Source organism: Anthonomus grandis, chromosome 9 (genome assembly GCF_022605725.1).
Source record: "Anthonomus grandis grandis chromosome 9, icAntGran1.3, whole genome shotgun sequence".
Lineage (NCBI taxonomy): Eukaryota > Metazoa > Arthropoda > Insecta > Coleoptera > Curculionidae > Anthonomus > Anthonomus grandis.
The window spans coordinates 13,656,012-13,728,100 of record NC_065554.1 but is presented as its reverse complement, the minus strand read 5'-3'; the positions used below and the strand labels follow the sequence as shown (position 1 = coordinate 13,728,100).

General features: G+C 31.7%; 3 protein-coding genes and 1 long non-coding RNA gene across 4 annotated transcripts in view; 1 reads left to right on the top strand and 3 right to left on the bottom strand.

The window, feature by feature from the left end:
• LOC126740653 (uncharacterized) overlaps positions 1-1,130 on the top strand; it is a 1,371-nt gene extending 241 nt beyond the window's left edge. The window contains exons 1-2 of the long non-coding RNA XR_007661967.1: positions 1-786; positions 854-1,130. The exon at positions 1-786 is cut by the window's left edge and continues 241 nt beyond it. This is a non-coding gene — a long non-coding RNA (uncharacterized LOC126740653). The remainder of the gene's footprint in view (positions 787-853) is intronic.
• A 35,462-nt stretch (positions 1,131-36,592) lies between these two features.
• LOC126740579 (uncharacterized) lies at positions 36,593-43,271 on the bottom strand. The gene is made up of 4 exons (XM_050446659.1): positions 43,043-43,271; positions 42,741-42,937; positions 41,395-41,508; positions 36,593-36,781 (listed from the first exon to the last, which is right to left on the bottom strand). Exons 1-4 carry the CDS (start codon positions 43,166-43,168, stop codon positions 36,598-36,600), a joined length of 621 nt encoding a protein of 206 aa, XP_050302616.1. The 5' UTR covers positions 43,169-43,271; the 3' UTR covers positions 36,593-36,597.
• Positions 43,272-52,276: 9,005 nt separating this feature from the next.
• On the bottom strand, positions 52,277-60,579 carry LOC126740674 (spermidine synthase). The gene is made up of 4 exons (XM_050446802.1): positions 60,302-60,579; positions 53,455-53,653; positions 53,059-53,293; positions 52,277-52,578 (listed from the first exon to the last, which is right to left on the bottom strand). Exons 1-4 carry the CDS (start codon positions 60,430-60,432, stop codon positions 52,277-52,279), a joined length of 867 nt encoding a protein of 288 aa, XP_050302759.1. The 5' UTR covers positions 60,433-60,579.
• A 412-nt stretch (positions 60,580-60,991) lies between these two features.
• On the bottom strand, positions 60,992-71,517 carry LOC126740677 (DNA ligase 1-like). Its single transcript, XM_050446805.1, has 13 exons — positions 71,363-71,517; positions 71,120-71,249; positions 70,908-71,067; positions 63,033-63,170; positions 62,926-62,980; positions 62,682-62,877; positions 62,518-62,624; positions 62,260-62,464; positions 61,977-62,200; positions 61,673-61,800; positions 61,520-61,619; positions 61,325-61,461; positions 60,992-61,274 (listed from the first exon to the last, which is right to left on the bottom strand). The coding sequence occupies exons 2-13, from the start codon at positions 71,239-71,241 to the stop codon at positions 61,095-61,097; spliced, it is 1,752 nt and encodes a 583-aa protein (XP_050302762.1). The 5' UTR covers positions 71,242-71,249; positions 71,363-71,517; the 3' UTR covers positions 60,992-61,094.
• Between the last annotated feature and the right edge of the window lie 572 nt (positions 71,518-72,089).

Here is a 72,089-nt window from a genome sequence, read left to right as displayed (position 1 = left end):
TACTGGTGATGCTCGAACCGTAAGAACGGTCAAATTTGAAGAAGACGTGCCTCAGCGAGTTGCCGATGTACCATCAAATAGCACACGTGACGTCGCTAAGAATATGAATACGAGTAACGCTTCTGTCTGGCGGGTACTACACGAGCAACAACTCCATCCTTACCACTTCCAGAAAGTTCAAGGTATGACTGCAGCCGATTATCATCCTAGAGTTCAATATTGTCGATGGCTTCTGGATCACATCATTGCACAACCAAATTTTTGTGGACCGATGAAGCCTCTTTTACATGAGACGGTATTTTTAATAGTAGGAATAGCCATGTTTGGAACGAAGAAAATCCTTATGCAATTTTTCCAAAAAAACATCTGAATCGTTGGTCTATCAACGTATGGGCGGGCATTGTTGATGATTATTTAATTGGGCCATACCTTCTACCGGAATGGTAGAACAGGACCTATTTATCTGCGTTTCTTGGAGGAAGTTCTCCCAGAACTCCTTGGAAATGTTCCACTAAACGTTAAACAGCAAATGTGGTTTCAGCATGATGGAGCGCCGGCTCACTTTGCTGTACAAGTACGCGAGTATTTGGCTCAGCGGTTTGGGCACCGTTGGATTGCCAGAGGTGGAGCAGTTTCTTGGCCTCCTAGGTCACCCGATCATTCATTCAAAACGAGGATCAAATTTTTAGTGTAGTCCGCCGAAATCATGTGCGGCATTTAAATCGGTGTATTGAGGTTGGAGGAAGACATTTTAAACAATTGTTGTGATGGTATCATATACAAAAGGTAAAAATAAATGCATCAGATTCTATTTAGGTAATTAATATTTTTTCTAAATTTAAACGCGTCTTAGGGCCGTAGTGGCGTAGTGACACATTTCCGGACATGGGTCCCTATACTCAAATGGATTGTACTGTTGCACTGAACAACCCCTAGAAGTTTGATCCCATAGTTCTGAAATACCCTGTATATGTAATTTTTTTATTAAGAGATATTTAAAAAAAAAATTTCGTAAAAACCAAATATCATATTCTATTAATAAATGGACTTCACTTATAGAGGTATGGATAAAAAGCATTTTGGGTTTTATGGTATATGTGTAATCTCATTATTAAAGATCAGTTACTGTACTAGATGTACTTTTTCCTTAAAGTGTGAATCAATATGACTGGAAATACTAAAACACACAACAACAAACCGTATTTTTATTGAATAGTTATTAAATCAAAAATATAATTGATAAATTTATGTTCAAAGGTAAGTAATAAAAATTAATGAACCTTAAACATTCTGATCAGGGATTAGAATATTTCTTACATTCTCAGCACTTACAATTTCAAAATCAATTACATAATTCATTATTTTTTAGTTTTTCAGATGAATTGTCTTAGAAAAAAAATGTGAATAAATCATTGGTCAAATTTATAGCATTTTTATTAGATATTGATCTTAGTTCAATCTCTGATTTATTGAGGTAATTATCTAAAAATACTAGATATTTACAAACTGGTACATTTTCTAACTCTATTTGATCATTCTCAATTAATGTCATAAGGCATTTAAGATGTCTTTAAAAGGTTTTTTTTATTAGCATATTACTACTTATTGTATATAGTAAGATATTTATTATTTATAAAATATCCTTTCTAAATTAAAGCTAGAAATTTCAAATATTTTTACAGACATTTAGAATACTTAGTTAAAAAAAAACATAAAAAATTCTTTAAAAAAATTAAAAATAAAAAATCTCTCATGAAGAAGGGATTTATCCTTTTTAAAATATCAGAAAATTAATGTTGATATAAGTGGTTTTGAAACTATACTCAAGATATTAGTTTTAATTGTTTGTTACTGAGGTGTTCATCACTTGCCTTAAATTAGGAGGTAACGCAATAAGAATAGTTAATAAAATGTTAAGTTCGTTCATTGTAACTAACATGTTCTAAGCATAAAAGTCCGCATTTGTCCTAAGCAAGGGTAGGTTTGTTTTAATAAGAACTACCAATAACTTTATATAGTGATAGCTCCTATTAAAGATCTTTTTAAGATCTCTGTTGTGTTATAAGAAAATATGAGAAAATAAAGGAAAAATATTAATTTTATTTGATGGTGTCTAATGTAAGTTTCTATTTGAGGCTTTGCATTAATGTTCTCTACATTGGCTTAAGTTTTTTAACGAACTGTCCGTCTATTTTATTCTGACTCAATTACCAGATTGGTATGTCTGCTTATTGGCAAATAAGCCAATTTTTTCCAAACCTTTTATTCAAGCTATTTACTAAGCTATAATAAGACAGGTGCCAAAATAAGTTGTCCTATGTAGCCTTTCAGAAAGATTGTAAATGAATTTCCCTAGCACCAATATAGACATCATAATCTCATATTAATATGTCTGCTTAGTAGGAGGTAACCTGATCCACAAACTTTTCATTTAAGCTACTAACATTTAACAGATGAAAAACAGGTTGCAAACCAGGACAATTTGCCCTACTGGAAATGCTGTAGGTAAGTGAGCTTCTTCGATTGTTGAAACAGCTTGTTCCTGACCACTTTAATCAGAATCTATTAGTTTTATACAATTTTCTCTTTAATCTTTTTCCTGAAGAATACTTAGCAGTACAGGATGATGAATCAAATATTTTGGTAGCAGAGCAAATTCTTTCTCATTCCCTTCAATGATATTTAATATGTAGGATTTTATTTTAAAAATAAAATCCTACTTGCTAAGTTGAGCGTAAGCCTGAAAGCAAAGGGGCTTTTTAAAATTATTTAAAGAAAGTGCATAAATTGGAATTATCTTATTTATTTTATTGGTTAACTTTTGATAATTTACATTAAGCTTAGTTTCTTACTTTTTAAAACCTTATTTAAACTCTTTTCGTGTATGTTTTTTTTTTGTTTAGCTAATCCAGTATCTCGTACCTCTTTCCTATTAATTCTATGGCATTATTTTTTGGTTTCTGCGTTATGGTAGTAGTTATTCCATATAGTTTTACTAAGGCAACCTTTTAATTAATCTCGGATACTGAAACGAAATTATATTCAAACACATTATCAAACTTGCTATGACAAGTCAACTTTATTCTCATGTAAATCACATCACATCTGTATCTTATTACTCAGCATGTACTTAGATATTTATCAACTTAGGTAGCCTCCTAAAAAATTGAATAGGTCTGGTCAAAGATCATCAATAATCATTTTCCAGTGCTGTGATTGGCCGGGATACTTGCAAGTTCATTTGGTTGATGACCTAATTTCTCAACGTAATAGCTTTTCATTATCTTATCAAATATTAAAAAAAAAAAGATAATATACTTACACAATTGTTGCAAGTCCTGTACTCCACATATATATTTAAAAACTGATTCACCTAAAAACAAATCATTTGAACGGTATTATCAATAGTGTTACTTACGAACCGTAATGGTTGCTCAAAGTTAAAAAGTTTACTTGCCAGTGCAGCATCAAAATGTCGATCTTTGTGCGAGATTTTGTTACTTTTTACTCAAGAGAAGAAGAGTCTATTATTTCACTAAGAATCAACAGTACAGTTAAAGAGTCGATTAGAGCTAGAATTTTTTATATAGTGCGGAAGAAGATTCGTAAAGTTGAACATGAAAAGGATTGACACAAAATCTAGTAAGAACCAGTATATAGTTGATGTCCCAGAATGTTGGGGTATTGGTCCAGATGGTTTAGTGCTGGAGATTTTTTAATCTGAAGGATTAAAGAATGAACATGAGTGTTGTGAGCTCTGGAGATAATAACCCTGATAGACTACCATAATTTAAGGGTATAACACCAGTTTCGGGCTATATTTGTTGCTTAGAAGATACTTGGAATGGATAAAACATATATTTACTCGCATCTAGACTAATTTATTCAAAAGGACCACCAAAAAAGGTGGTGTTCATCCTATGTCATGAAGAGACAAATTATAATACATACAATATTGTGGCTAAATATTTTATTGTGTATTTTATGTAATATTTACATGTTTATCGAATATATTATTAACTTGAACTTTCAAATGTATTTAGTTTACATTTATTGCCTCTTTAGTAAATTCCTGATAATTAAAACTAAAAAATTCTTATATATATTCATACAGCACTGGAGGTAAAATAATGATCTAGTGCTGGGGATGACTGACATCATTTTATTCTGAGTTAATCTTAAGAGTAAGTTATCGCAGGGAGCTGGCTAAACAAATCATATTTTAATAATTAGCATATTAGTAGCTAAGGTATACTCAAGAAAACTCAGTTAACTGATAAAAAACATTATTTCGTCAACTATTGTTTTCCATAGTTTCTTAATTAACACAAATGTGTTATGGTGGGAAGAAGAATTAATGAACCTTTGGTTGAAGAAGTGAGAGGCTAGATAGGCCCAATTAAATATGTGCTTACGAGCAATATGGGTATTATCTAAACTAAGCGATTTTGAACAAATTAAATTTTGGAAAGTGTTCCAGGCTTATTAGAAATTTAGGTTCAATATTGCCAGCTTTTTCATTTGCAATTATTTAAATCGATTTTATACCAAGATTCTATAAATATGAATCCAAATAAGTAGTTGATAGAATTTTTCATCCATTTATCTAAATGTATATTGATTTTATTATTTAAATTAATTACTAAATTTTATAATCGAATATTAATAACTAGTATAAAGCCGATACAAACTTTAAGCTATTTGTTAAATAAAATATAAAAAATCTTTAGTTTAAGTTAAGTTTCAAAAAACAGATAAATGGCATCTAAGTCAAACAACTTAGATGCCATTTTCCAAAATAAATAGGATATTAGTGATACAGAACACGTCAAAAAACAAAACAAAAGGAAAATTACCTGTAATTTATTACTACTGTAATTTATTGCTATAAAAAATTAAAATCCTGTTAGTAAACCATTTCTTATTATTTCCGGTGTAATTGAGCCAGCAGAAGATTATTTTTATTACTTTCCAGATACCTAGAGTAATTTCAGATTGTTTGTCAGGTAGTCGGCTCCATTTCTTCCAGACAGTTGTGTTAATTTTTTATTTTTTCAAGCAGTTTGAAACATTTCTGATTTTTCCCAGGCTTAATAATAAAATGTTAATCTAAGGTCTTCTTCTTCTCCTTTTTCTTCTTCTTCTTATAATAGGACCTACCCATTTTAGTCTGTTACGTGAGCTCTAGCTTTCGGACCATCTTTTGGGTGATCTGCCTGTCGGTCTTCGGTTTGGTTTTCGCAGCAAGGTCCACTTTGCTCTAGCTTGCCACCAGTCTCTTTAGCATTTCTTAGGTGTTGCATCTCATCTTACCACATCCTGTATTCCTAGTTCTTCTCTGATATCCTGGTTTCTTATTCTATTCCCGAGGGTACCATCCTTTCATCGTTCTTAGAATTTTCATTTCATACGTTAAAATAGGTTTTGCGCATGTTTTGTAAGCTTGCTTTTTGTATCATATTATTTTGCCATATGATATCCCTCAGCTGACTTTTATTGCTTTTATGGCTTGTGTTCGTGCTTCTTTAATAAGGCCTCTTTCGCTTAATACCTACACTCTTAGATAGTTGAATCTTTTCATCTGCTGGATTATCTTGTTGTCGACTGCCAGTTGGCACCTTATGGGTTTTTGTTAAATTTGTGTGCTGTTACTTTTCTTATATATCAGGTCTTGAAGGTCGTCTTAATTTTTTGCTATGATAAATATTGCATCATCTGCATAGCATATCATACTGCAAAATTAAAAATGCTTATTCTATATTCAGTGTTTACTTCTTTAATATTTTCGTATGCCTTGTCGTATGCCTATATTGATTTGAACTATCTCAGAGCAGCTGTTTAATTCTTGCACAATTCTTTGGTACGGGTGTGTTGTTCTAGTATAGAATCTGACTACGTGATCTAGTCGGATCCTGTCGAATGTCTTGGCTAAATCCACAAAATAGACAAGCCGGGGCTTGTTAAATTTTGTTGATTTTTCTTTTGGCGTAATGTGAATACTGCATCTACCGTTGATCTATTGGACCCCAATCCAGAGTTCGTCCTCCGTTGAGGGCAGATCACCTGCACTTAACGTCGAAGTGTTCTCTGAAGTGTGGCCAACTTCACGCCTCCGCCGAGTGCACCAAACCACGCGACCAGCCAGCCACATGCGCCAACTGTGGAGGCCCACATACTGCCAACTACCTGGGATGCCCCAGGAATCCGAAGCAGATCCTAAAGGCAAAAGCTGCCAAACGGGATCGCCCGTTTACCTGGGGCACCCAGGACAACAGCCGCCTTGCCTCACCACCCACACCACCGCAACAAGCCGCAACTGCCGTCCCCCCTCCGCTAGGTACAGAACCAAACGCCATGCTACAAGTGTTCTTCGCCTCAATGCAGCAGCAGTTCCAAATGCTGCCGCAGAGCATACATCCCGTGGGGGCCTGAGTAAACCCACCACACTCCACGCAAAGGCCACCTGCTCTTTGCACAAAGTAGCCATATCCTTAAATTTTAGAAAATACTCAAGTTAGGCAAATAGGCATGAATCTTTTAGATTAACCTGTAACTTATGTTAAATAAATATCAGTTTCAAAGTAAAGTAAAATAGGACCCCAATCCTTGCTAGATATATATATCCTATATATATATATATATATATATATATATATATATATATATATATATATGTATAGATAAACTTACTCCTAATTCATCTGGCTTTCGGATTTAATTATTTTTCGAATTCGTACCAGATCTAATTATCTTTTTAAATAGTTTGTTTAAAAAGATAATTAATGGTGAGTTCTTTCTGTAGTTGTATTCCTCTTAATTAATGTATATATAATATTAAGCCATAAATACAGCTAATATTAGCTTTCTGGAACACTATCCAATTTATTACGAAAACATTTTAAGGTAGGGCTATATAAAGCTAATTTCCACATTTCTGGCACGTCAATACAGTACATTTTTGTCAGTTCTTCACAAAATTTGATGACTTTTACTACAGTATAATAATGCTGCTGTAGAATGCTTTTATATTGAATGAAAGTTTGCACTAATAAAGTGAATTTTTATATGATAAAATAAAGAAATATCACTTTATTTTCTGAACATAAATTGCTTGCCAGATTGAGAGTTTCAAAGAAATCCAGTTAGAATTTACTTAATGAAAATTACCTTTAAACTATTACAGATAAGCAAAAATATTCTTTAAGTAAACAATGATAAATCAGAAGTTGCTTTTACTAGGGAAGGTGTATATGATGATGGAATTGAGTCACTTATCACTTATGACTTATTAAAAAAAGTTATTATATTTTTGTTTTACACTAAATTGAAGTTGTTACTTTTCGGCTTAAAAATAGATAATTTAAATTTAAAGTACCTAAGAAGAAGATAATTACTAGCTATAATATTCTTTTGAACATTTGGTTTATGTTATTTTTTTATTTTTTTTTTTTAAAGTCTATGTTTCACAAAGAAAATATGATTATTCAACAGTTATGTGAGGTGGTCGTTCTTTCCAATAGAAATAGATTTAGCAGATTTATAAAAAATATATATATTGTAATATCAGCAGTGTTTCCTCCAGACCTGGCCGCTTTTATCCTCAGATAGGAAACTCTGTCTCAGCAGGATGTTACGGCAAAGGTTGATCTCATTGCTTTTAGTTAAAGATAGGCCAGTATCTATCATTTAGATAGTTTTTGGGTATTTCACTTTGCTACCGCCGTTCACAATATCATCCATCTGTAAATCACTTAAGGCTGAATAATAATAGAGTCAATGCAAGATATAAAGTTTAGTACCCTAATCTCTGATAACTGATCTCGGTCATCTTGAATTACGCAGCATTAAAAGACAGTCCCACTTAACACGTTAACTGCCGTGAGACATAAATGTGGTGCCTTAGAGGTAATTGTGTACTATAGCCGTGTGAGCCTTGATCGGCGTCTCAGTCCTATATAAGTTATATGGAACTGAAAGAGCGCGGCTGTAATTGTCTGACACTAGTTTTGGTTTTTGAATTTGAGACTCGAAAGTGGATCTTCATGGTTTCAAAAATAAGTCATTCATCGAATCAAAATGTATAGAAAATAAACATTTTTATTGATTAAAATACGGCATAAAAGGAAGTAAGGTAAATAATAAACGAAATACATCCAAATTCAAACATTATTTGGTACAGTTATGTACCTGAAAAAAGCGTCTAGATTCTCTTTGACGCTTTTGATAACAAATAACGCATCGACATCTGTTACCAATATCTTCCAAGAAATGTTGATGCCTTAGAAAATTGAAAGGCTTTCAATATTCTAAGGTTGACGCTCTTCCAAAGCAACATTTTGCCTGGGTTGCTCAATATCAAAACCTAAGAGACTGTTTACGATCTCCTGCTTGAACCTTGTGATGGACCATTTTTCATTCACTACTTCTTGATGTGCAAAATATGTGCATTTACAAAAGCACTGCCAATAAGAAGCTCAATAGCAAGCTTACGGTACCACTTCACCCCTTTACGTAATGAAGTGGTGTAAGATTTCCTTGATCCGAAAGATCAATGTAGGCTTTATGTTTGTTGTAGTCAACAATTCCAGCAGGTTTTCAAAATTCTTTATCATGATTTCTAACTTAAGTGTGTCTTATGGATAAGGTAAGCGCATCTCTTTTGTCCTTTTATACAATTAGAACTGAGGTGCTTCCAGCTGCCTCGGTTTCTCCTTTCCCAAGCTTTTTGTTACCAATTTGCTTAGGATCCATTTTTCGATTTGATCGAAGAGTACCAACTAAGTGAGTGTTCCTGGCAAGTAAAGCATGTGCCAAAACCACTCTTGTATAATAGTTATCTGTAAAAGTAATACGTTCTTTGTCAAGTAAGTAATTTGCAAGAGTGAGACTGAGTACTACTTTTTGTGATGAAGATTGGCCCTCTACCCGATCTTGCCTACAATAAATAAACATACTGTAAGTATATCCATTTTCGATGCACAACTTATAAAGTTTTATTCCGAACTTGTGCATTCGGAGGAAAAAGGATGCCTAATATGGAAGTGAGACGCAACATTTGTTGCACATTGATTTAAGTTTTATCTGTTGAGGCCGCGTAACCGTACGAAGTCTCATAAAAAATTATCAAAACGTTTCTAATTAATTTTTTTTTGTAAAACAAAATATTCATGAGTGGTCTAAAACACCACAATTAACTTTTGAAAAAAAAAAGTTGGCCAAAGGAACTGATTTTTTTTCAGCATTACGGTAATCAACGTGTTAAGCTATAATCGAGCTTCCGATTAAGTTTGAAAATTTTTGCGTCTATTTTAAAAATCATGTTAAAATATACTTAAAAATTAAAAGAAAACGAAACAGTGAGAAAATCTGTGTTCCTGGATTTCTATTTTAAAACTTGGACAAGTTGGCAACCGTGTAATATAGCGGAGCCGCGTTAGTGGCGTTCGATAGTGGATCGATGCGGATTATTTAGTCAAAATGGAGCGTTGGTCGGGCGTGCATCGCGCGTTCATTATTGAGGCATACTTCAAGAGTAATGATTCTTACATAGTTGCAAGACGAAGATTTTGTGCTCACTTCAATATTAGGCGTGTGGAGGACGCTCCGAGCAAAAATTTGGTGAAATCCTGGGTGCGAAGGTTTAGAGAAACATCGTCAGCTGTAAATGCAAAACCCCGTGGTCGTCCAAGGACTGCAACTGCTCCTGAGAATGTTGAGGCCGTGCGTGCTGCGATTATTCGAAACCCTAGTGGATCAGTTCGTAAAACATCACAAGCTTTGCAAATGCACAAATCATCTCTACACACAATTCTAAAGAGAGATTTGAAGTTTCATCCCTACAAAATTCAAATAGTGCAAGAATTAAACCCAAATGACTTTATAAACCGGTGTTCTTTCGCTGAAACCATGATAGACCATTTTTTTGTAAACGATCGAGTTAACAATATCCTGTTCAGTGACGAAGCGCACTTTCACCTTTCAGGCGCAGTCAATAAGCAAAACTGTCGCTATTGGGCACCAGACAATCCAAGGCGAAAACACGAAAAGCCCCTACATAGCCCAAAGGTAACTGTGTGGTGTGCTATGTCGTCCTCGGGAATTATCGGTCCGTATTTTTTTGAAAACGGACGCGGCGCAGCCCTTACTCTTAATAGTGCTCGTTATTGTGCGACGCTTCGGGATTATTTGACACCTCAGCTACAAGATTTTGATGGCTTCAATCAGGATACCTGGTTTCAACAGGACGGGGCTACCGCACACACAGCCCGAGCGTCTATGGAAGTCGTTAGAGGATTATTTCCGGAAAAGGTGATTTCCCGTTTTGGAGACCTAAACTGGCCGGCTAGGTCTCCTGACCTCACCCCACTGGACTTTTTTTTGTGGGGATTCCTCAAAAGTAAAGTTTATGGTGATAGACCTGCCACCTTGCAAGAGTTAAAACAAAAAATACGGGAAGAAATTAATGGAATACCACCCGAGATGTGTTTAGCAGTTTTCGACCACATGAAGGCGGCACTACAAGAGTGTTTTGACCGAAATGGAAGGCACCTCGACAATATAATTTTTAAAACATGAAATCCGCATATATTGTGTGTAGTCCTACCTTAATAAATTCTTTTTAAAACTGAAAAAAAAAATTTGGTTAGCCTTCAAAAAGGGAAATCCATTCCTGGACACCCTGTATAACAAAAGAAATTCGGAAAAGGTGAAACTTGTAAGGACATAACTGACAATCTAATGCCAAGTAGTAACCATATTTGTATTCATATTGTAATTTTAATTGTTATAAAAAAGTAGGACATACGATTTTATTTTCTGAAATAATTATAAGCAAAATATTCTCGTACTTTAAATCCAACAGCATTCAATTTTCTGTAAGTCAACTTTATCTCTACTAATGCTCGTATTCATTAAAGATGTTGCTTTGAAAAATGCGGCTGTGTCAACACAGTCAACAGCGTTTTTGCCTGTTTTAGCCTTAAGAAATAGTAGCAATCTTAAATCAAAAAAGCCGAATGTATTTTCAACCACGAGGTTCTTTTGCTACTTCTTCAGCCTAGATTTTGAGTAAGGAGTCATTAAATGCGTTTCAAGTAAAAACTTCTAATGACCAATGAATACATGAGACGTAAAAGCCTCTATTCCTATGAATGATTATAGCTGTGAAATAGTTTTATTATAAAGAAACTACTGATAGAAAAATTCATTTTTGTAAAGAGCGGTGTCGGATAACTAATATCTATTGTTACCATAAATTTGTAATAATAATATATTTCTTGTAACAAAAGTAAGCTGAATCACTATTTCAAGGCTATAATAATTTAGTATGCTTCTTGTGGATGTATAGTTCCGAAAACCTCAATGTTTAAAGAATCTCTTCATAGATTGCACTCCACATCTTCATGGTGGGTTTGTACAAAGTTTACAGAATAAAATATTCTATTCTGTAAACTTTGGTCTGGGCAAGTGAATTGGTGTTAGAATATGCCACACTTCTTGACATACATTTTTCACTATTCTGGATACTTTTGACGGTTGTAATCTGAAAGGAAAAGGGATAGTTTAGAAGCTATCGCCCGTAGCCATATATCTGAAATAGAAAAATAATCATGTTATATTACAATAAATTAAATGACCATTTATTAACATGACCAGTTTTTATTTTATTATTGTTTTAAGTGAATAAACAGAAATAGAAAAATTTACGTGACTCGTACATCCTAGACAAAAAATCCGTGAATGGTGATACAGGACAAATTAACGGGTAGCGACGAAAGTGAATCACAAAATTTATCGTTTACCAATAAACGATAATGATGGAAAAAACAGCAATGAAGCTGGAGGCAAATCCCCAACAAACGAAATATATTTATTTATTTTCCAAAAAAAAAATACAGTACAGTATTATACAAATTAACACAATAATGAAAATCATTTTGACAAAAAAATATCTTATTACGAATACATAACAACTGTTAATAATAAGCCTAACAAAATTGAGTCTCTCAGACCGCCCCAGCGCAGCGGTCTCTTTCTTGCTAGATTTATTTCCAGTAATATCTTGGTCAGTTAGTCATCAGATCACCAATTAAATACATCGCCTTTTTAAATTTAAACAAAACAAGTGATATCTTTGAACTTTGTCTTGCAAGGCATGTTAAATTTTGACCGCATATAAAGATCGCTGATATAATACAATGGAATAGGGAAACGTTGTCTACTTGATGCACGTCTTACCTAAATGACTTTTAGACCAAGTGTACAAACTTTTCTTTTAGATTTGATGAATTACCTGCTGTCAAATTTCTGCGTGTAAAACTAAACATATGCTGCTTCCTCCTAATCCACAAAACTAAAAGTTTTGCCTAACTTAAGTAATGCAAAAAAATGTTAAAAGGGTTTTTAGTTGCCTTAGTGCCAGGTACTGTAATTGAAATTCTAATGTCCTATACTAATTATACTATGTATTATACATAACATATGTACCTACTAATTGTACCTATTAACGCCAACGTTAACATAATTTTGGAGCGCGGTGCAAATATTAGCCTTATTATGTCCGGGCTTCGTCAGCTCGCTTGTTAGGGGTGGAAGTTGGAAGCAATATGCCTTGGCATGATTAAGAAGAAAGAAAGAAAAAAAGAAAGAAAATGTCCTATATTACGTAAAAATAATCTTGTGTACAAGCATCCTACAAGCTAAAAAAACAAAACAAAAATACAATTTCAAAAATTGACAAAACAATGAACAAAATAAAACACAAGAAGACAAAACTTTTTGAACATACTTGAATTAAAGATAACTAAATAAAACAATCAATTACTAAATAAAGGTAAACTTCTTGACAAAACTAGAGAAGAAAAAAGGAAAAAAAAATTCCAACATGTCCAAGGTTAAAACCTATCATTAAAAAAGTCATCCAGGTTATAATATGCTTTAGCCAATAAAATTCTCTTTTAAATTTCTTAAGATCCGATATATGTCTAACACATAGAGGAACATGATTGTAAAATTTTTTACTTATGTAAATTAATGAGTTTTTGGTAAGGGAAGACGTAGGAATAGGTAGGGGAACATCATTTACACGACGAGTCAAATGGCCAGTGTCAGAGGGTAGTTTGGGAATTTTGTGAATAAGAGCAGCTGTTTCTAAGATAAAGAGTGAAAAAAGAGTTAAAATTTTTTCAGAAATGAAGAGAGGTTTGCAAGAATCTCTTAACTTAGCAGAACACAGGTATCTAACTGCTTTTTTTTGAATAACAAAGACAATGTTAAGTAGCTCCTTATTGGTTAAACTCCAAAAAGACAAGCCATCTCGAATATGAGATTCAATAAGTGAAAAGTACACTGAACATGCAACCACCCCTCCCAGCTCTTGTTTTGCCATTCTTACTACAAAACATCCAGAAGCTAATTTCCCAGCTAAATGTAAAATATGATGTTCAAACCGAAGGCGACCATCAATGATAATTCCTAGGACCTTGCAGCACTCTTTATTCTGCAAGAGGGAATTTTCGTCAAACATCAGATCCTGAACATCGCACTTAAACCCCATAAAAGACGTCTTTCTTACATTAAACATGAGCCTGTTGGAAGCACACCACCCTGATAAAATCTAAAGGTCTTCAAGGATACAAGTCTTAATATAATCAGAATTTTTATGGCTCCATAGTATGGTGGTATCATCAGCAAACTGAACCACCTTGCCCTGCAGTTTCAATGAACTCAAGTCATCCACATACAGTAAAAATAACAGTGGTCCCAACACTGAACCCTGGGAAACGCCGCATTTTAGGGATCTAGAAGCAGACAAACGCCCAGACACTGTAACCTTCTGAGTACGATTTGATAGGTAGGACTCAAGCCATCGCAACGCTACGCCCCTAAAACCATATTTATCGAGCTTAGATAACAGTATTCCATGATCCACACAGTCAAATGCTTTGGATAGATCACAAAACACTGCCGCCGATGACTCCCCTGAATTCAAGGACACATAGACGCTCTCCAAAAAGCTAAAAACATCACACAGATTATGTAGTGAATTTTTCAAGAACAAGCAATATTTAACATTAGAGAAAATATTGCAGTTAAATCAATTGTAAGTTCCTGTAATTATAATTACATATAATGTTCTCACAAATATATTTTCAGTGCCTTCACACAAATATTAATTTTTCTTATATCAAGAATTAAATTTTTTCACGCGGAAATAATTAACCTTTCTTGAACTAAATTAATTAAATTATATCTTTATTCTCTGCAAGATGCCAAATAATTTCACCTAATATTTGCTATACTTGGATCTGCTAGCGTATCTAAGTATAGCGGAATGCTATACTTCTCATTTGCCTTTCCAAATTGTTTGCTTAAAGATTTTCCTTAAACGTAGTTTGTGATTTCCACGAGTGTTATTTAATCTCTTCAATGCAATTAATCCTTCATAGGTATGTGATAAAAATGAACCCAGATTTGATTTCTTCGTTTCCATTATTCTGGTTTTCTGTTCAAAGTGCTTAGTGATCGATAATACCGGTGTTAGGTACACGTTGCATGGCTGCGATTACTATCAATCAAAATGGAGGATATTTTTATTGTGTTCCATATATGTAAGTCCACTATTTAATAGTAAGTGCCTTAGTAACTAAAGTAAATTTTTTCTTAATTGGAAAGTTGTTAATTGGGAAAAATTGTTAAGTTCATTTTTAAATATTTTTTGCTGCAAGTAAATGCCTCATGAAGGGTGTCACTTTAAAATGCTTTTTTAATTCATTCGAATTATTCAGTCCATTATATGGTGTACCTACTGTATAAAAGAGAATATATATTTTTTTTAATGCTAATGTGGGTTTTTGTTACCTACACTTACGTTGTTATATGCTTCTAATCCATAATAAAATAAGAAGCTTGACCTATATGTTATTATATTAATGTATGGATGGAAACCAAATTATAAGGTAAAATTAAATTAACAAATAAACAAATTACCTAAATTACAAATGTAGGCTAACGTTGTCATTTGTATTAATAACTGGTTGTCAAAAAAAACTTAAATAAATGCCATAAGATTTGAGTTTTTTTTTACCTTACCTAATTCATTAATCAATCTATTAAAGAACTATTGAAAATTAGCTAGTGAGCGAAAGTACCATTTTTTTTTTAAATTGTATCGCATTTTTCAACTTTGATGATACAGCAAATTTTATATTTTTAGTAACAAAATATACAAGCCTAACTATTCTTTGTAATAAAAACCCTAGCGTTTTGCTTAAAGCTGCGTATTTTAAATTCAAAATTATAGTTACATTCTACTTAAGAATAGCACATTATTAATAAAGTATAAGCTATTCCTGTTTCAAGTTTAGTTACTTCTAACTAACAATACAATTAAAAAATTGTATCAAAAAATTACTATTTTCAAATAAAACTTTTATCCTATTGTAATAATATTTGCAAACGTATTCTGCCGAGTATTGCTATACTAAAACAAAGATCATTAATATTTAAATAAAATTTATTTTTTGCATTGGATTAACACCAATACATTTTCTGGAATAAAATTGGCTGTCGTTGCGGATATATGAATCTAAGCTTATATCTATAAGCTATCTATCAGACAATATTATTAGTCTTAGTTATAGTGGAGTTTTTTTTCTGTGCATGTACTTTAATGTATCGCGATACACGTTCCTGTTGTAACGTGCGTTTTTAGTCATTTTTACCCAAATTATTACATTAAATATTTTGTTTTAACACAGTTAACAATTTGCCAAATAATTTTTTAGATAGTCTGTAATAAATTTGTTGATTTTTTTTACAGCACTTTCAAAATATGGATGGATAATTCTTAGCAATGAAGACACCGGCAGTTAAATTTTGAAATTTTTTTTTAGTGCCTATTCGTTTTCAACGCAGTGTGTATCGCGTATATCCTATGCGGTAGAAACGGATGCGTCAGAAACGGATGCGTTTCTACCGCATCCGTTGAAATCGGATCGTGTATAACTGTACTTATAGGAGATCCAGATATAACTAGAAGAATGGACAGTTTAGCGCATGGAAAGAAGGTGGCGGACCCTTAGGATCTGCCGTTGTACGCCCATGTACTGCCTAAAAAAGCTCTATGTTAACTAAATTGAATTTAAAATTAAGTACAGCAGAAAACTGCTGATGGCGAGGCTTATGTAAGAAATTTTACTTATTAATCGCTTACTGTCACGAATATCGCGCGATAATTACCCACTTATGTTGGAAAGGAAAATAAAATAGGAACCAAAATAAGAAAATATTTTCTTTTTTTTTCTAGTATCAGTATTGCTAAAATAAAAATACCGAATTTTCATTTCAGATTTTATTATATAATCAAAAATAAAAATATGCGTATAAAGTTGCATTACATAACTTTCTTTAGTAAGAAAACATGAAGCATTTACAAACTTGTAAAATAACATTAAGATCTACAAGAAAAATAAAAAAAAGGAAAGCTTATAAAATAGCATTACATAATTTTCTCTAGTTAGAAAACATGATGCATTTAAATACTTGTACAATAATATTACGATCAGTAAAATCTACATGCAAGAAATAAGTATAAATAAATAAATTTAAAAAAATTAATGAGATCAAATTTGTTGTGTACTATTCGAGACACAGATCATTTTCAGTCCACCTCTTTAAAAGATCAGTCTGCCTGAGCTTCTTCCTCACCCACATCATAAATGCAATTATAACTAATATTAGCTGTCTGAAGTTCCACTTAGCTGATTAAAAATATCTGGCACCAAGGCCCACACTTCTAGCACGTCACTCTAGCAACCATTAGAAACTTTTCCTATATTCCTTCTTTGAAAACATCCTTCCTCTTTAAAATAATTTAGGAACAAGCTAATCATCTATCACTAGTTAGAGTGTAAATACAATCAATATTAGCTCACTGGAACACTATCCAATTTATTAAAAACATCTAGTATGGAACCATCTGGAGCCAATCCCCACACTTCTGGTACGTCAATACAATAGCCATTTGAAAGTTTTTCACCAAAATTCATATTGACTTTTACTATAATGTAATACTGTGTTTTAATACTTTTATAATAGTCGAGCCTTTACACTAATAAAGTATATTCTTAAATGATAAATTAGCTAAGTATCACCCCCTTTTATATACGTAAATTGGCGCCACATATTGATTAATATCGATAAAATACCTTGCCAGATCAGGATTTTCAAAGAAATCCAGTCAGTGCTCGGTAAGGTTGTAAATTAGGTCATATTTGGAATTTTCTTAATGAAAATTACCTTTGAACTATTACAGATAAGTAAAAATATTTTTTAGATAAATAATGTTATATCAGAAAGTGCAGTTTGAGGAACCCGTCGAACTTTTCTACTTATTAGGAAAGTTTTCTTCTTATCTACTTATGAGTAGGATGGAACTGAGTCACTTATGATTATTTAAACGGTTACACAGCTTTTAGAACAATTAATAATACTAATATGATAAAACATTTCTCTTAACGGTTTTGGTGTTGATTAAGATTTTGTACTTGCTATCTTTTTATTCATAAATTTATGATCGATGATGATGATTGAAACCTTAAAAGGATTGCTGTCATTAAAAAATAAAACGATAGATAATTTATTTTAAATGAATAAATTGAAAGATAAAATATTGATAGAAAAATTATGCCAAATCACTTTGCATGTTAAAACATACTAAGAAGAAGAAAATGTTATAATAAAAGTTTTGTTACACTTTCGCTCTGAGTATATTAAGTTACTTTATATACTATTTTTATTTATATTTTATAGTAATGCATGTTTATTATGCTATTTTTATACTTACGTAGTATACCAGAGCTTCCTATAAATAGGCCAGTGATTTCTGAGAATTTAATTTTTCTACCGCCTACCGCCGTTCATTATAGCATCTTTACTTGCCGTAAATCACTTTAGGCTTTATGACTGTAGAATAGAGACCAGTGAAGGATGTTAGATTTGTTACACCAATCATTTGTAACTGCCACATAATAGCTGTGATTTTCTTTAGGCTCTCGCTTAGGTGTTTGCCTTACGCTTATTATTAAGATACACCCCAAAGTACCTATTTATTTGTAGTTTAAAGTTTGATAGTTTATGGCTCAAGTTTCAAGTTTTATTATAAGTTTTCTTCTATTTGTAGAAAATCTGTGCCTGATCCTTTCAGGATTGATCGAAATAACTGTCTTCACTCGCCATCCGTAACTGTTTTGGCATACTGTCACAGACCACTTCAGTAAACTATCGGACTATAGTTCCGACCGTTGTTAAGTAAAACCTATTCAGCTCTCTCAGAAAATCGACAATGTCTGAAGTTTTACCAACCTGCTTTGTGCTGCTTTTCTACCATACATAAAAATCCATATTGTAGACTGCCCTGTGCACCTTATAACTAATGCACGTGTAAATTGATTCCTGAAATAGAGCTATAACGTAAAATTTAATAAAATGTAAAATTAGTTGTTCAATAAAATTTGAGAGGTTTTCTGTTTATTACGGAAGGTATATGAATTCCATCCTAAACGAAGTCACTTATGTAGTCACACGAATTAAAATACATTTGATTGATTAGGTGGGTAAATTACCTAATAATATAATTTCTTTTTATGGAAATTTTATGTCAGTAATTATATGAGTAGATGTGGGATGTGTAACAATACTCTTTAGGTAAGTATTAAAATATCAAAAATTGAGGTTTTTAAATCGTGTTTCTGCTTGCTGTTATCAAAAATAAAAATAATTAAAAAGATGTTGGTTTGCCAACTACAACAAACTGCTGTACATTTTAAAAAGAAGACTAGGTAATAATTGGATAATATAGACATTTAAGAAATCAGCTTGTTAAATATTGTAATTCGAGCAGAATAAAACTATATTTCTACAGACTACTTTTATTAATTTATGTTTTTACCTTTTAATATTTATAAGAATATCAAATCAAAACTTCTAGATAAAATATTAACTTATTTATATTCCTTTTATTACCTAAGCTGTAATAAATTATTAACCTAATATAAACTCTCAGAGAAGACCCTGTGTTTGAAATTGCAGAAAGACCAAGTATTCTTTCTCCAACATCTATTTTAATAGGTTTTTGTAAAGATTATTTCTGGTCAGCTCTTAAACCTATTTCCTATGACCAAAGGGTTTTACCCAATTAATTGTTACTTATTTTAGTTGTTCCTTTACATTACTTATGATCTTTGAAAGCTTATTAAGTCTGGGTGTCTTAGTAATCAATATATGACTATTTTCATTTCTGCCAAGAAGCATTATATTCTTTTTCAAAAAAAAGAAATAATTGTAAACCGTAAAAGGTTATTAAAGCGAAATATCAGTAAATAGTTACCAGGAAGAAATGTATATAAGAACCTCTGTAATATGTAAAGTAGTTCTCAGATCTTTTAACTTTTTACATATATTGTAAAGATCTCCAGTACACCTGAATTTGTTTTACTCTTTTACTTTAGGTTTGGTGTATAAACTCGCATTAACAACTTATTTTAATGGTTTCCAGTGCTTAATTTAATTAGGATCTAATTTACCATTACCCTATCTTGTCACATTGATAATACTTACATGTAGGTAAGTATTATCAATTTGACAAGTAATCAATTTTATATTAGGAGAATAATTCATATTAAATGATTTAAAAGGCAAGATGATAATTTTAATTGAAAAGTTTAGCTTTTCGTGTATAGTGCCTATAAACATTGTTTTTTGGCAGTGTGAACAGTGAGATTAATATTTAGATAAAGTAGTGATTTTGAAAGTTGTATATTGCTACTATATATTCTGCAATATCGTAAGAATACTGTCTGAAATATTATAAATGCCCACATACAGGTTATCATACTGTTATATTTTATTCTTCACCCTGTTAAGTAAAAGTTTTCAATTTCTTTAGTAGTTGGGCGTATTTTTTTTGTTTATAGGTCTTACCCATGTTGTCATCATACTGTACTAGAGGCTAATTTTTGTACCTATTAGTATATACAGATATAGGTAACAAATAAATACAGAAAATAAAATTATTTCTTACTACTATGCAAGCCGTTTTATTGATTTTACTAGGTAGGTTTAAACTATTTTTGATAGTATTAAATATTGCTCTTATTAGGTACCTCTAGATCAAATAAGTATTGTTAACTTTAAGGTCAATAACCTGTTGATGTCGGCTAGTTCTCCATTTTGATTCTATTAATTGAAGTTTTTATTTTTAAAAGTAAAAATTTACTTTATTCTTAATGTTTTTTTAACCCTAGTTTTACTTTAAGTTTGTTATAAATTTAACAAACTTCGTTCTTCCTGCTCTCATGGACAGTGATAACTAACAACTAAAAGAATATATATACAGGTTGGTCGTAAAGTAAGGAATAAATTCAATATCTCGTCCCAAGCGTTTTGCAGTTATTCTGATTCAACATTTTAAAATTGAAACAAGGTCACGAAGAAACGGAAAAATAAAATAATTTTTAAAATGTTTTATTCTATCGAAAACAACGCTTCGTAAACTTAAAAATAATTTTATTTCAGTAAATGTTCAAAATGTCCTTCGTTCGTCAACCGAGAATAGCCTAATCAAGCTACAAATTCCTGCTGCACATTTCGAACGATTTCGAGCGTTATTTCTTCACGGATGTGTTGTTTTAAATCAGCCAGATGGCATTTAAATACCTCTCCTTGAAGGTATATCCATAAAAAGAAATTTGTGGTGTTAGTTTGGGTAATTGCAAATAAGTTGGATCTTTCACAGCAAAATGGGGAGGGGGGGGGGAAAGTACCATCTTGTTTGAACCAGATGTGATGGTGTGGCAAATGCAAACGTTCTATCTCGGGAAAAAAGTTAATACAAGTTCTTCTTCTAGAAAACTCAGGTATTTCTTACTTGTTAAATTTTCTTTAAAGAAGGCACTATGATAATGTCACCAACAACGCCAGCCCACATGTTTATTTTCCGATTGAATTTTGTATGTCCTTCCCTCATACAGTGTGGATTTACATGAGACCAGTACCTACAGTTCTTGATATTTAGGCCACTATTCACGCAAGTGGCTTTATCGGAAAAAGTATCTTTTTCACTAAACTTGGCTTCTCCAAATATATATTTTGCAAAAGCTCACAAAATTCAAGGCGCCTCTTAAAGTCTCCTTTCAAGAGTTCTTGATGAACGTGCATCTTATAAGGGTGGAATTTATTTGTATGTATAGTATTTTAAGAACACTTGTTTTTCCAATATCCATGTCCTTTGCTGCCTGCCTAGATGCTACATGCTGATTATCTTGAATTGCCAATAAAACTTTTAACTGCTTATTTTCATCAACTTGAGGACGACCATATCTAGGAACGTCCAATTCAATTTCTTATATGACCGAATTGACTAGACTGCTGCTCATTCTTAATGACAATTGGGGTATTTTTGATTAAATAAATCACAAACTTCCTGATGCGTTCTAACTCGATTACCGTAGCCAATCATTATCAAGTTTCCTATGCGCTGTAGCTTATAGGTGGCATATTAGTTTTAAAAAAATTAAAATAGAATGAAAAACTAGTAACGCGTTACCAAAATATACACAGAACTGTTAACGATAATAACTATTGACATTAATTATTCTTTTGTTTTCCGCGTCATAAATCCAAACCCTACTATTGAGCTCTACCCAAATATTAAATTTTTAAATTTTTAGTAAGAATAACTCTAAAACGCTTGGACTTAGGTATAGCACATACCACATAAAATTTTTTTATAATTTCAAGGGCAATCCAAACATGCAATAAAAAAAATTAATAATAATAATAATAATAAATTGGTTTATTTGACAGTAATAACAGATAATACAAAAATTATTTTTAATTAGCTACAAAGGAATACTTAAGTATACTTATTACCACAAAAAAAGAGTGTATGGCAGTTTTCAACTGATAATAAATATACTTCCTATGGCTATAATGTATATCTGTAAAATACAAAGCAATAAATGAAATAAAATTCTTATTCGACGTTATAGCACGTTAATGATATAATTTGCATACTACCATTTTTTGTTTAGAAGAAAAAAAAACATTCCGCTATGAAACACAACTGAGACTGAAACAGGATGAAAGCATCCTTATATAAAAAAATTATTAATCCTGTTGTATTTGGCACGTTTAGTTTAGAATTCGTTTATGAATTTATTAGCAAGTTTTGTCTATAACGGTATTTAAATGATGCTGGTTTTAAACTTTTTAAATCAGAGGGTATATTATTGTATAGCACGTAAATATTATACGAGAATGATCTGGTAAATATACGTGTTTTATGCAAGGGTGGAGATAGCAAACCCTTAAATCTTAGATTTAAGGTATGAACGTCGCATCTAAATTTAATTTTTTGGTAAAGATATGGAGGGCTTTTGTTGAAAATTAAAGCATGAAACAAAACCACTGAGTGAAGTTTACGACGGTTTTTCATGTGAAGCCAATCTGAAGGTTTTAATTTGTAAATAACTGGGTCGAATTTTCTTATACCATATACAAACCTCAAACAGGCCCTCTGAACTCACTGCGCTCTATCTTTATCCTGCTTGGTCAAAAAGGGGCCATAAACCGCATCACAATAAATTAAGTGGCTCAATACAAGTGCGTCTGTTAAAGTTAATTTTAGTTTCTGATCTAATGCATGCACGGGGATACTGAAATTTTAGATTGGCATATGCCTTTTGGACATATGAAGAAACATGGTCGATGAATCTTAATTCAGTATCTAATATAATTCCCAGGTTCCTTGCTTTTTGAACACAGCATAATTGTGAATTATTTAATTTTAGTTTAAGTTAGTTTTCTATATCGGTTTTATGCTTTCCAAAAATTAGTAGCTTAGTTTTTGTGGGATTAAGTCTTAAATGATGTTATTCTGAGATTTTGACTAACCGTTTTAAGTCTTTGTTAATGTGTAACTGTGCTTGTGCTACATTATTTTGTATGTTGGTGTAGAGTGACTGTTTATCATCAGCAAAACTAAAATCTGTACCGTGTTAAACTGCATGTGTAACGTAATAAGTATAAATACAAAAGAGTAATGGTGAAAGCCCAGAACCCTGGGGTGCGTAACAGTAGAGAGAACCTTTGTCCGAGCAGCCTTTATCTGTTTGCACATATTGATCTCTATCAGATAAATAACTTTTGATTAGATTAACAGCATCTTCAGAAAGTCCAATATAGTGTAATATTGCAAAAAGTAGTTCATGATCTATCCTATCAAAAGCTTTTGTGTAATCTAATAGTATAAGAACACAAGAATTTCTAGCATCCAGACTTGATATGATCGAATCAGTGACATCTAATAATGCTGTACAATAGCTGTAGCCTTTTCTGAATCCTGATTTACGTAATCGGAGAATATCCTATGCATTTAAGTGTTCTACTAGTCCGGCAGCTAAAATTTTTTTAAATATTTTTGAACATAATGATAAGATTTTATATAGGCCGTAATTCATTATAATCTGTCGATTCATTTTTAGTTTTTGGTAGTGGGAAAACCTTTGTAATTTTCCAGCACTCTGGAAACGTATATGTCAATATGCTACAGTTATATATATTAACTAAGAACTGTAAAATGTGTGGACAGCAAAGCTTTAATATTTCACTATTTAGGCCATCCGAACCTAGGGCATTCGATTTGATAGAAGATAAAACTGAAAGGACTTCTCTTTCATCGGTCAGTCCAAAAACTGGTTTTTCATTAAAATATTTTACTTCATTATTGGTGTAAAAAGATATCAAATTTGGATCTGGTTGCTCCAGCTGTGAAAACTGTAGAAAAAAAATTGTTTATTTCGTTAGGAATATTAATGTTGCTTGGAATGTCCCCTTTAGATCGTGTATTCAATATATCCAGTTTCCTTAGTGTATTCCATAAAAGCCTACCGTTAAACCTATTTGTATTTATATAGTGTATTGTAAAAAAGCTTTCTTTTCTCTGTTAATGGCGCTTGTAGTTTTAATTTTAATATATTTGTAAAACGTCCAGTTATCAGGTGTCATATTTCGTTTAAATTTATTGTAAGCTTTGTCCTTTTGTTTAATCAAACAGCGCACGGCAAAAGTGCACCAAGGTTGATTTGTTTGTTTAAATTTAACAGTTTTATAGCGAGCTAAATTATCAAATAGGCTTAATAATAATTGAGTAAAGCAAAGTACTTTAAGATTTGTGTCGTTATTATCAAATTGGGTTGCAATAAAAAAAATATATCAAAGCTTTTTGGAGACACCCTATATAAAATTCTTTTCTCCTAAAATATGAACCGAAAAAAAATTAAATCGACGGATCCGAGCGATTTAAAAAGCAATTTAAGATATTGGATTTATTCGATCACCCTGTAGATACCCTCATAATTAAACGTGCCCAGAGAGAACGTGTGGTTATTTTATTTCAAGCGTTAATCTAAATCCACAGGGTATTTCTTAACGTATACGCATAAACTTGGGAAATTATTGCTAATGATAAATAATTACTAATAGTGAAAAAAATTTAAGTAAAATATTTTTAGTTTCTGAGATAATTCTTTTTTCAAGTCCGGATGATGTTTATTATGTTTAGTGGTACCTACTTTGCTATCAGTTGATACAGTTGTGGTCGTATTTCGTTTTTTATTAAAATTATGCCGCATAATTGTTCAAATGAGGAACTAATGGACATGTTACTGGCATACGGGAAATTAAGACAAAACAGTGTGGCTGCAGCTAATCTTTATGCACAAAGGTTTCCTCATAGGTATCATCACAGATGTAAATAGCTCCGCACGTGCGGAGCTATTTACATCTGTGGTATCATCCGTCGCGTAAAGCTTTTTTGCGTGTGGTTCAGCGGGGTAGAGAAACTGGACATTTGCGGCCGAGGCCAGGGCAACATGGTGGAGCCATTAGACCTAGGCGCATTTTAAATCTGGAGAATTTGATTTTAGATATCATCAAAGAGCATCCTGACATAAGCACTAGAACAATTGCAACACAATTTGGATTATCACCAGTCACAGTTTGGCGAATTTTAAAGCATGAATTACTGTATCCATTTCACGTCCAAAGGGTACAAGCTTTACTTCCAAGGGATCATGCGCCTCGAGTAAACTTTTACGAGTGGTTGTTACATCAGCAGCAGTTAAACCCAAACTCTACCAGGAACATTTTACGTGTGGTTATTTTATTTCAAGCGTTAATCTAAATCCACAGGGTATTTCTTAACGTATACGCATAAACTTGGGAAATTATTGCTAATGATAAATAATTACTAATAGTGAAAAAAATTTAAGTAAAATATTTTTAGTTTCTGAGATAATTCTTTTTTCAAGTCCGGATGATGTTTATTATGTTTAGTGGTACCTACTTTGCTATCAGTTGATACAGTTGTGGTCGTATTTCGTTTTTTATTAAAATTATGCCGCATAATTGTTCAAATAAGGAACTAATGGACATGTTACTGGCATACGGGAAATTAAGACAAAACAGTGTGGCTGCAGCTAATCTTTATGCACAAAGGTTTCCTCATAGGTATCATCACAGATGTAAATAGCTCCGCACGTGCGGAGCTATTTACATCTGTGGTATCATCCGTCGCGTAAAGCTTTTTTGCGTGTGGTTCAGCGGGGTAGAGAAACTGGACATTTGCGGCCGAGGCCAGGGCAACATGGTGGAGCCATTAGACCTAGGCGCATTTTAAATCTGGAGAATTTGATTTTAGATATCATCAAAGAGCATCCTGACATAAGCACTAGAACAATTGCAACACAATTTGGATTATCACCAGTCACAGTTTGGCGAATTTTAAAGCATGAATTACTGTATCCATTTCACGTCCAAAGGGTACAAGCTTTACTTCCAAGGGATCATGCGCCTCGAGTAAACTTTTACGAGTGGTTGTTACATCAGCAGCAGTTAAACCCAAACTCTACCAGGAACATTTTAGCTACGGATGAAGCAATTATCACACGCAATGGTATTCACAATTTTCGCAACATGCATTTTTGGGCAGTTGAAAATTCGCATGCCATTCGGCGAACAAACTTTCAAAAACGATTTTCAGTAAATGTGTGGGCTGGAATTGTAAACGGAATACTTATTGGCCCTTTCATTTTGGATAATTGTTTAACTGGTGCTCTTTATTTACAATTCTTGCGACAAAATTTGCCGGTACTCCTTGAAGAAGTCCCTCTTCACATTAGGCAGAATTTGTGGTTTCTTCACGATGGTGCTCCACCACATTTTGCGCGACCAGTGCGACGGCATTTGGATCAAATGTGCCCCGAACGATGGATAGGCCGAGGTGGTCCAATTGGATGGCCTCCTCGATCACCCGACCTTAATCCGCTTGACTTTTATTCTTGGGGCCACCTAAAATCTCTGGTGTATGTAACCGAAGTTGACAATGAACAAGCATTAAGAAATCGGCTATTTGCTGCCGCCGAGGAAATTCGACTACAACCTGGATTAGCTGCTGTCTGCAACTCTTGGATTAGGCGTGCTCAATTATGTATTGAAAGTCATAGAAATAACTTCGAACAGTTACTATAATAGTTAAATAAACATTTATCTTGGAGAATTTACGTTTTTTTTAAATTTTAATTAATAAGTCGTTTATCTCCGTAACTAAAACTATTTTACTAAATTTTTTTTTCACTATTAGTCATTATTTGCCGTCAGCAATAATTTCTCAATTATTTTATGCATATAGGTTAAGAAACACGCTGTATAATATTTCAGTTTTTATGATCTTATATTCATTTAGTACCTGTAATAGTATTTTGTACTTGTTAGGGTTTTACACAGCTGCTTTATATTTGGTGTTACTTTGAATATAACTATAGAAATTTGAAAAACAGTTATTATGCAATAATAATAAGTAATTAATGTAACGAAAGACTCAAAAAGTGCTGTGTATCGTATGCATCGATTCTTATACATTTTTCTAAGTTGGATGCCATAATATTATAAACTGATCATTAGTCAATTGATCCCTTATTTGTTCTACTCTTTGCAATTGGTCTTTACCATGATCTGAAAAATAAATTGATGCTATATTTTTTTCAATACTGTGTGTGTATATATACAACTATCATGAACTAAATTTATCCCATATTTTAGGATTTAACCCTTTATGCCTTTTTTGTGCATTAAATTAAATGAAATTCGTGAAGTCATATCAATATGTATCCACATTACGTACATCCATAGCTATTTTTCCGTAATTTTGGTTATTATTAGTTATGGGTTATTAGGGTTTTCATATATATCTCACTGATCTTTAATTTGTCATCCTTAGCAATCCCTTAAAAAAATCCTTGGCTTTTATGGTCCGAGTATAAAAAAAGGCTCATTTCTTTTAACTATTTTTCTCATTAGCCATTCGGTAATTCCCACTCTCCATTTGTGAAATCATAAATTCTTATACTAATATTTAGTTAAGAAATAATTTACCGCATACCTTATATATATTCCATTTAAGGTAATATTTACCTTAGCCTGTTTATCTATGATTCATAAAAGGAAATGAGCTTATCAGATTAAAGCAAACATTAGAAACGTATCCGGTTAATTTATAATAATTATAACATAAATTTTTAAAATGATACAAGTGCATATATTAACTAACTACAATTATTTATTGGTAATATAATCTCAATAGAGATATTTATTGTAACTTAATATACATATATTTTTTTTATTTACAAAATTGCATAGAAATAAAAGGATTATACTATACTTATCATCAATTTCTGATGCCAAATCTTGTCATGTAGACAAAGATTTATAAAGTAGCTATAATTTAGGAAAATTATATTCGAACGTTAAATTATTTTGTTTCAAATAAACTTTTAGTTTTGATCTTAAAATTTAAAAAAATAAATAAACAAAAGTAATCGCCAATTTGTACCCGAAATATGTTTTACCTCCAATATATCCTTGAAAAGTGCATCTTTAATTTTATTCATTTGGGGCTGTCTTCTCGACTTTTGAATATTCTCTTTGGTTCTTCCTATTTCTTCCTATCTTACTGAAAGTTGTTGAAATGTAGAAAGCCTTAAGCACATTTTAAGTTAAATAAAAGCTACTTTAAGTGTACCACAGGGGGGACTTATTCTAACTTAACTACTATAAACTCAAAAAATCTTAAATACAAAGTTGTATTTAAGATTGATATGGAATTCTATAACAGAATTGACACTATGAAGTGAGTACTGCCCCAATAAACACCCGTTTTTTAATTCAGTTAAATAACGATGCAAAATAAATAATTTTTATTTATTTTACGACTTTTATTTTATTATGTAGTCTCCTAGTATGTAAACTCGTTGACACTACCAAATTAAAAATGAGTTTAAACTCATTTGAATTCAGTTTAAAAATCTGGTAGTAACATTGGATAGCTTAAGGCAGCCACACACATACAGTTTTTCCTCAAGGTTTGGACTGCGCAGTTCAAGCCTTGAGTTTTTCCTCAACGTTTGTGGTGAAAACCTTGAGGCTGCCGACGGACTGTACAGTCCACAAAATCCTGATCGAAAAACCATCGTGAATAACTGCGCAGACTTGTCTGAACAGGCCAAACTCGGCATGTGTGGTAGTATCGTAGGGTAATTTATCAGTATATGATTAGTTTTTGCTAGATTAATCCCGTGCGTGATTACAAAACTATGAGCCGTCAATTTGTAGAAGATTTTATTAAAATATATGAAAGCGAGTTTTGCCCTTGGCAAACAAAGTGCAAGGAATACCACGACAGAAATAAAAAAAAATGCGGGATATGCAAGATTGGCAGAGAAATTAAAAGAGATTGAGCCGAATGCTACAAAAGATGCTGTGATCAAAAAAATAAATAACCTGAGAAGTGCCTATAGAAAGAAAAATAAAAAACTTAAAGACTCTTTGAAGTCAGAAGCGTCAAGTGACGACGTATACAAGCCGAAGCTGTGGTACTTTCGGATGTTAAGGTAAGCTTTTTCTGCATTAGTATTACTATTATTTAGCTCGCTACCGACCGACATAGTTTCTCTGGTTAAATGCTTACTAAATTGTATTTTTATTTAGTTTCCTAGGTGATCAAGATATTGCTCGAACTAACCGCTCAAAGTTAGACAGCGATAATGATGATATCAACGATGATATTAACACCCAGGTAAGTTTTTCAAAAAAAGGGTTCATAAATCAGGGTCATATTTTGAGAATCATATATTACTGACTTTAAGGTGTGATGTTCACAATATCGAAATATTTATATACCTACATTCTATCAAAAAAATCTATATGTCTTTCGATAGAATACTTATAGGTAAGTAGGTATTTCGATATTGTGTACATCACCCTACTTTATACAGCACAATGCAATTAATAATGGCATCTAACTAAATAACACACAACACATACCTATAGAGTTTTAAATGAAATTCAGTTGCCACGGTACTTGGCCTTCATTAGCAAAATAGTTCATAAAATCTTCTCTCACTTTTTTTGCCGCACGAGCCATGCCTCCTGGATTGTTTAGGTTTAAGCCATGTACATATACATTATTTGCCTCATATCCTGAAGTTGTTGTACCTTCATGTGCATTTTCGCTGTCGAAACATTCCGAAGGGGCATAACAGCTGGATCGAGTTTTCATTAAATAACTGTGCAGGACACATCAGGCCATTACCACATCTTCAATGTTTTTGGGTTTCACATTGATTGCCGTGTGATATTTTCGGAATCTTGCAACCAAAATTCCAAATAAACTTTCGACAATGCGTCTCGCTCGCGACAAGCGATAGTTATATATTCTCCGAGCCTGTGAAATAAGGTCAGCTTGCCTAAAAGGTTTCATCATATCTTTTCTCAAAGGAAAAGCATCATCCGCTATAAACACATATGGTGTAGTTGTATTTGAGTTCCTAATTATACCTGCTGGAGGTATAGGAAGACGATTATTGAAAAGTTTTTCGAATAATTTGGTATTCTTCAAAACACCGCCATCTGAAATCCTACCGTTAGTACCAAAGTCACACAATATGAATCGATAATTAGCGTCAGCTATGGCGAGTACAACCATGCTATGCCTTCCTTTGTAGTTACAGAATTCGGAGCCACTGCCAGCAGGCGGTATAATAGTTATATATTCCCATCCATAGCTCCAACGCAGTGTGAAAAATTCCATTTTATTTCGAAATCATTTGCAATATTTTTCCACTCTTCTTCAGTCTGAGGGAACTGAAACAATAAAAACAAACTATATAATGTATGGAACAGTATTATCTTTATAATATGTTAACCATACCTCGCAACTATGTTAACCATAGTTGCGAGGTGGTACTTTTTGAGACAAAAATAACGGCAATTATTTAAGGTCCCAATAATTGAGGAGATATGCATGCGTATTTCCATTAAACTGACGAAAAACAGTGTACGATTGTTAAACGTGTTTCCTTAATTGTTTCAGAAACATTTAGATGAATTATCGCAAAACGAATCATCCCAAAACAGTGAAACCCAAAGTACTTCTGCTAATTATGAAGAAACATCATCTGAACCAGTCGCAGGAAGTTCTGCACCGACACCTCGCTCTCAGTTATGAATGAAAGGAAGGGTTCAAACATCACAACAACAAGTTTTGGAAAATGAGATATTGCAATCGGTAAAAGATCACTTCAAAAGGCCACCACTTGACGAAGACCGGTTCGACGATATTGTAAAGGCCATTGCTATAAAATTCCGAGGGCTTCCAAAACGGCAAATGCTCATAGCTGAAAAAATAGTGAATGATACTTTTTTTCAAGCCGAAATGGGTCAGTTAACTGTGACGCATTAACTTGTTGATGAGGCTACAAATATACCAATTCGACGTCAATTTGACTGCTACGATCGTCCAGATACTATGTTAAGAAAGTCCGTTAAGTTATTCGAGTTCGCCCAGCCCCGACCTAGGACGTGTACAAAATAACCAGCGTCAATCATCAGGCATAAATAATAATTTATCAGAAGACCATCAAAGCGTAGGATCATTTTTCTCGAATTTTGCGGAGAACATTAATAATTGAAACGATTGTAAAAAAAACATAGCTATTAAATAAGTTTAATGTTGACAAATTAAAGCTTTATAATATGTAAAATATAGTTATTTCTTACCTTTAAGAAATCCCTGTGGAGGGCTTGATATATAGCTCTGCACGTTTCTGGAAATATGTAACCAAGTGCTTGAGGAAAAATTATTGTTGCATACTTGAGGTCTTCGTACGTTCTGCCAGTAGCCAAAAACCTCAAGGTCGCTGTAAGCCTTTCATGGGGGGAAATGGCTCGTCGCATTACTGTATCTTTTTTGTTAATCAAAGGGGTAACCAATGATAATAAATTTAAATAGCTTTGCTCGTCCATTCTCAAATAATTGTGCCAACCTTTAGGACAAACCTTTAACGCGGAAAGGAGATTTATATGGGAGTATTTGTTTCTCTTCATTAACCATCCTTTTGCCCAGACACTTCTTTGATTATGCTTTTTTTCACAAGTTTTGGCCCACTTTTTCACCATAAGCCAACCAATAAACGCCAGAGCATCATCGTTGGTAGATGCCATAGTTGCCGAAATGAACTGACGTAAAATTTCAGTCCGTGTGTATGAGGCATCCGCATTTAAAGGCAATCCTTAAGACCAAACTGCACAGTTTTGCCTTAAGGAAAAACTGTATGTGTGTGGCTTTCTTAAGGGACCTAAGGCTTGCAATATTCTTTCTAAGTAAAGTCTCAATTTTTCTGATTCTTTTGATTTAAATGTAAAAGAGACAAATTTTGGTTTATCTCATGGTTTTTTCTAAAGGGTTTTACATAAGAAGTTGATAGGAAAAAAGACGTTCAGAATATTTGCAATTATTATGTAAATATAAATATTGCGTTATGTAAATATTGAGTCGACTTAAATTTTGCAACTTTTGAAACTCTTCGTGCGCGCAAGTTTGAAACAAGATGACAAATCTTACACAATACAAATTTAGCACAACTCTGTTCATAATCTCAATGACATACTGAAATGTAGGTTTACCGAAATTAAGAGACAGTGTGCAAATAAATACAATTATTAGCATTTTTTAAAATTCATCTTTCATGCACTTATTTATAGCTTATTCTACATAATCATCGTCAGGATTTTCTGCTGTTTTTTCTCTAGTATTTAATTGTCTTAAGCCTTTTAATTTTCTGCTTTCTTTCTCTTTTAGTGTTCTATTTTTTTTAGCTTAAGAAGTTTCTTAGGAAATTAGTTTTTTAATTTTTTGCTCAAAAATCATCAACAAGGCTTAAATCCGATGATTCAGCTGACCATATATATCTAAAAGCTATTGCCTTTAATTTTAAATACCTTATGCAATTGAAGAGTACTAATTTTAATTTACTTTTCATATTCTGTGAAAAATCGGTAATCGTAAAAACCAATTAATCTGGCGGTAGTTGACTATAGCCGGTTATGAGTACTTATATTGTCAATTATTATTACACATCACACGTTTTCCCAAAATCAAATTGCAGTTTTCTGAACTGGGGCTTTCTCGTTTAAATTATAAGAACTGCACCTTAGCATGGTTTTATAGGGGTTCTTTTAAAACGATTCTTAGTAAGCAATTTTAGTGAGTATATTCATATAAAATTAGGGTATTATTGCATAAAATATACTGCTTAAAAAAGTTGTTTTTGAAAATATTAGGATACCATAAAATCATTAATTCTGCTCATTAAATAAGAACATTGGGACACTATAGGCAATATAAGTGATTTCAATGATTCTAATAGCAACTCAACAAATATCTTTGATAAAAATTTTTCAAACCCTTAGTTTTTTATGTCAAGCTTGCATGCCAAATTAGAAGTGTGACGTTGCAAATCTGGACTTCAACGTCACTTCTATTCAACATACTCGGTGATTAAAAACAGCCAGTAAATTATAAAAATGAAGAGAACTATTGGTAAAAAGAAAACTCATAAGGGTTGTAGAAATAATATTTCATTATTATTTTTGAAATAGTGGCTATTTGTAAATATTTTGGAACATATGGAGTTTGACTTTTTGAAATTACTGTAGCTTATAGCGTGAGGACCAAGATAATTTCTATATACCTAAAATTGCCTGGAGTAGTCAAATTTATGGGATTTGAGCTGAAAGTAACAATTTGATAAGAAATGACTATATATCGGTATTTTTTTTATTAAACCTTCTGGATCTGAATGAGTATGGGACTACACAGTGTCCCAAAATCAAAATGCAAATAAAGTCTGTCTTTATTGTATTTTGAAGTACTTATAGACATCGTATCAGTCGCTAGTCAATAAATGCTAGTCGAATAGTTAATTACATGATCTAATTAACACCTATTCAATATAATATTTGAATTATCGTAAATTTATTTTACTTTTTTTAAGCAGTATAAACGGTCGTACATATCAGACAATACCACTTGTGCAAACGCCCGGCTTATCTTATCAAGGAATCGACCATCTTTATAAATAAACTGGTGTAATTTTTATTAGTTAGTAAACTGACTTTGATAGAATCACACTAAAATTTACTACCACTTGTATCACCAGCCTTTTCAAATTTCCACTTTCTCGAATATAAGATAATGTCGTTGCCAAGTGAATCTCTTCACAATAGTGAAACTATGTTAAACCAGTGTTGTGCCAATAACTTATTATCAACGTCTGCAGAAGAAACCAAAGAATCCCAATCAGAACAAAATGTTAAATCAGAATCATGTAGATCTGAGTTGGAAATACCAGGTTTGATAAAACATGAAGAAAATAAGTCTAATAAAGATCAATCTATGTCCAACCCAGTGCTAGAAGTAGAAGCATTGCACTCTATTCAAAATGATGATAACGCTACTGAAGAAATCGTTCAGTTATCTAAAGCTACAAGTGAAATTGATGGTTCGAAATCTACCAGTAATGAATTGTTGGCAGAAAAACAAGAAGTTTTTCCTCCCAAATTACCCCCAAAATTTAAAAAAAGGGCTCGGATGGTAAGACCTCTTCCTCAGTCAGAGCCTGATCAGTATATTGTGGACGCACCAGACTTATATGGAATTGGACCTGATGGATCAGCAATGAGCGTATTTAATAAACTAGAAATTAAGGACTAAAAGGGAAATAGATTTCGTGGTTTAAAGAAACTATAAAATTAATGTGTTTTAGGAGATAAATTTAACTGTTTATCTCGTAAAGATTAACAATATTACGCGGTGAAAGTATAATAAAATTTTATTTTATTGATAGTATAATACACGTGATATTTTTGGTTGGCGCCAAATATTGTTGATATATTTTGGAAAGTGATGAAGCACCTTAAATAGGATTAATAGTTTAATTGATTAATTCTCAGATATAATATCTCTCTAATATTGTAAGCTAGAAACTGGAATTAAAAATAAATTAAGTAAAATAAATATTTGTTTTCTTTGACCTTCTATAATATAAAGAACTGAAAGATATTAAGATTTAGTTCTGATTAAAATTATATTTTGACCAATAGCACGAAGTTAATCAAAGCAGATCAATTGTAATATCTATTCACCTACTAATACTTCTTATTGGGTGATTTTTCAAAGGCATTTTATAGAATTTAATTCACTTATATCTGAAATAGGTAGGTGATATGGTAGTAAGGACTGTTATTAAGGTCTGTCAAGTTACGTTATCTCTGACTTATGTAAACTCCAGAATTACGACAAAAAGCTCTTATATAACGAGATAACTCTTAAATATTTTAACCATACCATTCGTAAGAAAATTTATGACATTAAATATCTCACTTGCAATAGTAGTGTGTGATCACGATTCAACAGTTTTTGATGAGTCAGCTATTTAATGGAGACCTTATTTTGGCATTATTTTTCTTTTTAGATTAATGAGTGACTATTATCATTATTCTCTTTTTATGCAGGTTATAATTTTTAGTATCTTGTATCGAAGCTTAATGTTTTAAATTCCATTTTGGTCATCATGTTAACTATAATATTTATTTCTCTCTTATTAGAACTTTAATCATTATAACCTTGATATTTTTGGTAAGAGTGCAATGCATTTTATCAATATCAAATTATTTGACCTAAATACAGCAGATAATAGAAATAAATCAATTGTGGTAGCTTTCACACAGCAACGTGAAATTTTGCAAAAAAATTGCTATGAACACATTATTAGTCAAATTACAGGTGGATGACCAACTCTCTTTCAATTCAAGAAGTATTTAGGCTAGGTCGACTCATTCAGACTTGTATATGCATTTTATTTTTGAGGATAGAAAGAGCCTTTCAGGTCCACTCGGTATATATACATTTTTATAAACTCTTTGATCTGGTTAATCTTGTGATACTTTATAAGATTGATACCTTGGGTATTATGAATCCTTTTCTTTTTAGTTATATGGGTCTATTACACGAAGATCACAATGATCATTAAAAGTCCTATATTTAAAGGTATTGAGGTTTGTCTAAAAAATCCAAAAGCTCTTCATGTGGTCCTATGTTATTTTGTTTATTTTTGTTCTGAAACATAAAGACTCTACTGCATCTGATTTAATCTGATTATTAGAATCAGATGCAGTAGAGCCTTAATGTTTGCAAATAATGTAAATATTTTTTTATTAATATTAGGACTATGTTGAATGCCATTGTCCTTCAGAAGGATTAATTTTTTTTGAATGGCGTGTCGATAAATAACTTTGAATACAAGCAAATGTAATAAGATTAAATTTACAAGAAGAAACCCTATTAAACCCTTTAAATACATAATTGACAACACACCTCTTAATGTAAAATCTTGAGATTTCAGATCTTGGAATCCTACATTCTACAGTCATATTCTCCAGTCACATTCATCAACTTACATCTAGAATTATGAAGATCTTTAGTTTTGTTTACAGATCCTCTACTGACTTTTTAATATCCACTTTTAAGACTATTTTTTTCTTGTTTGACTCAGTCTGTTCTATTGTTGGGACTCCTTTACATGTATGTTATGTGAAATAGCTTGAAGGAGTTCAGGACGTTTTTTTTTTAATGTGAGTTGATAAAAAGCTGTTTAGGCTAATAATAATAATAATTTTAGGAAACAGGAATAGTTTTAATTGATATGAATTTTCTTTATAGGATAATCAATGCTATTATTTACTATTTCCAGCTATTGGCTTTGGTTAGGTTGAGGATCTTTTTCGGAAATAGACAGTTCGATACTCGCTTTGTCCCTTTCTATAAGATTAATTAATTATTGCAATATTAAGCCTATTTCTCGATTAGTTTGTAAGAGTAACACGTTAGGCCAAGAAATCAAATTTTCTAACGATTTTCTGTGAAATTAAGTATTTTAACATTAAATAAAAACGACTCTTAAGATTCGCTTGATTCCAATTTTACGTTATATTATAATTATGATTGTTTCTTACTGTAGTACATATTTTAAAATTGTTTATTATTTTCAACTAAATATTACTTGCAAATTTTTTTATTTTGTACGTGTTTGGAAAATTGGTTTTTCTGTAAAAAAGTATTTATAATAAAACAATTCAATCATGCTAAGTAAAATATAATACTGTCATAAGGTCCACTATTGACATAATACACTTTGAATATTTAATTTCACATTCGCCTTGAGTTTTTCCATAGTCTTCGGCTTTTAACAATTTTTGAGTTAAGGTCTTGAATTTTGAGTTTTCTAAAGCTCTGTTTGTTTCATTTAAATTAAGTTCCAGTGATGGTCTAAAAAATAAAAAAAAAATAACAAATATAAAAGATGCTCAAAAATAATAATAATACCGTCTATTTAGCATAATAGCTACATACAAAAAACTGGTATCAAAAAAAATATATAAAATATACAAACCGCAAAATATATAAAGGAGAAAAATTACAAAAACCTTCAGAAGCACGAAAAACTAAACATTAAAAAGTGATAAAAACTAACCTAGATTAAAAATGGTAAAGATAAAAAAGTTTAAAATTATATAAATACAATAAAATTTTAAAATTTTACATATACAATGGCTACAAAATATTACAACAAAACTGACGAAGACAAGAATAAAATAAATTTCACAATATTTCAACATTTATTTAAAACAAAATCCTCTCAAGTGCCGCTTGAGCTGTTTCAAATTATCACAACTTTTGATGTCATTGGGTAGCTTATTAACTCAATTAAGCCCTTGAATAAAACAGTATTGAGCATTTGACTAGTTCGACATCTATCTACCAGAATAAAATCTGTACGATTTCTTGTACTGCATTCATGTACATCTGCGAACACTATTAATTTTTGACAAATATATTCGGGTAGTAGACGTTTCTTTATTTTAAAGATAAACAAGTACACATTAAACAAAATTCTTTGTTTTACAGATAACATATTTAGGACATTTAACATACACGCAACAAGAGTATAACGATCACATTTCAACACTAATCTCATAGCTCTGTTTTGTATTATTTCCAGTTGGTCCACTTTATACTCGTACTGAGGCAAACCAAACAGCAGTGCAGAACAGAACTGTAAATATGGAAGTGCAAGGGCGTTGTATAGCTGTAATTTTGTTTGCATAGACAAATTTTGTACAGGTTCAGTGTCAGAAACAGTGGCGGCTCGTCGTAAAAATTTTAGGGTGTTCTGCAATTATTATTAGCAAAAAAAAACTGAATTATATTTATACTCGTATATTAATTATATTTCACCTACTACCTATTTTTTATAAATTAAGTCTATTCTTAGTTCTTTCCTGGTGGCAAACTTTGTTATAACTTTTTCATTAAAATTGTTAATTTTAGAGATAAACTTTTTTTCAATAGATAGCATGGAAAGTGCTGTTAAACGATCTTCGGTCATTGAATTTCTAAGAAATGTTTAACTCTTTTTAATATTGAAAAACATCTCTTCGCCTCTGATGTCGTCATCGAAGTAGTTACCACAATTTCCAATAATTTTTTTGTCTCCTTCAACGTATCTCCTAGATTGTTGGTTACTAAAAATTTCAGAAGAGGTAGTGCGCCATTTAATGTCCTGCAATCATTTCTTGAATATAGAACAGATAGTTCAGTTCGTAAACGTTCTTTATCAAGCATGGGATAAAAGGTACATACGGAAGTGAGCTTATCTTCAGGAAATTTGCCACAATATTCTCCAAAGCATTCGGAAAAGAAAAATGATGCAACTACTAGATGTTCTATAAATTGAAATCTATCTTTTGCGCAATTCATAATAATATCACAAACTTCTAAATCAGAAATCCGGTGATCAAATTGGCTGTTATTTGGGCGTTTTCGTTTGTTTTCTGGTGGCTCATCGCTAATTATATTTGTTGCCTCACTAATAATGTTATCAATATTATTTCGAACTTGAATGATACTGCGTTCAAAATTTTCAACAGCGTTTCTTACTAGAGTAGGTTCGATTTTTCATTGTTGTAATTGATTAAATAGGATATCTACGTGGGGCATTACATGATGGAAAAAAGTCAGCCAAAAATTGAAAATAGGATCATTCAATGCACGCCGAATAGAAGCGGCCGCACTACAAACTGTGTTATTGGAAAATTTATCTTCTATTTCATGCATACAATCAATGAGAGAGGCTCTATTTTCATACACAACATTAATGGTTCGTATATTAAAATTCCATCGGGTGTTAGAGCCATGAGGGATTCTTTTGTTCATAATTTTATTCAATACTTCTACTTGTTGTGGTGAATTATTAAAAAATCCCGGAATGTCTTGTAAATTTCCAAAAAATACACGTACTTGCCTATTTGCTGAAGTAGCTTTAGACATAATCAAGTTTAACTGGTGGGCGTAGCAGTGTACATAGTGAGCAAAAGGATACTTTTTTTATTAATGCTTGAACGTCTGCAGTGTGGCCACTCATCACTGCTGCCCCATCGTGGCTTTGGGCAATCAGTTTGTTGGGTGAATTTGGAATTAAAGGCTCAATAACAGTTAGAATTGCTTTACTAAGTGTTTCTGCATCTCATTTTTTAGGAATTAAGTAGTTCCAAAATCGTTCAATGGGTTCACCATCGCAAACATATCTAAAAATAACAACCATTTGAGACTTTGCAGCAACGTCCGTTGTTTCATCCGCCATGATTGCCAGAAATGGCGAATGATTAATTTCTTCAATTATTTGTTCATGACAGACTTCAAACATACACTGTAATAAATCATTCTGTATTTCTTCGGAGGTGCCTTTAAATACGGAAGAATTCTTTAGATGATCACTTAGATTTGCGTCTAATCCAGCAGAAAAGTTGATCAACCCACGAAATATCCCCGGATTCTCAGAAATATCACTTTCGTCATATCCCCGAAGAGCCAGTTCAAATGCTCCACAAAATTTAAAACAATTTATAATTTTTGATAAAATGTATCTATTTTTTGAGATATTTTTATTATGTTTTTGTATATTTAACCAATACGCAGAATCTAATTGTGTCATTATATTAGTTGATCCTAATAATGCTAATTCCATACAATTATGAAGATGGCTTTTAGAGTTTTCATGCCTTTTTATTTTCAAACTCAAGTTCTAGATCAGTGATCCCTATTTCCGTCCAAGCTTTATCGGCACCAAAAAGTAGGCAGGGCAAACAGTATAAAGAATTCTTTTTGTTACAGCCACAAATCCATTAATTTTTTAAATAAATGTCTTTATTAACGTGTCGTATAATGTCTAAATTTACGCGTATATATTTTTCCTCTACTTACACCAGCTTTTTCAATAATAATGTGGTTTGCGTTTTGTTTAATTGATAAAATAGGTGTAAAAATATGCGGGACGGAGATTTTTTCTTTTTTTTTTGGGTTTTGGTTTATAGATCATATTTTTAATAGATTATTTAATTTTCTTTGGAGCTCTGCAGCACTGCAGCACTGCAGCACACATAAACCAGCCGCCACTGGTCAGAAATCCTACTTCTTTCGAATATTTTCATATAATATAATCTGCATGGGCATGGAATTTTAGGTTAGCATTAAAATCACTCCCAGATACTTAATCTCTTTTTCATAAGATATTTTTTCCCCATTCGCAATAATCCGCACATTATTCATGTCAGCTCGACCAGTTTTTGATTTCTTTGCAAAGACGCAAAGTTTAGACTTGTTTGTATTTAAGCTTAATTTATTTATATAGAGTCATTCGAATAAATTACAAAGGTCGCCGTTCATGTCTGCCTGCATCTCATGTAGGTTCTTTCCTACTACTTACAACATAGTGTCATCTGCAAATAAACCTATTTTACACTTTTTTATTGCACGTACCATATCGTTAATATAAAAGATGAACAATAGTGGACCTAAGACCGTTCCCTGGGGAACACCATATGAAACAATAAGAATTTCTGACATAAAATTTTTATATTTTACTCGTTCAATCCTATTACACAAATAGGATTTTAACCAGTTTTAAACACTCCCCCTAATTCCTAAACGTTTCAACTGGTTAATCAAAAAATCTCTATCTATAGTTTTAAAGACTCTTATGAAATCTAGGAGTACCGCAAAACCCAAAAAAAGAAATAATAATTGAATATTATATTAAACTCCGTTATAGTGCAAAGGATGTGTAATGCTTCTAAAGCCAATAAACTTGTTTATAATAAAACTAAAACTCAGATTGCTGACTTTATCAGCAAAAATTGAATTTTTGGAAAAAAATAATCAATTAACCTTTTTAGTTTATTAAGTAGCAATATTCTAAAAATTATTAATTACAATATTTTCTAATAATGCTCTTTTTGTGGGTTGAATGGCTTGTGCTTAAGTTAGCTTTATTGGTGATCTAGAATAGCTTTAAGCTAAGATATTACCTTTTTCTTCATTTTTTATTTTTTATTGTATCCGCTATTTTTAATGTGCGATCAATTAGCGGATATCCGGTATTGTTGTTAATGTTTGAATTAAGCACATTGAGAGAATACATTACCAGAACCACCAGAAGATTATAATGAATATACCTTTAAGAGAATAAATATTTATTTATTCTCTAAAAAATTAGGATCTCTCCAACATATGTATTAACTTTTTTGGTATTAATGAGCTAATAGGTAGGTACAATATTAATGACATCAACTATCTTTTTTTTTTCTAAAAAAATTTTTGCTATTTTATGTTTGGAGCATTTTTAGATTCTTTTTCGATAACTTTGGGTTGGTTTAATATTATATTGGTGTTGTACAGGTATTGTAGCTTGTATTATAAATTACAATTAAACTGGTTTAAGTTCTGTCGTTTTTTTAGATAAAGCTATTTATTAAATTCTACTTAATACTCAAGCTTTGGTAGAAATCAAACATAGAAAAATATATTTTTTTAAATTTACTTACGTAAATAAAAAATGTACAATTTTCTCTAGAACTGAGTCCTCTTTTTCGTACATTGGAATTTCAGCAACTTCACATACTGATCTAAGAACACAATTTTCTCCATGTAGACCAAAACTAAAAAAATATAATTAGTGCTATGATAATGCATGGTTGAGCAAATGGTAAGGTCTTATAGTAATTGCTTAAGCTTTGCTAAAGAAAAAACACCCTAAAAAGTCTTAAATAAGGGCTGTGACAATCAAAGACACTTACCAGCTGTAAAACTCGACTGGTATCGATAGTAGTATTAAAAATATTAATAATATAGATATTAAAAATTGAAATTGTGTGTGAATCTAAAGTTCAATTAGTTGTCAACGATTAAATTAAAGACACAGCATATTTTTGTAATAGCCATATAGTTACCAGCAACCTATTTATTCGATCGAACCCGTTGTAGAGGTTTAAAATCACTATAAATCAATTAAAATATTTATATTTATAGTTTATAGTAAACACCCACAATTTTTTTAATGTTAAATTTAAATATTTCACAGGCGGCCGACGGTAGCTTTATGCACAAATTTTTTAATAGACTTCAACAACAACTTGAAACAACTCAAGTTTCACGGCATCTAAGTGATTTTTGAGTGTTACACGCCTCTTGCTCAAAACTTTTTATTGTTTCAAGATTTTTTTAATAAAAAAAAAACAAATGAATAAAGCAGCAATTTGAACTCAGTAACTCTGCGTAAGCTAATTCTTTGGATGAACTGAGTAGTCCAAATACCATCCATTCTTACCAGTCCCAAGCCCGGATTAAGGAGGGTTAAGCATGGGGCTATCTTGTAAAAAATGTACTATGAAAACCAATGCTTTGACGATGACTTTGTAACAAGGATATGAGTATTGGAACCCTGAATGTACTAAGCTGATACAGGCCAGGAGCAGCGTAAAAAATAACAAAACAGCTATAGGAAATCGGTATGGATATCGTGACAATACAGGAGATCTAGTTAACGGACTCCAAAAGATCGGAAAATCTTTTGTATTTTATAGCGGAAGTTGGAACTAATGCCACGACTTTAGAACTGGTTTTATTGTACGAGAGGAACTGGTAAGATCTATTAATGAGTGCATTTTTCAAATCAAATTTTCAGGCAAGTGGTATAACTATTCGATGTTATCTATACATGTCCTAACTGAAGAAAAAGATGACATAAGTAAGAAAGCCTTCTATGATGAATTGGAAAGAATTTCATACAGAATACCCATGGTGATAATATAGTATAGAAAAAGAGGAGACCTTTAGACCAGTACTTTAAATAATCATACAATTATTAATGATTTATAATACTGTAACATACTTATCTAACATCATGGCCAAATATTCATAAAATTTAATCCTCGCTAAATCTACTCCTAATCCACCAGATCTCACAGCTACTGTAGTTGGGTAAAAATTACTAATGTTATAAGGCAAATTGTATTGCGCCTGAAAACACCAGGATATGTTGATTGATCTTCTTGGTAAAATTACAGGAACTGTTAAGCCATAAGTAAACTAAAAATATAACAAGCCTTAAATCAAGTTTATAATATTACTTATTGAGTAGCGATTTTAAATATATGTATTAGATTATTTAATTTTTTTTTGGTATATGCTTACCTGAAAAATAGTATTTCTGGGAAATAGCAAATAATAGGATCTCTTTGATATACCATGCTTCTCGCTACTATATACGTTAAAAATATTACACAGTGTTAAGATTAATATAATATTAAATAACTTCATTTTTTCTTATTAAAATAATAATCTAGTTCAAGCTTTTAAGACTATAGCAAAAATAAGATCGTGCGTACGCTGTCACTGAATGTAGATTACGTCTGAAATTAGATGAGCGGATTACTTTATGCTTGAGCACGCTTAAGCAAACAAAATGGCTTATAAAATCTACGATTTATATACATTTTGTGCATGCCTTGACTTCGAAAGGGGAAACACTTTTATAATGGTTTTCTAAATAAAATATATTTGTTAAAAAATTACGGACACAATGTGTTGTATTTACTCTTCATGGTTTATCTACAACTAGTTTATTATTTTCATATTTTAACTCGATTTGACAACAGACAGAATATACAGTGTGTGTCAGCCAAATGGAATAAATTAGCTAATAAATAGATGGGAGCGTGTTGGAAAAAACGCTCGAACACGTCGATTGGTTTTTATAGTAGCGCATTTTTTTCCATAAAAACTTTTTATACAGGGAGTATCAGATAACGGTGGCCAATACCAACTTGCTTAGTTTAAACATAACACCCTGTACATTAATTAATTTTTAGATTCCTCAGATCATTTTAGACATATTTTGTATACAATGTCCTATACCTATCTTTGACTATTTCAGAAATATTAAGTAAAATTCAAAAACTAACATTTAGAAAAGAAAATTATTTATTTGCCGAAAATTGTTACAACATATTCAAAAACTTATACATAATACAAATCTAAACAATAATGTATGAGATGTTCAAAATGCTCGCCACAAACGTCTTGAAAGAAATTTCTATTTACGGGTAGGGTCTACCCGTAAATAGAAATTTCTTCTAACGTTACTCAACATCTCAGGTGTGATCGATCTAATTGCCAGGGTTATTCGTCTTCGTAAGTCAGCTAAGTCAGTGGGTTTAGTTTTGTATACAATAGTTTTCACATATCTCCATAAGAAAAAGTCTAATGGCGTCAGATCGGGAGACCGTGCTGGCCATTCCATCGATCCTTGCCTCCCTATCCATCGACCTGGAAATATTTGGTTGAGGTACTGCCGGACATTTATTTGGTAGTGGGGTGGTGCTTCATCTTGTTAAACCCATATCATATTCGCTGGAACTTGTGGGTTTCCTGGATCAGGATAATTGTTTTTAGTTTTTTAGACTTAGTTGAATATAGATTAAAATAAAACTCCTTTTTTATACCAACGTTTCGGCCTACATTAGTCAGTTAAAATTCATTAATAACAAACTTATAGTATCTAATACTAGTTATATTAAACATTACCATTTAATACTATACACAAATGTAATATTTACTTTAAAATATTTGTGTGAATTAGAGAACGAAACGTTATGTTTTGGTTTACAATATCTTAACACCTAAACGGTTTCAGAACTACGGTATGAAAAATTACTCACTTAATTTAGATACCTGTAATCTTACACAGGAATCCTATGGAGACTTATCATACATATATCTAATGGCTCTTTTTTGCAAAATAAACAGAGGGTTAACAAGCCCTTGACTCCCAAAGATAAATCGATTTTGCAGCTTCCAATCTCAGTTCATTTGAAACCACTCTAACAGCATAACATCCTATTTCCGTCTTAAATATTCAAGATCTATAATAATACCAAGCTATATTTTGAACAAGTATGAATGAAATTAAGAAAATGCTTATTTACTCGTGCTTCAGAAAATAATATTGTATCGATAGTGTCAACGCCGCAAGTACCAGCTATTCTTCATTCCGGAATGACGCAAGTGGGCACACCCACGACATTTCTGGAGACACATGGAGGGTCAGAGAATCTTCCGGAATAGTGATCTGCCGAGTATATAAGGAGCCGCGTCGCCGCTGGAGGCTTGTTGACAGTTTAGTTCAGTTCGGAATATTGGCGTGATATATTAATCAGACAGAAATATTAGTAAGTAACTACGATGTAAATAAATATTTCTAGTAGTTTTAAGTGAACGTGTTTAGTAGTGTAAGCGTGCAAAGAAATAAGTTGACTATTGTGCATCGTGTGTTTTAAGTCACACCGTCAACGAATGGGTAAATAAGATCAAACCTCGATATCAACTACTATAGACCAATTTCCCTGATACTAATATTTCAATTTTTTTTTGCGGAACTAATAAATATAACAATTGTAAAATTCCTTGATAAAAATTAACATTACATCCAAAAAACAATTTGGCTTTCGACATGGAAAATCGACAGCGGATGCAATAATTACTTTGTGTGAGGAAATGTACGATGCAGTTGATCAGTCAATCAATATTTGTTAAGCTTAAAGAAGCGTTGGACACAGTGTGTCATAAAAAATAAAACTGGAATAGAATGGTTTTAAGGCATTTCTTTGAATTTGCTTAAAAGTTGTCTGGAAAACCAACGTCAATATGTGGAAGTCGACGGCACCAGGAGCAGTCGAAGAGATGCTATTTCAAACAGCTTTCGCATCTCTTTTACGCTGTTCCAATCATACCTGACTTATAGCCTCTTAAGTTGGCTGTTTACTTTAACTAAAAAATTTGCAAAATGCTATTAGATCCTTTTTTTGATAAAGACAAACTGTTTTATACTGAATTTTTTTTTAAGCAAACATAACCCTACTATTTCAAATTACTTCAATTCATAGAATAAAGATAAATAACTTTTTAGACAATCTGTCAAAATTTATTTGATTTTTTTTTGACTGCAGTTTTACGATTTCGCTTATAAAGCATTGAATAATTAGTTTCTGCCTTACCAGTATTTGGATTTATCCTGAATACTTTTTGAAAGTTCATTTTTTTAAAATGATTTAATTTATTGGATTTTTTTTCAAGAAATGTTTGATGGTTCTTGTATGATGTATTTTTTTCGATGTTTATTTTATATTTGTTACTTCGTGAGTTATTTTCCAAATATGCTATTATTTTTAATTTGATAAAATACGTAAAACCTGCTCCACTAAATTTAAAGTGGACATAAATGTTTAGCATGTCCAAGCGTTACAGTTACTAAAATGTTATTTCATGATTGTTTGTTCTATAAATTTTTAAGTTCAGTTCCCGTCGACTATTCAGTATTTATCAAATAGTCAAAATGTAATTAATACTATTGAGTATTGCCCGATCATAATGGGTTTAACCAGTGATTTCTCTTTATAAATTCCTAACAAAGAAATATTTTAATTAAATATGTTTACCACAAGTCTTTTGGTCACGCCGTAAGAAAAGACAAATGGTCTTTTTAAATATCTAAGAAAAAATAAATATTAAGTTAATAATTTTTTTGGGATTTTTCACTTGACCCCTGCATAAGTTCTGTTGTACTAATAAACAATTAATGACGAATAATGAAATAATAGTCGATTGTTAATACTATTTTGTCGTAGCAAAAAATCCTGGCTTTTAAGTTATATCCTGGTTTAACATTGATATATAGTTGTCGTCAACGATAATCTATTTTGCGGTTTATTTTATCATCTAAGGTGCAGCTGGCTGAGCTTTTAAGCGGCACCTTTAACAAATATAGAGCAAAATAGAATATTGGTGCAGGCAACTTTATTAACCCATTTTATATTACTCCAAAAGATTGTAGCTTAACAATTTACTCCTTGGTGAATAAAATAATGTTTATTATTCTTACGACTATACTCCAAGTGTAATCGATTATATTTCCAGAGCATTAAATGTAAACAAATGATGTCTTAAAAAGCCAATAAACTCCTTCGTAATAAAATCAATTGAGATGCTTCAAAATGTAAAAATATAATTTTTAGAAAAAATTAACAATTTACCTTATTAATTTATTAAACATTAAGTCATGAGCATTAAATATTTTTATTATCATATTTTAACTTAAATTGTATTTTTTAAAAGCACTTTTTGTGGGTTTAATGGTTTTTGCTGAACTGAGCTTAACCCACATATAACCCTGAAACTTTTTTGATTAAATACATAATTTTTTGGCAAATTATTTTTAAGTAGAATAGTATAATTTTTAGATAAGCATTATATAGGGCGTCCTTTTAAATGAGCGGTAGGTTCATATACTACTTTTTGTAAATAACAACCTTCAAAAAATATAAACTTTATTTTCAAGAAAACAGTATATTACGATTAAGTTAATAATTTACAAAACGACAGCGTCATTAGTTTTGGATATATAAAACTTAATGATCATTCTGATCATAGCGAGGAAATGCATGCACATTTCTAAGGGTTTTAAGGGTTCTCTTTTAACATTTCCACTTCGCCTATATATTTCCAACAACTCTGATGTTACTGGCAATCGACAATCTAAGTGATCCATTTTGCCGTTACCATCTTTCCACACAACCCATATGTTTGTCGCAGAATTTTAGCAGATTAGGTTGATTAGGCTACATGGATATATTTTTTTCTGTTTGAAAATATCTTTTTACTTTATTTAGCGGAAGCACTGAGAGAACTAGTGTCACCACATTACTGAAACTTAAAAAAACTTCATATAAGTCATGACATTACGTGACATCATTGCAGTAAATATTAGTCATATTAAATTCTATTACATAATATTGCATCACTACCATTTTAATATGCGCATCACTGCTGTTTTGCCAAAATATTTTTTTCGAGGTAATGGTAAATACTCAGTAAGTAACAGAACATTAATGAAGCAATAGATTTCACTCAGCACTATATTTCCTGCACAGTTATACTGAGTTAAATACAGAATTTGGTTTATGATATTTAGATCGTAATATGAACGTACTTGTAAGTCAAAGATTGTTACGAATAACCTCAACTGTTTACCATTTTGGAAAAGTGGATCATTCCAAATCCTCATCTTGCTAGTCAAACATTTTTATTAGTTTTGGTTTTCGCTCTACAAAGACCTAAAGAGGTTTTCCATTTTCGGCATCACTATCCCAATCTTCTATCTGTTTTATATATCTCCGCTTTCCCTCTCAGCTGAGTCCCTGGCAGGTTATTTATATCCACTCCCTTTTTATCCCCTAAATATACTCCAGTGTCATGCCATCGTTGGCATTTTCAGGCGAGAAAATTGGTAAAATTTCTGGAACATCAGCATCTTTGTCTTGCTCAATGAGTTCAAGTAATTTAGCCAAAAGAGGCTTTTTCCAATAACTAAAAAACAAAATAAATAATAATAACAAGTATTATATAAACCAACCGTCCTTTCAAAAGGACTGCGTACCTTTAACCACATACTAAATAAAAAATTACAAAAAAGTAAGATTTTGTATTTAAATTGCGAAAAAAAAAATTTACTATATAAATAATGTATAAAAACTTAAAAATTATATTTAATGCCACGGGTAACACCAAATCCTCACGTTACCTTCAATTATCCATTGCAAGTTGCTATGAAATAACACCAAAAAGAGTAAGAGAGTCAGTTCCTAACTAAAGCAATTGCTAATGCCGCCTCGCTGGGACGCTGGCTGTTTCGGAATAGTACAGGTTACAAAACACAAAAATATAGAGAAGTGATGGGTGCATACAAACTGATAGAAATTCCTCTGACAAATTAGCTAGCGTCCTCTCGCTTGGCAACGGAAACTATTTTAACTAACTTGGCAGTTTGACGTGCCTAATTGGACCAATCAAAATGGTAGAAAGGCGTGGTCAAATTAAGGCGGGAAATCAAATTTCATTTAATCCGATAATCCTATTATTTCGATGGTTTGGTTCCAAATAAAATACAAAAAAAATCAATCGTAAATCTATATCTATCTATTTTATGAGTGTGTGTGATGGTGCTAAAGCGATTTTAGAGTTTTGTTTGTCAATATCAATTATTATTAACGTAATAATGTTATTTTTACAATACGTAGGTACAACAGTACAACTACCTTTTCCTAAGAAATTAAAATTTTTGTTAAAAGATATTGTTTTTTAGAGTTGTAATTATAAAAATGTCTTTTTAGAAAATCTTAATCAAATACTGATACTGATACTGATACACCACTCTGATTCAAATACAGTTTTGCTGAAGAACCCGAATCCACCAGCCAATCAGTTAACGGTAAATAAAATCAGTAATAATATGAGAATTATCTTTATAAATAATAGTAATATTGTTTTTTAATATTTCTTATTCTTCATTAATTTAGTTTATTCTATTATTATTCTTATTTATGATTTTTTAGCAGAACTTGACGAAGAACGTTTTGGTTCAGATGACTCCATTAAAGATGCAGACAATCTTCCAAGTGACCAATCAGGTAAGTTAATAAGAACAGTAATGACTCTTGGTGTTAATTATAATTTTTTTAGATGATGGTGGCTTAGACAATCACGTAGTACTTAGAAATACTAATCAAATACCAAAAGATACGTCAGTTGAGCCAAAAAATAAAAAGAAAAGATGTCCCACTTTTTGGAAAAAAAATGTTCGCAGAGACAATAAGAATTCGGGGCTTTCATATATAAACTCAAAACGAAATCACGTTCCAGGCAGGTTCTTAGGTGAACCATGCAACTATTCAGGTAGGAATAAGATTGATACTTCTTTAAACGTAGATCATAATTTTTTTTTTCAATTTAGGATTAAATGCAAAACTCGTATTAGCCAGGAAGAAAGGAAAAATATTTTTACATCATTTTGGAATCTTGCAAATGTTGATAGGCAACGAGATTTCCTAAATAATTTGGTAGAGGTTATCGATTGTAAAAGAAGAACAACTAGCACTAACAACTTAAGAAGATCCAAATCTATGAAATTTTATCTGTGCATTACGGATTCTAGAATAAATGTATATAGAACAATGCTACTTAATACCCTTGGTGTTAAAAAGAGATGTCTGAATTTTGCCATTAAAAAACTTGTCCCAAATAGTAACACCACAGAAAAAGATAAGAGAGGCGGTTATGGTACCTCTAAAATATCAGAAGATGCAGTAAATTTTTTAAAACAACATATTCAGAAATTTCCTACAGTCTCTTCTCATTACTGCAGAAAAGACTCAAAAAAATGTACTTGGATCCAAAATTGAACCTAAACCAGATGCACAGGTTATACCAAGAAGTGCCAAAGAAAATATGGAATGTTTAAAGGAGTCATTCTATCGCCATATTTTTCTATTTATCATTCCATAAGCCTCGAAAGGATTAATGTCCAACATGTACAGCGTATGAATCTGCTAACACGGAAATCAGAGTAAATTTGCTGCAAAACTATGAAGATCACATTAAAAATAAAGAAAGAGCCAGACAGGAAAAAAATTTGGATAAGGATGCAGCAAAGGAAAATCCTAAAGAAATACATTCCCCCAACTTTGATTTGCAACAAATATTGTATGTGCCAACAGATCCCACTAACCCCATTCTTTTTTACAAGACGAAGTTAGTCACATAGAATTTCACTATTTTTAACTATGGAGATAATTCTGGAAAATGCTACATGTGGTCTGAAGTAGAAGGTTCACGTGGCCCATGCAATATAGCATCTTGTTTATTCCACCACCTCAAAAGTCTTTCTACATCCACTCAAAATGTAAGGCTCTTTAGTGACACAAGTGGAGGCCAAAATAAAAATCAATTTGTTGCCGCTATGTTTATTTATGCCTTACAAGTTTTACCGATAGAGGTCATTGACCAAAAATTCCTGGTTTCAGGACACAGCCAAATGGAATGCGATTCAATGCACGCAAGAATTGAAATTGCATCCAAAAATGTCCCAGTTTATTTGCCGCATGAATGGGTAACCATTGCTCGAAATGCAAAAAAAAATGACCCTAAGTACGAAGTTTTTCATAAAAAAGGCATAGCTTTTGTTGACTGGAAAACCCTGGCAAAGCTAATTATGATCAACCGAAACAAGGATCAAAATGGGAATGTGGTTAATTGGCATCATATAAAGTGGATTAGGTATGAAAAGGCATTCCCTTTTACAATGAAAATTAAAACAGATTTTGATGAAGATTTTCACATTATAATGATTCTTCCACACAGAAGAAGACGAGTGACAGTTGCTTCCATGGAAAAATGTCTCAAACCCTTACACGAGGAAATTGGTGGTTCCAGATGTAAATGACCTTGAGGGCGAAGACTTTTTTTTACAATAATGTTATTAATAATTATTTTTATTTTTCATTATTATGTTTAGAATTAGTTCTTTAAGTCTATAGCTTTTCGCATCACTACAACTTTGCATTACTGCCAAATATGCATTATGTATATTTACCATACCGGCATTATGTGCCAAATATGGCTATCTGCATTTTTCCTGCTTAAATTAGTTATTATTTATGTGGAAAGATCAGTTTTATTAAAATGTGTTTTAGATTTGATTGATATAGCCTATTAAACTTTATTTTGTAAATAGCTACATATGGAAACACACCATCGATATCACCAATTACAAAATGGAAATAAAACAATGGGCAAGATATTTTGTAATATGTATTTATAAAAATGAAGTTAAAAATTAAACATTTAAAAAGTGAAACATATTGGTAATAAATAAAATCACATTTTCTTACCAAAAATCTGGAATTGCTTGCTGCAAATCAATTAAAACATTACTCCCAATATTGAAAGAGAACTTTTTAGAAAAAAAAGTCATGAACTTAAAATAACAACCAACCCACGCTTCCAGCATTCATTGAAATGAAAAGCAAACTCAAATGGTATGAAAATGACAAATGATATTCTATCAATCAATGTCAACAACTATCTGTCAGCTCTCTGTCAATTATGCCAAGCAAGATGGCCGACAAACGATTCCGATTTTCACCATATAAGCTTCATACATGTGGTACAGGTAGTCAGGTTTTATTTGCGCCATCTATATCATGGTGCACGTGCGTTTATAAAATGAGTAGATTTACATTGTCCTTTTAAAAGAACGGTGGGTTTAAATGCTTTAATTGGTTATGTACCATCAATTAGCGGGCATCCGGAGCATAGCGGGTATCATTTTTAATGTTTAAATTGACAGCACTGAGAGGCTTAGTTAAATTATTGGCTAAGTACTTCTTTTTTGCCATTATGTAATGAATACTGTTGCATAATCTACCTACTCATTTAATTTATTATTGAAACTATTTTGTAAAGAGAGTCAATAAAAGTATCTTGTACAATTTATTTTACGACTAGGCATCCAAAAAGGCAAATAAATAAAACAAATTAATTCCACAATGCTTTATTAAAACAATTCGGTAGTACAAAAGCAGCTTCATGTATTTTGTCATTATAATAACGCAGTTGTAACTCTTCCACGCTTTCTTTAGCAAACGTATGAACTGGCTTAGTAAGGTTTACTGTTTCATCCAGAGAAGCCACCAGATAGCCAATTTGTCCATTTGGATAAGATGGCACACTCGAAACAGCATATTTCACTACCGGAAAATGTTTCTGACAATTTTCAATTGTTTCTTTTACGTGTGGTAAGTCTGACCATAACGTACCAGCTTGAGAACAAATTATACCTAGAAACAAGCAATTAAAAAAAATGGTTTCAATAACATTGTATAGTTTATTATTAATTAATCTTGGTCAAATATATCATGGAAAATAATGTACACGTTTTTTTAATCCAGTATTATGGCTAATATTTATTATCCCTATTCATTCAAGCCAGTGCCCTCATAAATTGAAAACTTATATTTCATGAGATCATCCATCAAACAGGGATTGTCGCAACTTTCAGTATTAGCTGGAAAATGGCCACCTCTGACGCATATGTTACGAAAGCTCCTTATGAACGGTTGTGTAAAAGTTGTAAAAAAATTGTCAGTAATGGATTTTTATGTATTTTTTGTGGTTCAATTATGCATGCAGAGTGTATCAATTTATTAAAAACAATTAAAATAATAAATGCAAAATCTATGGACTGTTGTGGACAAATAGATAAAAAGCCATCGAAAAAAGAGGATAAAAACGAGGTAGGTGAACTTTTTAATACATACCATTTGGTCTTAATGCATCTTTTAATAATTTAAAATAATTCTCTGTAAATAAATTGACTGCAGGGCCAATTGGGTCTGATGAGTCGGTAATTATAACGTCAAATTTATTTTGGTGATTCTTCATATACTCGAAACCATCTCCCACAATAAGGGTGAGTTTCGGAGATTCAAATCCTTTGGCCATAAATGGTAAAAACTTTTTACTTTGTTCGATAACCATTGCATCGATTTCAACCTAAAAAAGTAAAAACTAAGTACCTTGATTTTAGATAGAAAAAATATATATTTTTTAATTTAGATTTATTAAAAGTAAAAATTGACTACCTATTTAAGTTTTATATTATAAATACAGGGTTATGTGTTTATTTATTTTTATAACTAGATTGTAACTTATACCTGTACAAACTGTTCAACAGATGGATGTTTTGCAACTTCCCTTGCAACTCCTCCATCTCCTCCTCCAACAATTAAAACATTTTTTGGGTTTTTGTGTGCACATAATGGTAGAAAACTAATCATTTCTTGGTAAGAGAATTCATCGAATTCGGTACACTGTATAATTCCATCTAGAATCAAAGCTCTTCCATGGTTTGTACTAAAATCAATATAAAACTCTCGTACATAACGGTTATAAAAATTAACATAAACACTTAACATGAATCCACACACTGTTATTTTCTTTTGGTAAATATTAAATATTCTACTCCAGAAGGGCATTTAATATATTTTGGGTGGCCCATGATAAAGTTATTAACGGAAAATCATTTGAAATAATTCTAAATAAAATATGCGGTATATTTTTATATATTTATATAGAGAATTAATTTCCCAAAAAGAATGACACTAGTTTTTTACACTAGGATAAAATTTTTAAACATGGTAAATTTTTTTTTAAGGTAGATTTTTAAAAAATATTTTGGCACAAAAATATGGCAGAATAATTTTTGTTTGCCATGTTTAGGATACTTAAAGGCTCACTACTCTCCTGTATTTAGGACTAAAGATTTTCGCGAAAAATTGGAAACGATTTTTAAGTTTTGAATGTAAACATTTGAGTTAAAAATTAGGCATCGCTGGAAGTTGTTTGTTTGTATTGTTGTTGGTTAAAGTTAATCATTTTAGTGAAAATTATTCAAATAAAAATTTAAACGTATTAAAAATAGTCTGGGGTGCCTATTTTTCCTGTGTACTAAATAGCTAGTCAAAATTTTGAGTGTAACCGCAGTTTTAGTATATTATGTACCTCTCGGTGGATGCCAACCGGAAGCAGTGCTGTTTAAGTGCGAGATATTCCTGAATTCAAATGAAGTTAGAAGATTGCACCGTAAAAAGGTGTATGGTAATAAAGAGGTCATTTTCTGTCAGAATTGCTAAAGGCTATACCTTAGAATATGCACGCATTTAAGTAAAACCGCGTTTAAAAAGATACATAAATCTAGTGAACCGTCGTTTTGAAACTGATCTACAAAAAATGAAAATGAATTAAACCAATGCAGATATCCTCGCTAAACTTATCGTAATGGATGAAAAATATAATTAATTAATTAGCAACTACGAGTAACAGTTAAAAATTAACAAGGATTAAGGATAAGAAATAAAAAGCATACAAAAATAATTAAATAACGAAATTCAGTCTAGTTTGGATGACAATATTATTATAGAAATGTAAATACGTTAATTAGTCTCCTAGTTTTTGTACTTTCGTAGTCTGTGTTTAAAGTTGATAAGTAGGGTTTATTTAGGGTTCTGCTTACGTATACTCTAATATTTTGATCTATGTTGTCTAGTTTTTAAGTAGTTTCTTATATTTGAAGGCCGCATTTTAGCCCCAATTTATGTTATTTAGGTTTTATTATTGTAAATCTGTATTTAAAATTTTCTAGAATGTGTATACTTGCTTACTTTGACTTGCTTATTTGAAAACCCATTTTAATGGATATCTTTAACAAGAAGTCAGGCCAAAATGAAGACCAAGAAATTGATGGAGGTGCTATTTAAGAAGTTCGACGAGCAGAAAGTAGAACAAGAAAAAAATCTCAAACAGAGGAAAGAACAAGAAGAACAAGTTTGGAAACAAGAAGAATGAAATTAGAAATAGGATGATTTAATAAAGACAATTAAATCCGACCTAAGGAATGAAAATGAAGATCGAAACAGAAAACAAGAACACATTATAAAAACAATGAAAGAAAACCTACCGAATTTAAAAGATGATCTTAAAATGGAGTAATTTAAATGAGACAGAAAACAAGAGGAACAAGATTTACAACTTAGAGAAGATTTGGGGATAAATTAAAAAAATTAAGAACTGTTCTGTTCATGTCGTCACCTCAATTTCACTTCATTGATTAGTTTAATACTTAGTTTGATTTAGTTTAGTTCTATAAGTTATATTCTTAAGTGCATTCAAAGTATCGCTTCTTGCTGTTAATATTTTTTTGTTTTACATAATGAATGTTGAGATTTGCCTTATTTCCTCGCCTCTCCCTATATTATTTCCTTACTTGCTATTATTTACTTTTACTACAAACCTGGTACATACATAAATAATACGTCACACGCAAGTACCGAAAAGACTGACGCGGAGAATCGGGGTGAAAAACACTCGGTACTAGATCGTCTTACTGTTAATAACCATTTTTACGACCAGTGTTCGCGCTGCCTTCCGCAAAAACCTCCTGTGTTATGCTGATCCTGACTGACCCCTAGGTAAGTCTTTTTACTTGTAATTTAATTCAATCACTTTTATATTTTTCGTGCTAAGTCAGCAGGCTGTGGTGTAAGACCGTCCAAAGGTACGTGAACCATCGCAATCTATAAATTTTACAGTCTATAGGGCCTCAATTGATTAGAACCCTTTTCTAATCAATGGCACCCTATTAAACAAGAACTAAATTTGAAGCAACAGTGGAAAAAGAATTGGGACAAGTACAAAAAAAGATACAAGAACTAGAGATGAAAGTAAATCGTAAAACAATGATGAAAGTAAAGCCACCAAAATTCGACGGCAAAGAAGCATGGAGTATCTATTCGAATTAGTTTGAGACTGCTAGGGGAAATCGCTGACATAAACGAAGAAAAGTCAATCAATCTTAAATTATGCCTTAGAGGAAAAGCTACAGAAATACTAACAATTGTATCATCTGTAGATTAGCTCAATTTCAACGTACTGGTGCGTACCTTAAAAATGAGATACGGTGAAATCTCTCTAAAACAAATGTACCAAGCTCAATTAAAATCTAGGAGACAACAACCCGAAAAAGGACTCAATCATTTTGAGACTACTCGATTAGGAAATATGGCTGACCCTTCAGCCTCAACAAAGTCCTAGGAACAAATTTGTATAATTTGTCCTATTCACGGGTTAGTATTAAGGTCCAGATACTAACCATGCTATTTCAAAACCGGATTTGGAGATTATGATCCGTCTTACTAATAAACACAAGACATTTTGAATACAATATTTCAAGACCGCATACCAATTTAGAAATCTACAGTGATAAGATTTTAACAAACTGCATTGTACTAATTCAGATATTTTAATAAACTTAACGTTGTGAAGATCGCCAATGAACAGGGAACCAAAAACTATAAGCATTGATCAAAAAAGTTTAGAAATATTACAACATTTTGTTGAAAACCCAAATTTAACATTAGGCCACGTTGACAACCAGTCAAACGCTTATTTTATATCGGTTCGAAATGTCACCTTAGTACAGAAATTATTTGAAGATGATTTTAACAGCCGCTTAGGATTGTGTAATATCATAATAAAAAATGTGAAGAAAATTGTTTTTTAAAAAACATTATTTTTTCTGATAAATCGACATTTTGCTTAATGGTCCAGTAAATCGACATAGTTGCAGATATTAGTCAGATGAAAATCTTCACTGGATACTTACCTCAACGCATACCCTACTTTTGGTAACTTTTGTCTTTACTATTGTTTTGATGGTTCCTGTATATGCAAATTTATCTTGCTAATGTAGATCTGAAAGCGATCTATAATTTTTATTTAGGACACTTTCTGATAAAAGAACGCATCTACGAATTATTAAGAGGGTCCATATATGACTTTTTTAAGACACGATATATATACTATACAAATTAAGAATTGAAGATTTAAAAAGACAATATTAAAATATAACAGCTGTTTCATAGAAGGACTGAGAAGGATTTAGTCATACAAAAAATTTAAATCAAACTAAATAGCATACGGGGCACAACACTTAAATATATGACCTCATCCCTTTTTCTGCTAAATACTAAGTTACTGTTACTTAAGAAATTTTCCATTAAATTAAAAATATGATTTACATTTCATTTAAAAAATTTATTATTATTTAAATAGAATACTGGCGTTTGCGACTCAGCACAACTAGTGAATATATACCTTAAAACGTGTTGCTCCTCAGGACAATCAGTGAACATGTATGTACCTTAAAAGATATTAATCATTGTTTTTAATCGTGTGAATGTAAAAAGCACCGCGTCAAATTTTACAAATATGACATATAAGTGGTGAATCCCCTGAGAGAAGGAGGAAGATCATGTGCGTCGTAGGTTTGGTGTCCGTACGCTCTTTCTCTCAATCTCTCTGTTTTATCGCTCGCTACGCAAAAAGTGTGTTGTCTCCCGGGTTTTTAGTTATATATTTTTGTATCCTAAGATTACTCTAAAACAAGTGTTTTTATATAAATAATTATGCATTTTTATATTATATAAAAATGCATCATTTGAATAAAATACAGGGTGTCCATTTATAAACTGAGAAAAATGACTACAATGTGCGGTTTTCATAGAACTTCATCAATATTTTTAAAGTTTTTTTTGACAATGTTGCCAAGTTTCAAAATTTACCTGAACCAGTAGGAAAAAAAATGATGATTTCTAGGCCGATTTCTCAAAAATTTTAAATGTCACCCTGTACTCTTTAATTTCACATGAAAGCCTGTTAAATCCCCTTTCCAAATTGTATAAATTGTCTTAAATTCATTATTTTTTTTTACAGAGCCAATCTTAGTAAATGACACCTTTTTGAAAATTTTCCTAGAATACATATTCGGTACTTGATGAAAATTTTCTGGTAATTGCCTATGTACCGCTCTAGCATAATTAAATAATTTGCGCTATTGCCATGTCTATAAAAAGTATTTATTCTATGTATTAAATTACAACTATTTACAACAATTTTAACAACAAACAATTGAAGAAATTAATTTTAATTTATAACTAATAAATTTGCTGCTGAATATGACCCCCATTTTCCTCGGAACACAAATGTAGACGGAGAAATAAGTTGCCGAAGGCATTTTGTAGCATTCGCGGTGTAATTTGGTTGAAAACGTTTACTAAACGTTGTTGCGCAGTTCATCCAAATTTCTTGGGGTTGGATTGTAGCAACGGTCTTTTACATATGTGTTAAAAATTCCATCCTGCTGAAGTTGAGAATAAAAAAATGTTTCCAACATATCGGTGTAATTGTTTCGCGATTTCCTATTTTTTGGAAAGTTTGAATTTTGTAGAGCTTAAACTTAATTACTTTTAGAATTTTATGTACCTTACTTTTTGACATATTTGTCGTTTGAGCTACCTTCCTAATAGATATTTGGTTATTTTTTAAGGACAACACTTCTTTTACCAGCAAAATATCATCCAACAGATTATCTTGTGCATTTAGGTTTGTTCTAACTTTTCTTTAAACTGTTCCCTCCTGGGAAATATGGCATAACCAATGAAGTATAGAATTGCGTGAAGGTGGAGCCCTTTCAAAAATCAGCCTAAATCTTCTTCTCGTCTGCGTAACTGATTTGCATTCACTAAATAATAGCACGCAACGTGCCTTTTCCCGGGTGGTAAACATAATTAAACCTTACTCCTAACCCTCAAAATATTTAAAAAATGCAAAAATACATATAGAAATCAAATTATTGGGACTGCACAACGAATGACGTTAAAAAGATTTGATAGTAGTTGAAGCCCACAAAATAAATTGTGCAACTCACAGCCTCCTTGACAAGCAAATTGACAACAATTGTTATTGTTGTCACTTGGTACCGAGAATGTTATTTAGAAGGTATTTATTGTAGGAAAATTTTCAAAAAGGTGTCATTTACTAAAATTGGCTCTGTAAAAAAAAATAATGAATTTTAAACAATTTATACATTTTCGGAAAGGGAATTTAACAGGCTTTCATGTGAAATTAAATAGTACAGGGTGTTACATTTAAAATTTTTGAGAAAACGGCCTTTGAAAATCATCATTTTTTTCCTCCTATTTCAGGTAAATTTTAAAACTTGGCAACACTGTCAAAAAAAACTTTAAAAATATTGATTCTATGAAAATCGCACATTGTTGTCATTTTCCGTTCTCGACTAATAAGCAGTCTCGACTTAAATGTGTCAGGTTATAGATGGAAACCCTTTAAAATACGGGCCTGAAAACCTAAAACTACCTTAAAATATGATGTGAGGTCTACTATTATATTTTAAATTGCCTTGAAGTATGCCAATATTTAATAATGCCAAATTAAATAATTAATAATTCATATATTACTCATACAGCCTTATGACTCTTCTTATGACCTCCAAAAAGTCTATTGAAAAAAATGTGTCTTGCATTGTCCCTTTTATACTTCTACAAGATGGCAAAGCAATAATTGATTTAACTGCTAGAGCAATTTAACTCATAGAAATCTAAGAAAATATATTTCTAACAGGCGTTAAATTGATAAAATTTCTTCTAAACTAATCGACTTTATTTTAACTTTATTCCATGCTTAGTAACACTAATGAAAAATTAGTAGCAAAGATTTGTAGATAAAAAATAAAATTTGTAGAATTTAAATAAACTTAATAACAACAACCAATCTCTTAAAACCGTGTATCGTTCAAGTGATTAATTTACGCTTCCATATGCCAATTTAGAATTGCAATGTTTAATTGAATCCGACTGGAAAATAATTTATATATTAATAATCGGGATTTGAAAATATATATAGCGTATAAAAACAAGTTTTAGCTGTACATTATGTCACCTAAAGCACACAAATATTAAATCTTTTTAAAGTCTGGTCTTGCTCTCTCAGTGATTGATATTAAGGTGAGATACTCAAGCATTGGGATACCTGTTATTAGTTAAAATATCCATTTAATGGAACACGTTTGCGTTTATTATTTAGAAATCTTCATACACAATATTTAGATATAATAAAAAATTGATGTTGCTAGAAATTCTTACTTACGTTTGAACAATAAGAACGTCCTGAAATTCCGATTTGCCATGAAAAAGTACCTCTTTTACCTCCAAAGAAAAGGACTGTCCGGGCCACAGTTCACACATTTCACTATACCATCCTTGCCTTATTTGATCCATTTTGTTATATTTTTATTTAAATTCTATAAATCAAACTGATCATCCAGCTACCTAATTCAAAATGAGTTAAAATAAAAAGTAATTGTTATCACGAATGCACGTGGACCAAGTGAGGTTACGAAGATAAAATGAAATCAGTAAATATACTGTTTACAATGTGTTCAACTAAATTATTGAGACTTAGAAAGTTTTTAATGAGCTGATAAAAGTAACTGTATTGGACGTACAAATAATAGATTTACTATAAATATTAGATTTGTTACGTTAGTAATTACCATAACAAAAAATATAATTTAATTATTGATTTTATTTTTTAATTATTGAATGAAACACCTATTTGAATTTTTTTTTATAATTTGACTATTGATATTTATTTCGGGGAACTTAAAGATACATACTTTAACTTTATCAACCAGTTTTATAATCACTATCGTTCTTTATCAGTTGGGGTCATGGGCTTCCAGTTCTGATAATAAATTGCCTATTTATTAACAAATGATATTATTTTTTTGAACTTAAAATCAAATTTTAGTTCTGATGGGCGTTTATCAAAAAAAAATCAATCATTTTGCTTTTTATTAAGACTGATAATAATATAATATACCACCACTATATGTAATAAAATAATATTATAAAATTCTCAAATACAATATTCAGCTGTGTTAATTATCTAAAACCTCTAAAGGTGGGCAGTTATAATGCCTAATGTTCCTAGGCATTACCATTCCATGTTGATTTTTTGCGCAATTTTTCATGTACTCCACAACTGCCATAATAAGATTATCTGGCACAATGCCTCCAATTCCTGGAATAGCTTCTACAACCACTTCTTCATATGGCCCCTAAAATTAAACTAACCAGTAAAAATCTTTTTGTGTGCTTTTAAAAATACCTTTCCATCTACTTCATCAACAGTGCTGGTGCTACCTTCATCACTTTTTAACACCCGTTCTCCACTAATTGTTTTTAATTTCTCCTCACTGGAATGGTCCTCTAGTTTTTCTGCAGCAGTTGCAAAATGTTTAATACCTGTAGATAAAATTATTTTAATTAATATCATTTATTAGAAAACATAAAACAAACACACCTTCCTCTTGAGACTGACTAAGGGGCATCTCTGCAATCAATCTACATTTAAATTTTTCAAGCTCTTCATCGGTTTCACCCGCCATTTCTTGTTGCAACGCCTTACAAATGAGATTAAATATAACCTAACTTTATGTAATTACTGCTAATTTACCCTTAATCTTTCCAGATCTTCCCTTAAGTTGGCATCGTCTTCAAAAATATGTTCAAGGTCTCGAACAGGTTGGTCAACTATAGTGTCTACAGACTCATATTCTTTTAAGGCCAAATCACCTTCGTCTTCTGTAAAAGTTGTATTAAATAAATATTAAAAAAAAAGTTCTAAGTAATTTTTTGTGTATGAAAAGTTGGCTGAAGTAGAGACTTTGATAACATGTTAAGCTTAATTGAATGAACACTCTACGGCTTCGGCCATCTTTTTGCCTTTAAATGTTAAACATTATGACCAAATAAATTACTAGTGACATCTTCTTGTTCTATTTGCTTGACTTCTTCTTTGACTTCACCTTCCGGGACTTCTGTTGCTTCAGCAGCACCTCCATCTTCTGCCTCTTTTGCATCAATATTTTCATTATCAACAGGCTTGTCTGCTTCTTCATCTTTATCATTGCTCGCCCTTTTTTCTTTAACAACATCTTCTTCAGCTTCGTCATCTTTGGGCTCACCTAAGCTGTCTAAGTCCCTATAACATTTTTTATAATATGTCACAAATACAAGTTTATGTATGTATATATAATTTACTTGTCAGACTTTTTTTCTTTTAATTTACTTGCACTTTTTTCTTTAGCGACTCCTTCATTGCTTTCTTCTTCACCCTGTTCTTCTTGATGTTGCTCAATATCTTCCACTAGCATTTTTCCTTGTGAGGATGATTGGCCATCAATGTGTTCTTCTCCTTCTTCTTCCTCCTCTTCTTCTTCGACTTGTTCTTCTTTGAGTAAATAATCTAGGGCAAATAAATATATGATTAAGAAAATATTATAGCTCGTAGGTGAATACCGATAGAGTACTGGTCATCTTCTGGTAAGCTGGGACAAGAAACAACTCTATCTGCGTCATCTACTTTGGACTCCAATTCTGATACACTTGATTGCTTGGATACCAAACTGAAATTGTTATAAAACTTGTATTTTCTACTACTTCGGTAAGTCTAATTTTTTTACCTTTCCTCAATTTCTAATACCTCAGTTTCACGCTCTATTTCTTTTTCTTCAAGTTTTTCAACCTTGTCCTTCCATAAAGATAGTAAAGAATCTCGGAAAAAGTAATTCCTTAAATTTTGGTCTGAAGATGCATCAATTTTTGCCAAAAAAGTGTAAAGGTTAACAAATGTTTCTAGCGTTATCATTGCAGAGCCGCCTAAAAGTAAAAAGTTTAGATGCCAATATTATTATTTCTAACTTTTACCTTCAGGTTCTTCAGTCAGTATCTCACATATCAGGATCATTGTATGAGTTAGGTCCTAAAAAAATGAAAACCAATAATATCTTTCAAACTTCAAGTATTTGGCTTACATCTGATAATGTGCCTGCACAAAGGGCAATAAATTTGGGCCAATTTATTGCTTGAGGATCATCAAAACCACCTAAGCAAAGAAGCTGTATCAGGGTTTGATGTTTAAGACAAGCACCGATCCATCTGTCCCATAAGATCTAAAAAATTTTTTTTGATTTTTGTTAGACTTAAGTAACAAAATGTCAGTATCAGCTAAGTAGCTTTCAAAAGATGTATCCATACTCAGAAAAATAAGTTATAGTGATGTAACTTATGTGTTAATATGTTCCCCTGAAAAATAAAGCATATGGGTCCAAGGATTTTTTTTAATATGGCATTCAAAGCCGTAAACCATCCTGGACTATTCTCAATGGGTCGTCTTGAATATATGAAGGTTAAGGTTAAATCATACAGCTAGAATATGATTCCTTAGTGTAGATGCGTTATTTTTCCTTTCAAACCGGAGACACTATAGCTGATTACACAAATTCGTTCTTCGCACTTGTTTGTGAGTCCTTCATATTCAATTCTATATCTTTTTCTTCGGTTTTCTAATCGTCTTGGTCTAAAAAGCCAATTATCAAATACGTGTGGACAAGCAACATATTTGTTTTTTTTGCCTGAAATCGATCTAAAATTTGTTTTCATTTGCCTGACTGACAATGGACATCTCTGTAAACCAATGTTAACGAAAAACATATACAGATTAGCGAATGGATCACTACACATATAAAGCTCGTAACAAGCGAGATGTTACAACGCCGCCGCCTCGACAGTCTGCTGGTGTTCGAGGTTCGAGCATGATTATTTTAAATTTTATTTTAGGAAGCGTCTGATGTCGATGGGAGCTGTATCTCTTGTGGCAAAAAAATGTTACGCGGCATTGTTATATTGTTATATTTTTATAATGCAGAAATTACATGTGTAAATCCCGCATAGATTCGTAATTACAATTTGTTTATTCTGTGCATTGTATATTGAAATTTAGAGAATGGTTCTTATTAAAATAAAGTATAAACTCTAATAAATTAGAATGTAAACATTATATAGAAAATAAAACTCTAAATATTAAACCTAACAAATAATTCTTTAAATAAAAGGCTCAAAAAGACCTTCGTTAGCTAAACAAAAGATTAGGCTATTGTAAAAGGTGTTTCTTACTTGAAAAAGAGTTTGAGGTAAAATTAAATTATCAGATTCAACAATTTTGTTTCTCAATTTCTCTAAATTCGTTGGCTTACTATTATGATGTTTATAAATAGTCTCCTTAAGATCACCCCACAAATAAAAGTCATTTGGTGATAAATCCGGAGATCTTGGAGGTAATTAAATATTGCCAGTGCCACTAGTAAGATGGTTAGAAAAAGAATTTGTTAAAAATTCCTTTACTTTTACCGCATTATGAGCAATACTTCTTGTTGAAAATAGACTGATCCCAGGTTTATATCAGGAAGGAATTTAACGGGGGGAAGAACTTAGTTTTGTAGCAACTCAAGATATTTTTCGGAGTTAAAAGTACCACCAAGGAAAAATGGCAATAATATGGTTGCCCAAAATACCAACCTTCAACTTTTGAGGGGTTGACTGAAAACTTTTGTGCTCGTTTACCTCAGATTAGTAACGAATAATGTGAGGATTGTGTTTACCATGCAATGGAAACGAGGACTCTGAAACCAAAATATTTTCTAAGAAATTTTTATTTTCATTTGCCTTTTCTATCATGGTTTCACAAAATGTTATTCTTCACCACTAGTCTTTAGGAAACCTCTCCTGACTTTGGAATATTTAAATTATTAATATCTATGTTTTCTCCAAATACTCGTCACAGTTTTATGGTGCATACCCAGTTCCCCTTCAACACTTCTATTTGATCGTATTGAATCCAAAACTAAAGCACTACAAACCATTTCTTCCCGCCTTTCTACCTCCTGAATCCTTTCAATAGGTAATTCTTGAGCTTTGATGTGACAATTTCTATATTCTTGGAGGCAAAAAGGTGTCTCAAAATTTGGCACGACGTTTAAAATAATTGTTGGCACAAGGAATCGGTCTATTTTTAAAATATACCGAGATTAAATCCCTGTATTGTACTGCCGAATTGCCTCCATAAAACCGTTTAATCAATTGAACTTTTTCGGAAGGGGTAAAAGGGGCAGTGCAATCACACAGCAAAATGAAGTCTGCTGATTGTGCCGTGCCGAAAACAGCAAATCAGACGATCGGAATCTGCTGCGCCGCTTATCAACCGGAAAGGGCGAGAAACAGTGTTGCTAATTATAATGCCTATGTTTGGTCCTCTATTCGCCAACCTGTATATATTTGAGAGGCAGTTCAAAGACATTTTCTAATTAACAAGTCGACATCAGACTTATTCCAGTGAAACCAGTAAGCTATCAAAATAGTTTGTCCTAAAATTCTTCACAAAGTTATGAAACCAGAAGAGATAATTTCTTGGATAATTTTTTTTAATGGCTTTGAACATTCAGTGCATTCAGCCACTATCTTAACCTAATCTATATGTATGTTGTATGTTATCTACTGAATACTATTATTTAAGGGAGCTTAGACATGGACACACTTTTTACGCTAAGGGGTCCGTCAAGGTGACTTATACAGGGTGTCCCAGCGAAAAAGAAACAGAGGTTTTTCGGTGTGAAAAACATTTTTTTTCATAAACCTTGGATTCGTCGATTTTATTTTTGAGGGGACAATGTCTAATGAGCAAGGCACACTCAAACCAGCAACTCACTACGAGCGAGTGGAATCACCCCTAAAATTTTAAATGGAAACAGAGGTCGTGTGGTACCTTACTCTAAAGGTATTTTAATGCTGAGTAATTATATTCAGCATTACCGGGTTTCTTTTATAATGTAGGCACCGGATAAGAACGGATTTTTCGAAATTCCACCGATAAAAAATGGAAAAATTGTTACCCGTGACCTCGAGAGCTAAGGGGGCGTGGCTTCGGAGTTTGAACGGAGACTGCCCGCACCAACGAATCGCAGGCATCAACTTGCTCGCTCTGCATCTAACGAATCATTTTTAAGATTATTTGTGTCTTGGTTTTATAATAATTATATTATATTAATCGCAATCTTTGACCTCAAGAAGAACGGCGCGCGGCGTGGCCATTGTGGGTTGCATGTACTATCAATGAGGCGAGCCTTCGGATTTTATTTTTGTGTATTGTGGGTTGCATTTACTATTATTGGAGGCCTTCTTTGACTTTTCTTTTATTTTTTTTTCATTCAGCTAGTTATACATAAAAACAAACAATAAAATCCAAACACAAGTACCTATCTGAATAATTTGAATTATTATATAATTTTGGTTGCTTAAAACCACTAGTACTTTTTTCTAAGATGAGCACTTATTTAAACAGTTTAAAATAATAACATTTCTTTATATGTATAAGACTTTTACCTGTATAAGTACTGTATTAATGGTTTATTCTACTGCAGAGAGAGTTTTTTCTCCACACAACAATTATGCCAATAGAACAACGGTACAAGTATTTAATGACTTTTATCGAGAAAAATAGGTCAACAGAAAATATGTTCTGGAATTAGTGGCTAAATTTAGGGAAATTGGCAGCGTGTTAAAAAAAAAGTAGTGAGTTTTAACATGCGGTGGTTGCTAATGAAGCACATACAAATAGCTGTTCTAGGACAATAGGTTTATGCCGAATAAAGAAGAAAAGTCAGAAAATTAGCGACAAGTACAGGAGATAGCAAAAGTTGTGATCATAGGATACTTAAGCAAAACAAATTCCACCCTTCACAAAGTTAATCTGTTGCAAGAACTAAATGAGAACGATTATGACTGACGAATGCAGTGAAACCTTAAGCAAGTTGATCATTGTTAATCCGCGTCTTATTTACAACATTTGCTTTTCAGATAAATGTACCCAAAATTATCCAGTTATTTGTCATTAATTTATCACGTAATTATTTAATGTAATTGTTGAATTAAAATTTAAAAAAAAATAACACAGAATGTAGTCGCTCTCCTTACTATTATTATATAGTATCTAAACGGCTATAATATCTATCTATCTATAATATCTAAGGCGCGCCCCGCCTGACGCTCAATTAAAATAAAAATGCAGGGCTGACACCCAATTAATGTATACGAGCCCCAGGAAGACACATTGACATTTGTCTTCCGAATTTTGAAGCATCTAATCAAACCATTTACGCATCAAGCAGGTGACAGAGGTCCAGCCGCATCAGTCTTCAGCCTATTACGTATGCACAATTTACTCGCGGGAAAGACATTTGAGCTTTTGTCTATCGAAGTCGACCAGCTGTTTTATTATGCTCTTGAGGGTTATTGTTTATGGACACGCTTGATCTGGTCGGCCGCAATACATCTTCAGTTTTGTATTTTTTAATAATTAGTATTTTTATTTTTGGGTGTATAGAAAAGATTTTTTTAGTGGATATTTTAGGGGTTATTTATGAACGATTGTTTGATATTGGCAATTGTATTTTAGTTGTGTTTTTATTTGTCTTTAATTAATTTTAAAATAATGGATATTATGGATTTATAAGTTATGGTTATACCTATGTTGTGTTTTTTTTGTAAGTAGTATTTATTTTTATCTATCTATCTTTTTATGCTAGTAGTAATTATTTTTTTCTTTTTTATATCACTATATATTTTTCTCTATGAGTTATTATTTCATGCGCTTTCATTCTCTATTTCATTAAAGTGAATAATATTGAATACACATTTTTTTCTAATTAACAATTTTTATTGTTTGTCTACCCGAAAGAAAAGTTCACGCTTCGCCACTGCTAGTCAGATGCCAATCCTAGACAGTTTCGTCAACTTCATACCCAGTTCCCTAAGAAGTTTAATGTTTGGGCGAAAATCTTTGGGAACTCCATTGTTGGGCCGTTTTTTCTACCCGGAAATTTAAGTGGTGTAAATATATCAATATAACATAAATAATTGAAGGCGTAAGTGGTTATGATGAAAATCAAGTTGTTTTTCAACAAGATGGAACACCTCCACACTATGCTGCTAATGTGAGGTGAACGAGAGGACCCTTTATGGAATAGCCAGCTCTGTTGCCTGATTTTACGCCACTTGATTTTTTTCATGGGAGCATTTAAAAACTAAAGTTAACGCTACCCAACCAGAAACCCTGGAAAACTTACTCCAAAGGATCATAAGTGAGCGTCAGATAATAACACCTGAAGTTCTATAAAATGTCAGACTTCATTTTGAACAAAACCCTTATTCTTGTATGAAAGTAAGTGGGGCTCAATTGGAGCATTTTATAAACTTGTTTTAGTTAAACGACTTTAAACGATATAAGAGTATGTATTTCTTATCGATTTACTTTTCATTAGGAATAGGCAGTTATTTCTTGCATTTTTTAAATTTATTATGAATCAGGATCAAATAATCTAGTCAGAATGCTGCCATTATTTAAAAAAGACCTTAGTCACTTTAAAGTATTTAGTAATATTAAGAGAAAAAAACATTAAAATTAATTGACACGCGGCTGTTTCTGGTGATTATAGCAATGATTATTTGTAACTATACAATTTAATCAATTTTAGGCGTTATTTCATCCTCTCGTAGGGGGCTGAAGGTGATTATTTTATAAATAGGCACCTGTTTGGAAAACAAAATTAACACGTTTAAAATTAAAGTAGATAATTTACTCAAAATGCCCGTGTTTATGTTTTTGAAATTTTCAGAATATATGAAATCTTTTATAATCAGAGAAATAATAACAACCACTTCAAACTTCGTAGTTGTATTCAGAATTAAGACACTTTTAAAATAAGGTATCACATAAACCGTCTTTCTATTTAAGATTTTAGGGGTGATCCCACCCCCTCTTTGAGGTTTTCTGGCATGAGGGTGCCTTACTCCTTAAAAATTGTTCTCCACGAAAATAAAATCGACCTGCCTAATGTTTATGAAAAAAAGTGTTCTTTACATAAAAAATGCATCTGTTCGGTTTTCGCTGGGACACCCTGTATAGGTCACACAACACTGGACCGATCGAGAAGGTAAGGATTGTCACATAAGAATACAAAACATATAGGAGAACTCACTTAAAGCTTTGGCTTAAAGCAATGGCTTAAATCGTCAACAGTAGTTGACATGCCATAACCACAGATAAGTCTAATAAACTTAGAATAATTACTTCTTCTAAAGTTGGTATTTTCAATATATCGGTCCAAGTTGCTTATTGGTCTTTATATACAAAAAACAGTAATTGGCTCTATATTTAAACATTTTATTTATTGGTTTCCTTAAGGCAGAGAAATATGTAATACAATTGTAATCCATCGTATCAACGGATGCATCTTTATCAATATCTTCTTTAGTTAGGTCGGTAATTTCATTTCCTTAAGTTCAAGAAAGTCCTTTAGCTCGGCAGAATACAGAATTGCAACTTTTTCTGATTTTTGAAAAATAATTGAATTTCTATATATATTTTTGATTCTGGTGTTTAAGACTTCAAAAAAAAACATTAAAACTGTAAATATAGAATACTGTTGGGATACTGGATTTTGAGTTATATAGTCTAGGGAATTAATAAATAGTATTAGTCTCGGCAGTAAAAATAGAGCTGCATTAATTTATCCTAAAAAATCTTTTGACTTCATGGTCATGTACGAGAATTACACCAGATATTTATTTATTAAGTCGGTTGATAAATTATATAAACCGTTAAAATATCGTTGCTTGTATAAACACTTTTTAAAATAAACTTTTCTGTCAGATAAAGCCTTCTTAGGTACAAGTATTGTTCTTCAGTTTCTGCCCAAAGTGCCTGTGTAGGTGTCGTAGAAAAGGCTTCGATCATGTCTCAATGCCTTATATTGTAGACAATCCATTTAATAGTCTTGCCTTCCCATAAACAGTGGATCCAAAATCTATCAGAGCTCTCAAGTAGGCTCGATAAAACATTCAAGATTTTTGATCCAGTATAATACCAAAGTATTTAAAGGCGCTTCTTCAAGAAATGACCAAATTTCCTAATTTTAAATTTTTCCGATGTTTAACTATATGCCTTGTAAAAATTGAAATTGCTGACTTCGATTAAGTAAATTCTAAACAAATATTGTTAAAATAATTTCGACAGTCGTATAATTTAAGATATGCAAACACTGGTCTAAGATTTTAATTGTAGTGTACAAAAAAAAAACATAAGAAGAATTTCTCTTTCTCTGTTTTCAATATTAAGACCATACATTTCAGATAGTTTCATTATAGTTTCATTTGTGATATATACTTTAGGATGCCCTTATGTTGATTAAGTAAAAAGCAGGATTTAAAAATCACAAGAAAACTTAAAGCTAATTTATAGAGATTTAAGACGAGTAAATTAATGTCAAAAAGAATTCTTAATATTATAGATTTTCAGTATATCAGTATCTATGCAAGATCACAAATAATAATTATTTCTTACACTTTTTAAAAAAAGTAATAATTGTAAATAATAAATATAGTACTAATTACGTAATAGATCTCACAGATTCATGTTTAATCGTATTAGGATAAGACCGAACTAGTACACTTTTTTAATTTTAAAAATACAGAGTATGGCAAGAATGGAAAAATGCATTGTTCCAAAAAGGATACTTGGAAAAAAATGAAAAAAAGAGGTTGGTTTCCAAAAAAATTAATAGTGAAGCTGTACAATTCATAGTAAATGGGAGAAAAGGGATCAATCATCCCGGATAATCCCGCACCATGGAGCATCACTTTTTCAATACAGTTTGAACTACATGGATGTGAGCTCTTACAAATCTGTACATAAAAACACTAGATGCTATTTCATTGTAAATATAATTATTGTCATATTCCTCCTTTATAAGCTTGCCTGATAAGCTACATGGGTGATTTTTTAAATGTAAACTTACCTTAAATGGTATAGTGAGATTATTTTGAAGCTGATAGATTAGCGCCTTTAGCCATCCAGGTGTTATACCATGAAAATCACGCGGTACTGGATATTCAAGCCTAGGCTTAACTGGTGGTGGTATGTTTAGTGAGAGGCATCTAAAATAAGCTGTTGACCATCTGAAATATTTTTAAGTTAATGCCTTATATAAAAGTAATGTTCATAATTTACTTTAAAAGGTCGCTGGGTTGGGTCCTGATAGCAGCTTTTGCATATTGCCCCAACAAATAAGGAAATGATGGGGGAATACATATTTGTTCTGAGCAATACATTTCGTCTGACAAGCCATTCATTTTTGTTTCTATAAATTAGTTAATTTAATTTTATTTTTTAAAGAAATGAAGGTGCTACTATAATATTTTAAACAATAAATGATAAATAAATTTATAGGATATTTTTGTAATAATTACTTACCACAAACGCTACATAAAAATCTGGTAAAATAAATATACTTCTGTGAAAGTTCGTTTAGAACGTGTTAACCTAACTTGACGTATTAAATTATTCAGTTGCGGTAATTTGTGTTGATTGTATTTCGGTTGCTATGTTACAGAAGGGTAGCTTTCCAAATGGAAATTTCTAGGAGAAGTGCAAAAAACTCATATATTCAAATATATTTTTAGAACTAATCAGAAATTTAAATAATACTACTACGAATTGTATACCAGGGTGGTTTTTGAAAGATAAAAAAAGGAAGTTTGGTAATATACCAGGTGACACAGAAAAAATGGAACACTAAATAACTTTGTTACTTTTCAAGATAAACTAATGAAATTTGGTATATCGATAGAATAGTTATAAGAGCATCTTTTGACATATGCTATTGTTTTTCATCACTTCCGGTTTAACAGGAAATGACACTAACTTTCCTATTTTTAACGATACACTTGGGATATTATTACGTATTTTGATAGAAAATAATTTTCCGAAAACAATGGTACTCTTATGGCTACTTTTTGTTTCATACTCATAGAAAAAATTATTTTTTAAAATTTTAAAATAGGGTACTATGAATGAATTGAAAGTTTTAATTTTTAATCAAGTAATCGCGAAAAAATAGTTTTCATTGCATTTTATGACTTAAATCTTTTATACGCCTATTTAAAATGTCCAAATAATTAATTTTGGCATTGACATTATT

Coding starts and splice junctions, on each gene's coding strand:
- LOC126740579 (XM_050446659.1), bottom strand. CDS start 43,168: ATGAAGTTATTTAATATTATATTAATCTTAACACTGTGTAATATTTTT. Junction 42,938..43,042: donor CCAGAAATACTATTTTTCAG/GTAAGCATATAC, acceptor TTATATTTTTAG/TTTACTTATGGCTTAACAGT. Junction 36,782..41,394: donor ATTGTACATTTTTTATTTAC/GTAAGTAAATTT, acceptor TTTATTTTTTAG/ACCATCACTGGAACTTAATT.
- LOC126740677 (XM_050446805.1), bottom strand. CDS start 71,241: ATGAATGGCTTGTCAGACGAAATGTATTGCTCAGAACAAATATGTATT. Junction 62,981..63,032: donor GTGCAGGCACATTATCAGAT/GTAAGCCAAATA, acceptor TCATTTTTTTAG/GACCTAACTCATACAATGAT. Junction 62,201..62,259: donor AAAGAAAAAAAGTCTGACAA/GTAAATTATATA, acceptor AAAATGTTATAG/GGACTTAGACAGCTTAGGTG.
- LOC126740674 (XM_050446802.1), bottom strand. CDS start 60,432: ATGGATCAAATAAGGCAAGGATGGTATAGTGAAATGTGTGAACTGTGG. Junction 53,654..60,301: donor GACGTTCTTATTGTTCAAAC/GTAAGTAAGAAT, acceptor TATTGATTTTAG/TACAAACCATGGAAGAGCTT. Junction 52,579..53,058: donor AGATGCATTAAGACCAAATG/GTATGTATTAAA, acceptor GCTTGTTTCTAG/GTATAATTTGTTCTCAAGCT.